This window comes from Nicotiana tabacum, chromosome 24 (assembly GCF_000715075.1).
Source record: "Nicotiana tabacum cultivar K326 chromosome 24, ASM71507v2, whole genome shotgun sequence".
Lineage (NCBI taxonomy): Eukaryota > Viridiplantae > Streptophyta > Magnoliopsida > Solanales > Solanaceae > Nicotiana > Nicotiana tabacum.
This window is the reverse complement of record NC_134103.1, coordinates 26,961,426-27,033,514: the sequence shown is the minus strand read 5'-3', so window position 1 is coordinate 27,033,514 and position 72,089 is coordinate 26,961,426. Positions and strand designations below refer to the sequence as shown.

Genomic DNA, 72,089 nt, shown 5'->3' with positions numbered 1-72,089 from the left:
GTGGCCGGAGCTTCAAGAATTTGGGGTTGTTTGGAGGTGGTCAGCCGCCGGTGGGTGATTTCCGGCGGCGGCGAAGAAAAGAGAGAGAAGAGAGAGAGAGAGAAGAGGGAGGAAGAAGAAAGGAATTATGGGAGAAATAGGGGCAATATTTCAGCATTTCTAAGTCTTAAATACCTAGTTGAGAGATTTATTGTGGACCATTGGATGAGGGGGAGATAAATGGATGAAATTTAATCTTGATTCACTTAATGAAACGACGTAGTTTCATGATGAAACTACGCCGTTTTGGACCAAGTCTTGGCCAGCCATTTGGGATTGGTTATGGCCGAATTGGGCTCAAACTTTGGGCTAACTTTGGCTCAATTTTAATTAAAATACACTAGCCCAATCTATTTTCCCTCTAATGAAATTATAGTCTTATTTAGTCCTAAAGAAAATGTACAAGTAGAAAGAAATCTTTTTGGTATATGTAATTTAAAGATGCATACTAAAATATACAAATAAAAGGTAAAAATATTTTTGATACTTTTTATTTAAGGAATTCACATAAAAATGCGCAAATAAATTCAAAGAAAAACAACAAAAAATAGCTAAATTCATCCAAAAGTTATTATTATTATTACTATTTATTTTTTGGGAAGAGCATGCAAAAATTAGGTATTCACATTGACGTATCCACGTTCAATGATTTCTCTTATCAAGTGATACCTTCGCAGAACGTGTTTGGATTTTTGGTGTGATCTTGGTTCTTTTGCTTGAGCAATGGCTCCAGTATTGTCACACAACAATGGAACTGCACCTTCTATTGAAGGAACCACACCAAGTTCAGTTAAGAACCTTTTCATCCATACAGCTTCCTTAGCAGCTTCACTAGCTGCTATGTATTCTGCTTCAGTTACTAAATCAACTACTGTAGCTTGTTTGGAACTTTTCCAACTCCCAACAACTCCATTTAAGGTGAATACATAGCCAAAAATAGATTTACTATCATCTTTATCTGAAGAGAAACTTGCATTAGTATAACCTTCAAGTTTCAACTCAGAATCTCCATAGATGAAGAATTGCTCTTTAGTCCTTTTTAAGTATTTAAGAATGGTCTTCACCACCTTCCAATGTTCCTCACCAGGATTTGCCTGATATCGGCTAGTCACTCCAAGTGCATAAGCCACATCATGACGTGTACATGTCATGGTATACATGATAGCTCCTATTGCACTAGCGTATGGGATCCTACTCATGCGTTCTCTCTCTTCAGGTGCTTTAGGACAATCCTCCCTACCGAGAGTAATTCCAATGCCTATCAGATAGACACTTTTGGAATTATCCATGTTATACTTTTTCAAAATGGTATCAATGTTCAAAGACTGGGAAATTCCAAGCAGCTTCCTCGATCTATCTCTATAGATCTTTTTTCCCAATATATAAGTTGCTTCTCCCAAGTCTTTCATGGAGAACTATTCAGATAGCCAAATCTTGGTACTTTGTAGTGCCGGTATATCATTCCCTATGAGCAATATATCATCAATATATAGTACTAAGAATATAATTGTGCTCCCACTAACCTTTTTGTATACACAAGGTTCTTCTTCACATCTAACAAAATTGAACTTTTCAATTGTCTTGTTAAAGCGAATATTCCAACTTTGAGAAGCTTACTTTAGTCCATAAATGGATCTTTGTAGCATACAAATTTTATTATGATCAGACGGAGATGTGAAACCTTTAGGTTGTGTCATGTAAACATCCTCTTCTATCTCACCATTAAGGAAAACTATTTTCACATCCATTTGCCATATTTCATAATCATAGTATGCTGTTATAGCAAGCAAAATCCGAATTCATTTGAGTATTGCCACGGGAGAGAAAGTCTTATCATAGTCGACTCCTCTTTCTAACGATATCCCTTGGCAATGAGACGGTCTTTGTTGGTCTTCACCTTTCTGTCTGCTCCAATACTTTTCTTAAAACCTATTTACAACCTGTAGGTTTTATATCCTTTGAAGGTTCAACTAAAGTCCATACTTTATTTTCCTTTATGGATTCCATTTAGGATTCCATGGCTTTTTGCCATCTCTCATAGTCAGAACTTTGTATAGCCTCCTCATAGATCTTAGTGTCATCATCATTATGATCAACCTCATTTGATAAATCATCTTTTACCATCAGATTTAATCGAGTTGGTGCATGACGCTCTCGTGTAGACCTTCTAAGAGGTGCTTTTACAACTTGTTCACCTTGTGCTGGATTTGGTTGTTATTCAAGTTGGTTTGGAATTGGTTCATTAACTTGTTCTTCAATTACATTTAGTTCTTGAACTTCAACCATTGAAGATGGAAACTTCATTGTCAACTTCAAAACATCCAATAAAGGTTCTTCAACTTGTGTCTCATGATCTTGATTTTGTGTTGAGTTTTTAGTTTCTTGAACTTCATCAAGTTCTATTTCTCCACTTAAATTTCCTTCCAAAAGAAATTTTCTTTCCAAAAAGGTTGCTCCTCTAGCTACAAACACTTTATGGTCAGAAAGGGTGATAGAAATAATATCCCATTATTTCTTTGGGATACCCAATGAACCTCATTTATCACTTGAGTCAAGTTTGTAAGACTGCAATCTCTTAGCATAAGCTGGACACCCCCAAACTTTGATATACTTAAGGTTAGGTTTACGTCCTTTCCATATCTCATATGATATTGTAGAGACTGACTTAGTGGGAAATTTATTAAGTAAGTATGTTGCTGCTTACAAAGCATACCCCCATAAATTTATTGAAGATCAGTGAACCCCATCATAGATCTCACCATATCTAATAATGTTCGATTTCTCCTTTCAGACACACCATTATGTTTTGGTTTTCTTGGAGGTGTCCACTGTGAGAGAATCCCATTATCTTTGAGATACCAAGTAAAATATTCACTAAGATATTCTCCACCTCTACCAGACCTTAGTACTTTAATACTTTTACCAGTCTGTTTCTCAACTTCACTATGGAACCTTTTGAAAAATTCAAAAGATTTAGATTTGTATTTCATAAGATACACAAATCCATATCTTGACATATCATCAGTGAAGGTGATGAAGTAAAAATATCCACCTCTAGCTTGAATTTTCATGGGCCCACAAACATATGTATGAATTAGTCCCAATTATTCAGAAGCTCTTTCTCCATTTCTAGTAAATGGAGATTTGGTCATTTTTCCTTTGAGACAAGATTCACAAGATGGATATGATCCAAAATCATACTTGTCAAGGTACCCTTCCTTGTACAACTTGTTAATTCTTTTCTCTCCAATATGGCCAAGCCTATAATGCCAAAGGTATGTGATTTACTTGATAATCTCTTTTCCTCTTAAGACTAGAAACATGCATAATCGAATTTGCATTCACATTAGGTAAGACATAAACACCATGTTGGAGATAGCCATTCACATATAAATCATTACCATAGTGAATAGAGCAAATACCATTGCCTATGTTAATATGAAAACTACACATGTCCAACATAGAAGTTGAAATTATGTTCGAAACAAATTTAGGAATATAATAACAATCATCTAGCAGAAATGCTTTTCCCGAAGGCATTATTAAAGAAATTAATCCTACAACTATGGCTGCAACTTTTGTACCATTTCCAACTTGTAGATTAACTTCTCCTTTCTTTAGTCTCATACTTATCTTGAACCCTTGCAACATATTGCAGATGTTATAACTATTGCCAGTATCTAATATCCACAGTGAAGAATTAGTAGTAGCTCAAGAAATCTTGAAAATATTTTTCATTAATGTCTCACCTTGTTTCTTGTCCTTTAGAGTTGCAAGATACTCCTTTCAGTTTCTCTTCCAATGCCCTTTCTTCTTACAGTGAAAACATTTAGCACCATATACTGACTGCAAGATCAAATCTTCAGAAATCTCTTTACCAAGCTTGTACCCCCAACTTCTCATGTTCTTCGGTAAGAACAATCACATGATTGACATGGGGTCCAACTGGAGAGTTTTCAATGTCCAACTATGTATCAACCATCTTCTAAAGATATTCAATGATTGCAGTTGGATCCATATTATGATGTTTCCTCTGGAGTTCAGAACTCATAGAAGCGAGAATGATGCGTTTAATAGCAAGGATTCTTCCAAGTGTTTTTGATAAACCTTGGTGCCTTGAACATCATTCTTTGGTGGGATTATCTTTGCGGGCTTATCGATCACATCAATGAGCTTTTCATGCATGAGAACAATTCTCAATTTTCTATACAAGTCATCAAAGTTTGGTCCTACCAATTTGTTGGTCTCGACATATTGAGAAATCTAAAATATAGAAGAGAAAAGGCAATAATATAAGAACATATTTATATATATCATAAAGACATGGACTTTTATTTAAATGATATTTCCACTAATTATTTTAAACTATTTACCCTCATTATAGTTTAAGAAATCTTTATTTCTGTTAGTGGAGTAAAGGAATCCTTTAACAATATGTATGAGCCCCTTGGAAGTCAAGTCGTTTCTCACATATATTTTCAAGTTAGGTACTCTTACCAATTATATCTCTATATAATTTCCTTAAATATCTCTATGTCAAATAGTTCCCTGGTAGTCAGGTCGATCCTATTGGCATAGTTAAGTTCAACCATCATGATAGCAAAGAATTTATTAAATTTTATACTCCCCGGGTAGTCCAGGCGTCTATTATAAAATTAAATAATTCTTTCAATCCATGCATCTAATACAATAAATAATTTTAACATATTCTCGTACTATAAGTCTCCTGGTTGTTAGGACGCTCTTTATAAATAAGAAATAAATAAAATTATTTATTTTGATGGATATCTTTATAATAAAATATCTTATATTTTATTATTTAAGAACTCAAATTTTAGTATGAGGGAATTGTTATTAAAACAACTTTTAATAACATGATGATCAAATCTTTTATAGCAGATGAATTTAGTTCAACTTGTCTACATGCTTAGTCCTAAATTAATTTACACACATGTAATAAAATTCAAAATTATGTAATGAACAAGCATGTGACATAAAAACTAAATTCAACCTTCTTCTAACATATTTATCTTATATATCACAAATATCACATAAAAATAATTCATGTCAGAATATTATTATTAATCAACATCTCATGAACTAATAACAATTAAAATAATAGGAACCCAATAACCTATTATAGATTACCGTCGTATCTAATACAAAATTTCAAATTCAAGTTACAAACTATCTCAGTAGTTTAACTTATATGGATACATATTTTATTCATAATAAAATAATATCAATCCATATACATTCAAACAATTTTCAATTTTACTATTGCACAAGACTCAAAGATAATGATTTAAATTCTTCAAATATAATCTTAAAATATTTCATAATTAAATTTCTGACACGAGAAACCATGGCTTTGATACTACTTAAGGATTTCATATAGATGTTCGTAATACGCAACGAAAAATAATAACAATCCTAGGCAGGTTTGTTCTTACCATCTGCGAGAGAATAAGAGTAGAATGGTTCAATTATCGATGATAGAATAAAATCGCATGACAGAATAAAAAGACTTGATATTGTTCCTAAACTTCATAGCCTCTGAGAGATAAGTACAGACGTCTCCGTACCGATCTTTCAGACTCTACTAAGCTTGCTCGTGACTCATGAGACCTATGTAACCTAGTGCTCTGATACCAACTGTCACGACCTGAAATACCCACCTTCGGACTGTGATGGCGTCTAATATTTCACTTGCTAGGCAAGCCAACGTTAGAATAATATTAACCAATTTTTAAATAATTTTTAAATTTATTAATAACAAAGAATAATTGCGGAAGTAAGGCCTAAAATGTAGTGAATAATCCATACAAATAATGGTGTCTAAATACCATCCCAGAATTGGTGTCACAAGTGCACGAGCTTCTAGAATAATACAAATAAAGGCCTGAATAAAATAAAGTTGTCTAAAATAAAACACACAACTAAAATAAATAGACGGGGACTTCAGAACTGCGGACGCTGTGCAGTTATACCTCAAGTATCCTCTGAGTAGCTGAAATCCGATTAAGTCTATGGTACGCCGCTCGGACCAACTCCGAAATCTACACAAGAAGTGCAGAGTGTAGTATCAGTACAACCGACCCCATGTGCTGGTAAGTGCTGAGCCTAACCTCGACGAAGTAGTGACGAGTCTAAGACGGGTCACTTACATTAACCTGTATGCAATATTAGTAAAACATCAATAATAGTAATAAATCAGGTAACTCATTTTTAATGGTTGAAGCCAACTCAGCAGTCATAATCAATTATTATTTCAATCAATTTTCGTTGTAGCGTGCAACCCGTTTCTACAATATATTCATTTTCAACTCTCCAATATATTTATTTAATCAAGTATATATATAGACTTTTTAATAAGTCTGTTGCGGCGTGCAACCCGATCCTCCAATATGGACTTTTAAATAAGTCTGTTACGACGTGCAACCCGATCCTCCAATATATTCAGTTCAATCAATTCTGTTGCGGCGTGCAACCCGATCCTCCAATATGGACGTTTTAACAAGTCTATTACGGCGTGCAACCCGATCCTCCAATATATTCATTTTAATCAATTCTGTTGCGGCGTGCAACCCGCTCCTCCAATATATTCATTTACCAATTCTCATAGAAGAAATTGCCCCAATCAATGCAACAATTAATATAAAATTTTAAGACAACAAGCATAGAATAATTATGATTTAATTATGAAACAAACAATGATAAATAGCAATTTATTATAAAAATCAGAGAGAAAATAGGCAGTTTAATATTTAATATGCTAAATGTCAAGTAGCAATTAATGCACATAATTCAAATAATCATGTAGCAATTATTCCAGAAATTCAAAAATTAATATTTGACAAAGAATTATGAGTGAAACAATTAATATAATAATTCATTCATTATTTAAAATGATTTATGATTTTCAAATGATTATGCAAACAATTAATTTGACGACGTATAGACACTCTTCACCTCGCCTATACGTCGTTCACATGCAATTTCAATTCGATATACTCAATACAAATATTAGGAATTAACTCCATATGAATTTACTAATTTTTCGGATAAAATCCGAAATTTATTTAAATATTCGACAGTGGGACCCACGTCTCAAATCTCGGAAAAACTTATGAAATTCGAACACCCATTCCGAGATGAGTCCAACCATACAAAATTTATCAAAATTCGATGTCAAATGGACCTTCAAATCATAAAGTTTCGTTTTTAGAAGATTTTATAAAAATCTGATTTTTCTTCCATAACTTCACGGATTTATAATATAAATGAGTATGGAATCATGAAATATAATCAATATAGGATAAGGAATACTTACCCCAATTTTTTCTCATAAAAATCGCCCAAACATTCACCTTACCGAGCTTAAAATAACCAAAATGAATAAAAATGGCGACTTCCAAATTTAAGGGCTCTGCCGAGTCTTTTTCGCATCTGCGGACTCGCTTCTGCGAAGAGATGTCCGCTTCTGCACAACGCTGCCCATTTTCTCGTTCCCGCTTCTGCGACAGCCAATCCGCTTTTGCGGACTGTCCGCTTCTCCGAGGCATGGCTCGCTTCTGCGAGCTCGCTTCTGCGGCCAAAACTTCGTAGAAGCGAAGGCACCAGCAGCAACAACTTTCAGATTTTGCTTAAGTCCAATTCTTGTTCCGATTTCCATTCGAATCCCATTCGGGGTACTTGGGACCCATACGAATATACCAACGAGTTCCGTAATATAATATGGACTTACTCGGGGTCTACATATTTTAATCTATTTTTCATATAAAAACTTTCTAGAAAATTATACGGACTGCGCACGCATGTCGAGAAATGATAAATAGTATTTTTCGAGGTCTTAGAATACAAAATTAATTATTAAATTTAAAGATGATATTTTAGATCATCACACTCAGTCTCTATTGTCATTCATTGATACATCATATCATCATGTCAGGTTGATTTTTATGTCATTGAGAGCCCGAGAGACTGGAGATTTTGAGTGATATTTGTGGGATCGGGCTGCACGCCACAACATATTTTTATTTATTTATGCCAGGATCTGGCTATTATAGCGCTTGGGTTGAATGAGCTCCTATAAGGCTCTACTCGATGATGAATTTTATGTTAATGAACATTCAACTAGCACTAATATTTCACTCCAGAGTCTGCACCACCCATAGTGAACGCGTTTGATTTTATATTGAGGGATGGATCTTCCCTGGGCATGGATCTTGCCCGAAACATTTATGTTAAAGGATGGATCTTTCCTTGACATGGATCTACTGGGCATGGATCTTGCCCGAAGTATTTATATTGAGGGATGGATCTTTTCTGGACATGGATCTTATCCAAATTATTTACATTTAGGGATGGATCTTCCCCTAGGCTGGATTGGCCTTATACAGTACTAAGTGACTGACTGTCAGTTGATGTGTGTATATATATATGGGATGGATCTTCCCTAGGCTGGATTGGCCATATACAGTACTGAGTGATTGAGTATTTTAAGATTTTGAGTACACGAGGTTTCCACTGAGGTGCATCACATACAACATGTACATTAGCATGTAGACATAAAGATGTCCTATTCCTCATATCATTCAGAATTGATCTATTTTACTTGTACTGAGTTTAACTGTTAAACTGGAAAGCATGCCTACATTTATGTACTGTTATTTCTGTACTAGACTGTACCTGTTGAGCTCGTCACTACTTTCAGCCCAAAGGTTAGTCTTGTTACTTATTGAGTTGGTTGTACTCATACTGCACCCTGCACTTCGTGTGCAGATTCAGGTACTTTCGGATACGGTGGCTGCTAGATTTTGGAGTTTCATATGTTGGAGACTATCGAGGTAGCTGCTTGGCATCCGCAGACCTTGACTCTCTTTCTTTTCAGTTATTTGTATTGTTCTACATTTTCAGACAGTATTTGTATCAGTCAGACTACGTTATCATTTAGATGCTCATGTACTTAGTGACATCGGGTTTTAGGAGTGTTTTATATCAATATTTGTGAGATTTTTATGTTGAATGTAAATATTATGTTTTCAAACTTAAAGAAATTATGGGTTATTGATGTTGTCGGCTTGCCTATTATTAAGATAGGCACCATCACGACAGGTGTGATTTTGGGTTGTGACACACTTAAAGTAATATTTTCTCTTGAAAAAAGAATATTTTTGGCCACCTAAAACTTTTCGAGTTCGTTATTAATTAAGCAAAAGAAAAACTAATTTTGTCATATTATATGCATGTCAAAAATTTAAATTCTAGTTGATATGGAAAGGTAAATGAGCAATCTATGGTTGGGGAATGAGGATTATAGTTAATAGTTTTTTTAGTGTTTACTTTTTTTAAATATAATTAATTTTTGGTCCACGGGCCGGCCCAGGCCCCGCCTCGATCAAGCCTCAAGGGCCAGCGGACTTACTTGGACCGGGCTTATAAACCTTAGTTTTAAATGGGCTTAAAAATTTCTAATCCAACTCTATCCAAGTAGTGGACTGAATTGGGCTGGCCCCAATTTCAGCTTGACGGCTCTATCTAGAGTATAATTGATTGCTTTAATCCAAATACACACGTTGCTATAGGATCCTTCAAGATGGAGCTAGTTTTAGGCTTATCATCACATGGTAATTTACCGTGTCCTCCCACTTATATTTTAGTATTTACTTTTCGCTAAGACTATTTGAGAATCGAGTCGTCACGATAAATTAATTTTTGTGTACTAAAATCCTTTAACTTCTTGTTTTTAATTTAAGTTGCATTTTACAGGAGAAAAAGTCAATTTATCGTGTCCTGATAAACAATGACCTATATTAATTTGCCGCATGTGATGAAAAAAGTGGCTATATTCTCAAAAATTAAAGTAGATGCCAACCATATAAAGACTTTGCTATTTTATCGCAAAAGTTATTCTAGGATGGAAACTTTGTTTTAATTTGATTTACTTATGCATTTACAGGTAGTGATTAATTTACGCGTTCTATATCAGGATGGTTAGGAATTAGGCTGCAGGCCATATGAGCTACACAAGCCACTTGAAAGTAGTGAATTTTGTTTTCCGAAAAAGGGAGTTAGTATATGTTATATATATTTAAAATTTAATATTGTACATATATATACAATGTAATGTTTCGATAATGAGTGATCAATTGACCACCCTTTAAGACAGGTAGCTTCGCCCTCGTTTACGAACCGTCGTATCGTTCTCCTTTCTGTTGTTGATTTCTCTCAATGAATATCTTATATATGACACTAAATTACCTGTAAATGTATGAATGTGATTTGAACAATGAAAAATCCAGGATTTTTTTCTAAAAGTGTTAAAACTTTAATATACATATATATATCAATTACAATATTTAACCTACAAATAGAGTATAATATTTTTGACAAAACATATCACACTACTAGAAATTCGCTAAAAACCGACCAAAAAAATCGATAAACGTTGGTCGGTTATGGCAAATTACCGACCAAAACGCGACCATTACGGTGTGGACGGTGTTTTGATGGTCGGAATGGCTTACCGACCAAAGTTGGTCGGAAATTACCGACCAATTTTGGTCGGTAGATTAAAACGACAATCTGACAAGTTTAATTACTTACCGACTAACCTTGGTCGAAAATATATTTTATTAATTTAATTTTACCGACCAAAGTTGGTCGGTTTAACTAAATTATGTTTTTTTTATTAATTATTAAAATTAAAAAAAATCGACCAACTTTGGTCGGTAATTGAAAATATATATTTTTTAAAAATAATTAAAATTAAACATTACCGACCAACTATGGTCGGTAATCTCAACAGTGCAAGCAGAATACCGACCAAAGTTGGTCGGTAATGTTGAGTTCTGGGAATTCAATGTTCATTAACCGACCAACTTTGGTCGGTAATTTGGAATAATTTATTTTTTTTTATTAAAAATCGACCAACTTTGGTCGGTTTTTCTGGGTTTAATTTTGGCATAAAATGCCTGTTTTGGCAGCTACACCACCTGCAAGCATACCAATACAATAACACAACAACAACAACAACAACAACAACAACAACACAATAACAACAACAACAACAACAACAACAACAACAACAACAACAACAACAACAACAACAACAACAACAACAACAACAACAACAACAACAACACAACAACAACACAACAACAACAACAACAACAACAACAACAACACAACAACAACAACCAAAACATTCAATAAATACTTTAAAACTAACAAATTAAAGTTCAATTGACCGATAAACTTTGGTCGGTAATTAAAAATATATATATTTTAAAAATAATTAAAATTAAACATTACCGACCAACTATGGTCGGTAATCTCAACAGTGCAAGCAAAATACCGACCAAAGTTGGTCGGTAATGTTGAATTCTGGGAATTCAATGTTCATTAACCGACCAACTTTGGTCGGTATTATGGAATAATTTATTTTTTTAATTAAAAATCGACCAACTTTGGTCGGTTTTTCTGGGTTTAATTTGGCATAAAATGCCTGTTTTGGCAGCTACACCACCTGCCAGCATACCAATACAACAACACAACAACAACAACAACAACAACAACAACAACAACAACAACAACAACCAAAAAATTCCATAAATACTTTAAAACTACAAATTAAAGTTCAATTGACCGACCAACTTTGGTCGGTAATTGAAAATATATATATTTTAAAAATAATTAAAATTAAACATTACCGACCAACTATGGTTGGTAATCTCAACAGTGCAAGCAAAATACCGATCAAAGTTGGTCGGTAATGTTGAATTCTGGGAATTCAATGTTCATTAACCGACCAACTTTGGTCGGTATTTTGGAATAATTTATTTTTTTATTAAAAACCGACCAACTTTGGTCGGTTTTTCTGGGTTTAATTTTGGCATAAAATGCCTGTTTTGGCACACCAATACAACAACACAACAACAACAACAACACAACAACAACAACAACCAAAACATTCAATAAATACTTTAAAACTAACAAATTAAAGTTCAATTGAACATACAAATCCAAAACCAAGTTAAAACTAATTACAACTAGTTCAAAACTGGTTCTATTTGTCTAGTTCAAAGTATAAAAAAGTCAAGGAGTATTTTCTACAACATCATCATCACCGTCCGATGAACTTTCATTTAAAAGACGATATAGAGAACGGTCTTGTGAAGGACGGGAAGCACGATCACGGGGAGGACGGGAGGAACGATCATGAGCAGGACGGGAGGAACGATCACGTGGAGGTCGACCCTCTGGAGATGACTCACGAGATCGGGGCAACGGAAAAGCTCCACTAGATAGGAGAGTTCTGATCTGAGCTTGCATGCCAAGGAATTGAGCATCTCTAAGCCTTTCTCTTTCCTTGGCCGCTTCTAGCTCTGATGTGAGCTTTGTCACTGTCTCCCGCATAGCGGAGAGGCTCTCCCTATTAAGTTGCTCGCCTTGCGAGGAAGTCCCTATTCCTCGCATTCCACACTTATAGCGATGGAAGTTTTTAGTAGGAAGCCCGTATACCTTCCCCCATTTTGGACCGCCAACAGACTCCAACCATATTCTTTCAGCATCCTCGTCCGAAGGTTGGGTTGGCTCACCCGATTCACCAGCTGGATGACTACGGATGAATTCCTCCATGTTACTTTGGTAGCGACCCTATATTATTTTAAATTAAATCAGTATTTCAAAATTTTTATAAAAGTAAATTATAATACTTAAAGAAAATTAAAAGCTTACATATGCAGTCGAGGCCCGGTCCTCGACCCACCTATCTTGATCCCCCTCTTTCTTCTTCTTCACAATATGTGTCTCCTTGAATAGCTCATCATGACTCATTGGACGCCCATACTTCTTTTTCTGAAAACAAATTAATTTAGTTAATAAACAGAATAGATATACTTAGAAAAGTAAAATAATAGATGGAAACATCATAAATATAAATTATTAAGGGCATAAGGGCCCTTAATAAGGGCCATCATAAAACTTTCTGATGGCATTGGTGATTATCCTCGTAGTCTTATTACCCGTCCTGAACCTGTAATTTAACAATAAAAATACATTAATATCTTAGTAAAAATGTTACAAATCAAGAGACGCAAAAATAATGAATAACACTTACCCATCACCCTCAGGGACTATGATGATCCTGCCATATCGATCATAATGCACTACCTCGTCATCACCATCCGAAGCATGTGTATCAAAGGCATGTGAAGACGGTGTAGGCGGGTCAGAGCTAATGCCTCGCAGGCGAAGGCCTGCAATAGATGGAGTCGATGATGAAGATGGTTGTGATCCCTATGACTGCGACATAGCTGGATGCGACCCAAGTGGATGTGATACCGATGGCTGTGACCCGAGTGGCTGTGACATGGATGGATGCGATCCATGTGGCTGTGATATGTAGGGATGTGATCCATGTGGATGTGATGCAGATGGTTGTGAGGCAGCTGGACTGTATGTCGGACGTATAGTCCTATGGCCCTATGATGAAAGACTGGGTGTCTGAATGAAGGTGTACGGCTCGTGATACACCGCCGATTAGGATAATTTCTATTGTACATCCAAGTACGATGTTCCATCTATACAAATAAAATAAGAACAAATTAATTTATTCTACAATTATAAATTAATTATATATTTTTTAGTTAACTCAAGATAATTATTTTTTCCTAATTACACCAATTTATATCCTAAAATTTTAATTCATATCCAAAAGGTCCAATTCATATCTTAAAAGTTCAATTCATATCCTAAAATTTCAATTCACAAGAACAAATCCTAAAAACTAAAATTTCAATTCATATCCTACGAGTTTAAACATAAACTAACTAAACTAAAGAAATTCAACCCATACCCTAAAAGTTCGATTCACAAGAACAAATTAATTTATTCTACAATTATAAATTAATTATATCTTTTTTAGTTAATTCAAGATAATTATATTTTCCTAATTACACCAATTTATATCCTAAAAGTTCAATTCATATCCAAAAGGTCCAATTCATATCTTAAAAGTTCAATTCATATCCTAAAAGTTCAATTCACAAGAACAAATCCTAAAAACTAAAATTTCAATTCATATCCTACGAGTTTAAATATAAACTAACTAAACTAAAGAAATTCAACCCATACCCTAAAAGTTCGATTCACAAGAACAAATTAATTTATTCTACAATTATAAATTAATTATATCTTTTTAGTTAATTCAAGATAATTATTTTTTTCTAATTACACCAATTTATATCCTAAAAGTTTAATTCATATCCAAAAGGTCCAATTCATACCTTAAAAATTCAATTCATATCCTAAAAGTTCAATTCGCAAGAATAAATCCTAAAAACTAAAATTTTAATTCATATCCTACGAGTTTAAACATAAACTAACTAAACTAAAGAAATTCAACCCATACCTAAAAGTTTGATTCACAAGAACAAATTAATTTATTCTACAATTATAAATTAATTATATCTTTTTAGTTAATTCAAGATAATTATTTTTTCCTAATTACACAAATTTATATCCTAAAAGTTTAATTCATATCCAAAAGGTCCAATTCATATCTTAAAAATTCAATTCATATCCTAAAAGTTCAATTCGCAAGAATAAATCCTAAAAACTAAAATTTCAATTCATATCCTACGAGTTTAAACATAAACTAACTAAACTAAAGAAATTCAACTCATACCCTAAAAGTTCGATTCACAAGAACAAATTAATTTATTCTATAATTATAAATTAATTATATCTTTTTTAGTTAATTCAAGATAATTATTTTTTCCTAATTACACCAATTTATATCCTAAAAGTTCAATTCATATCCAAAAGGTCCAATTCATATCTTAAAAGTTCAATTCATATCCTAAAAGTTCAATTCACAAGAACAAATCCTAAAAACTAAAATTTCAATTCATATCCTACGAGTTTAAATATAAACTAACTAAACTAAAGAAATTCAACCCATACCCTAAAAGTTCGATTCACAAGAATAAATTAATTTATTCTACAATTATAAATTAATTATATCTTTTTAGTTAATTCAAGATAATTATTTTTTCCTAATTACACAAATTTATATCCTAAAAGTTTAATTCATATCCAAAAGGTCCAATTCATATCTTAAAAGTTCAATTCATATCCTAAAAGTTCAATTCACAAGAACAAATCCTAAAAACTAAAATTTCAATTCATATCCTACGAGTTTAAACATAAACTAACTAAACTAAAGAAATTCAACCCATACCCTAAAAGTTCGATTCACAAGAACAAATTAATTTATTCTACAATTATAAATTAATTATATCTTTTTTAGTTAATTCAAGATAATTATTTTTTCCTAATTACACCAATTTATATCCTAAAAGTTCAATTCATATCCAAAAGGTCCAATTCATATCTTAAAAGTTCAATTCATATCCTAAAAGTTCAATTCACAAGAACAAATCCTAAAAACTAAAATTCCAATTCATATCCTACGAGTTTAAATATAAACTAACTAAACTAAAGAAATTCAACCCATACCCTAAAAGTTCGATTCACAAGAACAAATTAATTTATTCTACAATTATAAATTAATTATATCTTTTTAGTTAATTCAAGATAATTATTTTTTCCTAATTACACCAATTTATATCCTAAAAGTTTAATTCATATCCAAAAGGTCCAATTCATATCTTAAAAGTTCAATTCATATCCTAAAAGTTCAATTCACAAGAACAAATCCTAAAAACTAAAATTTCAATTCATATCCTACGAGTTTAAACATAAACTAACTAAACTAAAGAAATTCAACCCATACCCTAAACTAAACTAATTCATAACTAATTGACTAATTAACAAAACTAATTAGTTAATAAAACTAATTAACAAAACTAATTAAAACAAGACCTAAACCCTAATCCTCAATAAAATACAATGTTCAAAAAATTGAAACACTAATCAATTGAAACTAATTCATAACTAATTAACAAAACCTAGAAATAATAAATAAATGGGTTGTAATTCAAACCTAGAATTTTTAGGAGATGGAGAAGGAGTGGGGCGGCAATGGCAGTGGCAGCGGCGACGGCGAGGGCGAGGGCTGGGAGAAGGAGAGGGGAAGGTTTTGAGTGAAGAGAGGGGAAAATTTCAGAGAAATGGGGGTTTTCCCCGTTTTTCAATTCTCTGATTTCAGAATTAGTGACCAAAGTTGGTCGGTAATTTTGGTCGGTACATTAAGTGTTGACCGTTTGACAAAAAACCGACCAACTTTGGTAGGTTTTTTTTTTAAAAAAAAAAATTCTTTTTTTTTAATGTTTTTTTTCTTAAAATATTATAAACTATAAAAAAATATTATAAACTACAAGCATTTATTTTATTTAACTATGCAATTATTATAAATAATTATAAACTATAAGCATAATCTTTATAAATAATTATATTAACTATTTAATTTTAATAAATTATAATAGCATCTATCTAAGTAAATTTTCTAAGTTATAATTAAGTATGTGAGTAATTTCTCACACACACACATACACTATATTGTAATTGATGCTAATAACTTCTTTTTTCATTCGTTCATCACTAATAATGCATGACATAGATTAATCGATATATAGGTCGAGACGTTTTGATGAATCATCGATTAATATTCATCGATACATCTAAGTAAGTTCTAAGTCGATGAATCAATTTACAAATAGATATATTTGATGATAAAGTATATATACTAATTAGTATCTTCCCAAATCTATCCCTAAAAGAACTCGACCCTGTGGTCCTAGCGCTTCGTGTTCTTATATATATATATATATATATACACATACAAACACACTTCACTGTAATACTTTAACTATATATATATAGCTTGTTATAGTATATGTTAGTGTGTATATATATAGCTTGTTAAAGTTTGACCATGTTTGACCTATTAATTTAACTCGTTTACTTAATACTAATATCTTCTTTCGTTTATTTAATTTGTGATCCATATATATATATATATATACTAATATATATATATATATATATGTCAAAGATGTTTAGTATTAATTCTTTTATTTTTCATTCATTCATCACTAATAATGCATGGCATAGCTAGATTAATCGATATAAGTCGAGACGTTTTGTTTTTACTATTAGTCGATATAGGTCAAACGTTTTGTTTTTAATATTCATCGATGCATCTAAGTAAGTTATAAGTCGATGAATCAATTTACAAATAGCATGTTATATATAGTATATGTTAGTGTATTCATTATTTGTATTACAAAAGTGTTAACGAATTACATTTATATTATTTAGATAGTAAATATAAAAGTAATTCGAAAGTTTGATCAATGTTGACGTAATAACCGACCAACTTTGGTCGGTTATTTTGCAGAAAATAATAATTACCGACCAAAGTTGGTCGGTAAATGCTTCCCCTACATTAACCGACCAACGTTGGTCGGTAATTTTAAATATAAATTCTTAAATATTATAAAACATTTTAAATAATAAAATAATTATTAAAATTTAAAAAATTGGATCCAGATTACCGACCAACGTTGGTCGGTAATCCAAAATTTTCTTGTCTGACCAGCTGGGTCAATTCGTTGACCAATTTACCGACCAACGTTGGTCGGTATTTAGTTTTAAAAAAATATTTAAAAAAAAATTCCAGTTTTCGTCCAACCTGGACGGTTTTTGGTCGCTTTTTTTGACCGACCAACATTGGCCGGAAATAGTAGGTCGATTTTTAGCAGATTTTTAGTAGTGTCAATTGAGCAAACTTTGTTGGTTCTAGCTCCGCCCCTATATCTGGGAACATTTCTTCCACTTTAAATTGTTTTTTTTAAGGCTGAAAATGAGTCAATACCTACCTTCTCAATTAGTGGCAATGAAACCCGTCTCGACCCTCCAAATCTTAGCTATACCTAAACATAACACCGAAAGTACATTTCTTCTGACTTCAACGTTTACTTAGAAAAGAATAGAGAAGATAATCTATTATATATCTGTTTACCCTAATATCGTATTGTGGTTCTTGCGTAATGAACTTTCCTCACTCAGATTTGGCAATTTGATTAGACTTTGGGCTTGTCAAAGCAAGCCTTACATGCATTTGTTAGGGGTTTTACCACTCAATTATATAGTTGTCGCTTTCATATAAGAAATTCTATTTTTGATTATTCTTTTCTGTTTAATAATCGTATCGTTCGGGTCAGCTTACACATATCTTGACTAATTTAACAGATTATTTGTTACCATCCACTAGTACGTAGTCCGGTATAAATATCTTTACGTACTTTATCCACCAAGATTTGAACAGATGAGAAAAAATTTGGTGTCAGAATTTAATCTAGTTTTGATTATTCTAGCTAGACTGTTTTCCGTAAAGCAACTCCAATTGTATTTAAAACTAACACAATTATCTCATTCAAATGTACCCTTCTATTTTCAAAAACTACTTTTCAAACAAATCTATCCTAGCCGTAATGAACAAATCTACCCTCGCTGTTATTAAAATGTAATTGAAAAAAGTAAAGAGCTAAAAAAAAATAAGCAACACAGACACACCATCTTATAATCTGAGTTATTACAGGTAGATGTGCGTGGTTTTTCAGTGCCCTTTTTAAGTTGCCATTTGCCAATATCCAACAAAGGGCAGTCTAATGACTTATATATAGAGACTTATTATAAGCAGCAGAATATTCTTGGTTTGATGAGGTTTTTAGATGCAAAACTTATCCATTCAAAGGGTCCTATTTAGAAGGAAAAAGAAATTGATTTGTCCAAAGAATCATTTGGGTTTTATTGATTAAACTCAAAAGCTCATCATGCTGGACTTAGAAGGTTATAAATAATAGGTTTAAGAAGCCACAAACTCAAGAGACAAATGTTCTTGACAAGAATAGTTCTTTTCGTGCAACTTTGGACTGACGTTCTTGAGAAACATTTTAGCACAAGTTTTTTATTTAATTTATTCGCAGCTTTCATTGATCAAAGAGTGATATTTATGGGATCGGGTTGCACGCCGCTGCATATTTTTATTTATTTATGCTTGGATCTGGCTATTATAGCGCTTGGGCTGAAGGAGCTCCTCCGGAGTCTGCACCATCCACAGTGAGCGCGTTTGATTTTATATTGAGGGATGGGTCTTCCCTGGGCATGGATCTTGCCCGAAGTATTTATATTGAGGGATGGACCTTCCCTGGACATGGATCTTGTCAGAATCATTTACATTTGGGGGTGGATCTTTCGATGGGCTGGATTGGCCTTATACAGTACGGAGTGACTAACTGTCAGTTGATGTGTGTGTGTATATATATATGGGATGGATCTTCCCTGGGCTAGATTGGCCACATACAGTACTGAGTGATTGAGTATTTTGAGATTTTGAGTACACGAGGTTTCCACTGAGGTGCATCACATACAACATGTACATTGGCATGTAGACATAGAGTTGTCCTATTCCTCATATGATTCAGAATTGATCTATTTTACTTGTACTCAGTTTAACCGTTGAACTGGAAAGCATGCCTACATTTTTGTACTGTTATTTTTGTACTAGACTGTACCTGTTGAGCTCGTCACTACTTTCAGTCCAAAGGTTAGTCTTGTTACTTATTGAGTTAGTTGTACTCATACCACACCCTACACCTCGTGTGCAGATCCAGGTACTTCAGGATACGATGATTGTTAGATTTCAGAGTTTCATCTGTTGTAGACTATCGAGGTAGCTGCTTGGCGTCCACAGACCTTGACTCTCTTTCTTTTCAATTATTTGTATTGTTCTACATTTCCAGACAGTGTTTGTATCAGTCAGACTATGTTATCATTTAGATGCTCATGTACTCAGTGACATCGGGTTTTGAGAGTATTTTATATTAGTATTTGTGAGATTTGTATATTGAATGTAAATATTATATTTTCAAACTTAAAAAAATTGTGGGTTATTGAGGCGTCGTCTTGCCTAGTATTAAGATAGGCGCCATCATGACATGTGTGATTTTGGATCGTGACAAATTGGTATTAGAACCTAGGTTACATAGGTCTCACGAGTCATGAGCAGGTTTAGTAATGTCTTGCGTATCGACACGCAGACGTCTGTACTTGTCTTCGAGAGGTTGCCGAACCCTTAGGAAAATTTTACTTGTATTCTGTCGTGTGAAATTTGTTGATTCCGGAAACTAAATTTCTGTTATTCTTTTCTCTCACAGAAGGTGAGGACACGTACTACCGGATCGGACGGCCAACCACCAGTGCCACCAGTTAGGGCCATGAGAGATCTGCGTCGTGGTATAGGTCGGGGCCGTGGTAGAGGTCGAGTTGTAGCTTGCACAACAGTTAGAGCAGCACCTGTAGAACCACCAGTTGCTCCAGCTCGGGAGCAAGTTCCAGATATAGTTGAGCCGGCGGGGCCAGATCAGGCACCAGTTATGCCTATTGTGATTCCAGGCCTTCAGGAGGCTTTAGTCCAGATATTGACTGTTTGCACTGGCCTTGCTCAGGAGGTTTCGGCTCAGGCCGCACCAGCCACTTCTGAGGTCGGAGGAGGTACTCATACCCATGTCGCCCGTCCTCCAGAGCAGGTAGTGCAGGAACTTTAGATACCGGGGGCACTACCAGTCCAGCTGGTTGCAGCTGCGCATGCCCAGGTGGGTCCTATTATGAATGAAGATGAGAAAAAGAGATTAGAGAGGTTTGTGAGACTCCATCCTCTAACTTTTAGTGGAACTGAGTTAGAGGATGCTCAGGATTTCTTGGACAGATACCAGCGGATGCTTTCATACAACGGGTATTCTGGAGACCAGTGAAGTCTCGTTTACTATGTTTCAGCTGACCGGAGCAGCCTTCAGATGGCGGGAGACTTATGAGAGGAGCAAACCAGTTGGTGAAGCACCACTATTATGGTATGAGTTCTCCGTATTATTTATGGAGACATTTGTGCCACAGACCCGCAGAGAGGAACTGCACAGGCAGTTCGAGTATTTACGTCAAGAGGACCTGTCCGTGACCCAATATGATATGCGGTTTTCATAATTAGCTCATCATGTAGTTTGGTTGGTTCCCACTAAGAGGGAGAAGATCAGGAGGTTCATTAATGGCCTCAATTATCAGTTCTATTTTGTTATGATTCTGGGAAATATAGCAGGTGCTAAATTTCATGAAGTGGTTGACAGATCTCGACGGCTAAAAATGGTTCATACTCATGAGGAGAGGGAGGCCAAGAGGTCTCGTGGTCCGGGTATTTCCAGTGGTGTTCCTTTTGGGGGGTTGCCCTATCACAGCAAGGGTCGACCTTATATGCCCGCTCAGATGGCTCGTCCAGCTCATCGTGGTTCATTAGATAGCCATGGTTCATACAGTGCTCGACAGAGTTAGTCTTCTCTTAGTGCACTTCCAGCTCAGAGTTCATCTCGTGCACCATATGTTCAGGGTTTATCTGTACCAGGTTCTTCTGGTAGTTATTCTGGTTCTCGAGGTCCGCCTCAAAACTTGCCGGCATTTTCAGAGAGGGGTTGCTTTGAGTGTGGAGTCCTCAGTCACATAAAGAGATATTGCCCCCGCCTTACGGGAGGTTCAGCTCAGCAGAGGAGTCAGGCTACGACTTCAGCACCAGTTGCTTCACCATGAGCCCAACCAGCACGGGGTGGGGCTCAGTTAGCTAGAGATCACCCAAGAGGGGGAGGCCAATTAGGTGGCAGTCATGCCCGATTCTATGTTATTTCTGCCAGGCCAGATGTCGTTGCTTCACATGAAGTGATCACAGGTATTGTCTCAGTGTGCCAAAGGAAAGCTTCTATATTATTTGACCCTGGTTCCACATATTCGTATGTATCATCATATTTTGTTCTTTATCTGGATATGCCTCGTGAATCCTTAGTTTTACATGTTCGTGTATCTACACCGGTGTGCGATACTATTATTGTGGACCGTGTGTATCGGTCGTGTGTAGTAATTATTGGGAGACTGGAGACTAGAGTTGATCTCGTATTGCTTAGTATGGTTGATTTCGATGTAATCTTGGGTATGGATTGGTTGTCTCCATGTCATGCTATCCTGGACTGTCACGCAAAAATTGTGATGTTGGCAATGCCGGGGTTGCCGAAGGTCGAGTGGAGAGGTTCTATAGATTATGTTCCCAGCGGGGTAATTTCATACTTGAAGGACCAACGGATGGTTGGGAAGAGGTGTTTGTCATATTTGGCCTTCGTGAGAGATGTTGATGCATGCACTCCTACTATTGATTCTGTACCGGTAGTACGAGACTTTCCGGATGTATTTCCTACAGACCTTCCCGGTGTGCCACCCGATAGGGATATTGATTTTGGTATTGACTTGGTACCGGGCACTCAACCCATTTTTATTCCTCTATATCGTATGGCACCTGCTGAATTGAAAGAATTGAAAGAGCAACTTTAGGAACATTTTGATAAGGGATTTATTAGGACTAATGTGTCGCCTTGGGGTGCACCGGTTCTGTTTGTGAAAAAGAAAGATGGTACCATACGGATATGCATCAACTACAAGCAGTTGAACAAAGTTACAATCAAGAACAAGTACCCTTTGTCACGTATTGATGATTTATTTGACCAGCTTCAGGGAGCGAGGGTATTCTCCAAAATTGATTTGAGATATGGGTACCATCAGTTGAAAATTTGGGATTCGGATATTCTAAAGACGGCATTCAAGACCCATTATGGTTACTATGAATTTCTCATGATATCTTTTGGGCTGACCAACGCCCCAGCAACATTTATGCACTTGATGAATAGTGTATTCTAGCTATATATTGATTTGTTTGTTGTAGTATTTATTGATGACATCATGGTATACTCACGTAGCCAGTAGGAACATGCACAACATTTGAGTATTGTACTACAGAGGCTGAGGGAGGAGAAACTTTATGCCAAATTCTCCAAGTGTGAGTTCTGGCTTAGTTTAGTGGCAATCTTGGGACACATAGTGTCCAGTGAGGGAACTAAGGTGGATACGAAGAAGATAGAGGCAGTTCAGAGTTGACCCATGCTATCTTCGGCTACTGAGATTCAGAGTTTTCTCGGCTTGGCCAGTTATTATCATCGCTTTGTAGAGGACTTCTCATCTATTACGGCGCCTATAACTAAATTGACCCATAAAGGTGCTCCATTGAGGTGGTCAAATGAGTGTGAAGAGAGCTTTCAGAAGGTCAAGACTGCCTTGACCACAACTCCAGTTCTAGTTTTGCCTTCAGCTTCAGGCTCTTATACAATGTATTGTGGTGCTTTTCGGATTGGTATTGGGCGTGTATTAATGCAGGAGGGTAGAGTGATCGCTTATGCTTCGCGCCAGCTGAAGCCACATGAAAAGAACTACCATGTTCATGATTTGGAATTGGCAGCCATTGTTCATGCATTGAAGATTTGGAAGCACTATCTCTATGGTGTGTCTTGTGAGGTATATACAGATCATCGAAGTCTCCAACACTTGTTCAAACAGAAGGATATTAATTTGAGGCAGCGGAGATTATTGGAGCTGCTAAAGGACTATGATAATACCATTTTGTATCATCCCGGGAAGGCCAATATGGTGGCCGATGACTTGAGTAGAAAGGCAGTGAGTATGGGTGATGCCAAAGATGTTACTATTGGAGATGATGGGATGTTGAGGTTGCAGGGTCAGATTTGTCTACCAATTGTAGATGGACTGCGTGAGTTGATTCTTGAGGAGGCCCAGAGTTCGCGGTATTCCATTCATCCGGGTGCTGCAAAGATGTATCAGGACTTGAGATAGCACTATTGGGGGATAAGAATGAAGAAAGATATAGTGGGGGTTTATAGCTCAGTGTTTAAATTGTCAGCATGTGAAGTACGAGCATCAGAGACCGGGCGGATTTCTTCAGAGACTTGAAATTCCGGAGTGGAAATGGGAGCGTATTACCATGGACTTCGTAGTTGGACTCCCACGGACTTTGAGGAAGTTTGATCCTATTTGGGTGATTATTTATTGGTTGACCAAGTCCGTGCATTTTATTCCAGTTGGTACTACTTATTCTTTGGAGCGGTTGGCTGAGATTTATATCCACGAGATTGTTCGCCTACACGGTGTGCCAGTGTCCATCATTTCAGATTGGGGCACGCAGTTTATATCACAGTTTTGGAGAGCAGTACAGTGAGAATTAGGTACACATGTATAGTTGAGTACATCATTTCACCCTTAGATGGACGGACAGTCCGAGCGTACTTTTTCAGATATTGGAAGATATGCTACGTGCTTGTGTTATAGATTTTGGGGGTTTTTGGGATCAGTTTCTACCGATTGCAGAGTTTGCTTACAATAACAACTACCAATCGAGCATTCAGATGGCTCCGTATGAGTATTTGTATGGGAGACCGTGTCGGTCTCCGGTGGATTGGTTGGAGCCGGGTGAGGCTAGGCTATTGGGTACTGATTTAGTTCAGGATGCCTTGGAAAAGGTTAAATTGATTCAGGTTCGACTTCGCACGACGCAGTCTAGACAGAAGAGTTATGTCGACCAGAAGGTTCGCGATGTTGCTTACATGGTAGGAGAGAAGGTACTACTCTGAGTTTCGCCTATGAAGGGTGTTATGAGGTTTGGAAAGAAGGGCAAGTTGAGTCCTAGGTATATTGGACATTTTGAAATACTTAAGAAGATTGGAGAGGTGGCTTATGAACTTGCATTTCCACCTAGTCTATCGGGTGCTCATCTATTGTTTCATGTATTTATGCTCCGGAAGTATAGGCTTATGATGTGGAGCCGGTAATTTGGATGGTAATTTGACTTATGATGTGGAGCCGGTAGCCATTTTGGACCGGCAGGTTTGAAAGTTGAGATCAAAAAACATAGCTTCAGTAAAAGTACACTAGAGAGGCCAGCCAGTCGGAGAAGCTACTTGGGAGACTGAGCGGGAGATGCGAAGCAAATATCCACACCAATTTGAGGCTCTAGGTATGATTCTAAACCCGTTCGATGACGGACGTTTATTTGGGAAGGGGGGAGAATGTAACGACTCGGCTGGTCGTTTTGAGTATTATAACCCCGTTCCCCCATTTACTGCTTATGTAGTGTTCAATTATAATTATGTGACTTGTCGAGGAGATTTCAGAATGAATTGAATTACTTAGTTCCAAGAATTAAAGCTTAAGTAGAAATAGTTATCCGGATATTGATTTATGTGAAAACGACCCCGTAATAGAGTTTTGATGATCCCAATAACTCTGTATGGTGATTTTGGACTTGGAAGTATGTCCGAAAAATTATTTGGAACCCGTAGTTAATTAGGCTTGAAATGGCAAAAATAGGAAGTTCAAGTTTGGAAGTTTGACCGGGGAGTTGACTTTTTGATATAGAGGTCGGAATCTGATTCTCAAAATTATAATAGGTCCATTATGTAATTTATGACTTGTATGCAAAATTTGAGGTCAACCGGACTTGATATGATAGGTTTCGGCATCGAATGTAGAAGATGAAATTTCTTAGTTTCATTAGGCTTGAATTGGGGTATGATTTGTATTTTTAGCGTTGTTTGATGTGATTTGAGGTCTTGACTATATTTGTATGATGTTTTAGGACTTGTTGGTATATTTGGTTGAGGTCTCGGGGGCCTCAGGTGAGTTTCGAATGGTTAACGGATCAAATTTAGACTTAGAATCAGTTAAAACTTCCTGCCTACTGATGCAATCGCACCTGCGGAACTTATCTCGCAGGTGCGAGCTCGCAGAAGCGAGCCTGGCTTCGCAGAAGCGTGAGGTCCTCATAAGCGGATGAAACCTCGCAGAAGCGACAACATGGTCGCACATGCGGCCTAAGCTAAGGAGGGCATTGAACTGCAGAAGCGGACTGCTATCCGCATAAGAGTAAGGAGCCGTAGAAGTGGGTAGGACCTCGCATCTGTGAGACCGCAGATGTAGTTAAACATTTCGGAGAAGTGAAAAGCCCTTGACAGAATATACACATAGGAGTTGCTGGATTTTGGCATTTTTGGACATTTCCAACACGGGTTGAGGCGATTTCTCAGAGGGATTTCACGGAAAAACTTTAGGTAAGTCACTTATAATCATTGTTAGTCAATATTATTGAATTATCATTGAGTATTCCGATTAAATTACATGTTTATGAGGTCTAATTCGAGAAATTGGGCCTAGGGATTTGAAAATACGATTTGAGATATGGAGGTCGAGTTGATGTCATATTTTGGTAAATTTGGTATGGTTGGACTCGTGGTTGAATTGTCGTTCATATTTTGTAACTTTTGTTGGGTCCAAGACACGGGACCCATTGATGATTTTTGAGATGAATTTTAAATTTTGTTGGAAAATTAATATTTTCATATGGAATTGATTCCTACAAATCGTGTTGACTGTATCGAATTAATTGTCACTGGATTCGAGGCGTTCGAAGGTCGATTCGCGAGGCAAAGGCATATTGGAATAAAGAAATTTTACGGTTTGAGGCAAATAACGCTTCTAAACTTGGTTCTGAGGGAATGAATCCCTAAATTACTTGTTATATGATTTGTTTGGAGGTGAGACACATGCTAGGTGATAGGCGTGTGGGCGTGCACCATAACAATTGTGACTTAATTGATTCCGTGGAGTTGCATAATCAAATAATCATGCCATTATCCATATATCATCCACGTGTAAGAGGAAATTGAGCTGAGACTCATGTTAAAGATCATGTTTAGGCTACATGCCGATATTTTTGTTATCCACAGAGCTCTTATTCCTATTGAATTACTTGTTTAAATTTACAATTTTGTACTCAATCACATCTATCATTTGCATATCAAATCTTAGTGTCACGGCCCGAAATTCCCATTTTCGGACCGTGATAGCGCCTAACATTTCACTTTCTAGGCAAGCCGACGTTAGAATAATATTAGCCATTTTAAAACAATTTTTAAATTTATTTATAACAAAGAATAATTGCGGAAGTAAGGTGTGAAAAGAAATCTCACTTTTGGTCTCCTTGGCCATCTGAAGCCTGATAGGGTGAGTGAGTCCCTCAATAAACCTCCTCACTCTCTATCCCTCAGTAGGTAGTAAAAGGAGAGTATGACGGGCCAAATCCACAAAATGGGACTCATACTGAGTAACAGTCATACTGCCTTACTGCAGATGCTCAAATTGCTTTCGGTAATCCTCCCTCAGTGTGATAGGAAGGAACTTCTCCAGAAATAGCTGAGAGAACTGCTCCCAGGTAATTTCAGGCAATCCAACTGGTCTAGTCAATATATAATCCCTCCACCACCTCCTGGCGGAACCCGTCACCTAAAATACAGCAAAATCAACCCCATTGGTCTCAACTATACTCATGTTCTGCAGCACCTCATGGCAGCGTTCTAGATACTCCTGTGGATACTCAGAAGGTGTATCACTGAAGTGAACTGGAAAGAGCTTGGTAAACCTTTCCAGTCTCAATAAGGTCTCAAAAGACATGGCGGGCCTATCACTAGTCTGTGCCGCAACAACTAGCTGAACTACCCCAACTGGCGGGGCTGCTGGAGCCTAATTCTGGGGAGCTATCTGCTCCGAAGCGGGAGTAGTGGGAGTTTGTGCTCCTCCCCTAGCCTATGAGATGGCTGGCGCCACTAGAAATGTACCATTCTGGGCCACACCATCCATAAGACTCACCAACCGGACTAGAGCGTCCTGAAGCACTGGAGTGGCTATGAATCCTTCCGGGACCTAAACTAGTCCCACTGATACATTCTGAACTGGAACCTCCTCCTGAAGGTCCACCTGAGGTTCTACAACAGGTGCAGCTGCTCGAGCTCTAGACTGATCTCTACCTCGGCCTCTAGCACGACCTCGACCTCAATCCTTGGCCATTGTTGCCACCGGGGGTTCTGGTCCCTGACCATCGGTAGAGGTATTACGTGTTCTCACCATATGCGAGAGAATAAGAGTAGAATGGTTCAATCATCGATGATAGAATAAAATCGCACGACAGAATAAGAAAGAATTGATATTGTTCCTAAACTTCATAGCCTCTAAGAGATAAGTACAGATGTCTCTGTTCCGATCCTTCAGACTCTACGAAGCTTGCTCGTGACTCGTGAGACCTATGTAACCTAGTGCTCTGATACAAACTATCACGACCCGAAATTCTCGCCTTCGTACCGTGATGGCGCCTAACATATCACTTGCTAGGCAAGCCAACGTTAGAATAATATTAGCCATTTTTAAACAATTTTTAAATTTATTAATAACAAAGAATAATTGCGGAAGTAAAGTCTGAAATGTAATGAATAATCCATACAAATATCGGTGTCTACATACCATACAAGAATTGGTGACACAAGTGCACGAGCTTCTAGAATAATACAAATAAAGGTCTGAATAAAATAAAGTTGTCTGAAAGCAAATACACAGCTAAAATAAGATGGACGGGCACTTCAGAACTGCGGACGCTGCACAGTTATACCTCAAGTCTCTTCTGAGTAGCTGAAATCCGAGCAAGTCTATGGTACGCCGCTGGGACCAACTCCGAAATCTGCACAAGAAGTGCAGAGTGTAGTATCAGTACAACCGACCCCATGTACTGGTAAGTGCTGAGCCTAACCTCGACGAAGTAGTGACGAGGCTAAGGCGGTTCACTTACATTAACCTGTACGCAATATTAGTAACAACATCAATAATAGAAATAAATCAGGTAACTCATTTATAATGGTTGAAGCCAACTCAGCAGTTATAATCAATTATTATTTTCAATCAATTTCCGTTGCAGCGTGCAACCCGTTTCTACAATATATTCATTTTCAACTCTCCAATATATTTATTTAATCAAATATATATATATATATAATTTTTAATAAGTCTGTTGCGGCGTGCAACCCGATCGTCCAATATGGACTTTTTAATAAGTCTGTTGTGGCGTGCAACCTGATCCTCCAATATATTCAGTTAAATTAATTCTGTTGTGGCGTGCAACTCGATCCTCCAATATGGACTTTTTAATAAGTATATTGCGGCGTGCAACCCGTTCCTCCAATATATTCATTTATCAATTCTCATAGAAGAAATTGCCCAAATAAATGCAATAATTAATATAAAACTTTAAGACAACAAGCATAGAGTAATTATGATTTAATTACAAACAATGACAAATAGCAATTTATTATAAAAATCAGAGAAAAAATAGGCAGTTTAATATTTAATATGCTAAATGTCAAGTAGCAATTAATGCACATAATTCAAATAATCATGTAGCAATTATTACAGGAATTCAAAAATTAATATTTGACAAAGAATTATGAGTGAAACAATTAATATAATAATTCATTCATAATTTAAAATAATTTATGATTTTCAAATAATTATGCAAATAATTAATTTGACGACGTATAGACACTCGCCACCTCGCCTATACATCGTTCACATGCAATTCACATAACAAATAATTTAAGGGTTCTAATCCCTCAAGTCAAGGTTAACCACGACACTTACCTCGCTTTCCAATTTCAATCAATTACTCGACCACAACTTTTCCTTTTAAATTGGACTCCAAAAGTTTCAAATCTATTCACAAATAATTCGATATACTCAATACAAAAAGTAGAAATTATTTACATATGAATTTACTAATTTTTCGGATAAAATCCGAAATTTATTTAAATATTCGACAGTGAGACCCACGTCTCAAATCTCGGAAAAACTTACGAAATCCGAACACCCTTTCCGAGATGAGTCCAACCATATAAAATTTATCAAATTTCGATGTCAAATGGACCTTCAAATCTTAAATTTTCGTTTTTGGAAGATTTTATAAAAATCTGATTTTTCTTCCATAAAAATTTTCATTCTCCTCCACCAATAATGTTACCGCAAATCTTGATACATTTTGGCGGTACCAAGATGAATAGAATACCTGGAACTGTGTGCCTATTCAAGAATTAATTTACGAAGCCCATCCATGTTAGGCACACAAATACGACCCTACATTCACAGAACCCCATCTTCCCCCACAATAACCTGTTTAGCATCACCGTGCTGCACCGTGTCCTTAAGGACAAGTAAATGAGGATCATCATACTACCTCTCTCTGATGCGCTCATATAAAGAAGACCGAGCTACTGTGCAAGCTAGAACTCGACTGGGTTATGAAACATCTAACCTCACGAACTGATTAGCCAAAGTCTGAACATCTGTAGCTAATGGCCTCTCACCAACCGGAATATACGCAAGACTGCCCATACTCACAGCCTTTCTGCTCAAAGCATCGGCCACCACATTGGCCTTTCCAGGGTGATACAAAATGGTGATATCATAGTCTTTCAACAACTCCAACCATCTTCTCTGCCTCAAATTAAGATCTTTTTTTTTGAACAAATACTGAAGGCTACGATGATGAGTAAATACCTCACACGAGACACCGTAGAGGTAATGCCTCCAAATCTTCAGCGCATGAACAATGGCTGCCAGTTCTAAGTCATGAACAAGATAATTCTTCTCGTGAACTTTCAACTGCCGCGACGCATATACAATCACCCTGCCATCTTGCATTAATACTGCACCAAGCCCAATATGAGATGCGTCACAAAATACCATATACGATCCTGAACCTATAGGTAACACCAACACTGGCGCCGTAGTCAAAGCAGTCTTGAGTTTCTGAAAACTCAATTCATACTCGTCTGACCATCTGAATGGGACACCTTTCTAGGTCAGTCTGGTCAATGGGCTTGCTATAGATGAAAACCCTTCCACGAACTGACGATAATAACCTGCTAAACCTAGGAAACTCTGGATCTTTGTAACTGAAGTAAGTCTAGGCCAATTCTGAACAGTCTCAATCTTCTTAGGATCCACCTTTATGCCTTCTGCCGATACAACATGCCCCAAAAAGGCAACTGAGTCTAACCAAAACTTACATTTTGAAAATTTGTCATATAACTGATTATTCTTCAAAGTGTGAAGCATACTCTGAAGATGTTGCTCAAGCTCCTCCCGACTGCTGGAATAAATTAAGATATCATCAATGAATACAACTACAAAAGAATCCAAATAGGGCTTGAACACCCGATTCATCAAATCCATAAATGTTGATGGGGCATTTGTCAACCCAAATGACATCACTAGGAATTCGTAATGCCCATATCGAGTCCTAAAAACTGTCTTAGGGACATCAAATGCCCTAATCTTCAACCGATGGTAACCAGACCTCAAATCAATCTTCAAAAATACCTTGGCACCCTGAAGCTGATCAAATAAGTCATCAATTCTTGGCAGCAGATATTTGTTCTTGATAGTGGCCTTATTCAACTATCGATAATCTATACACATCCGCATAGAGCCATCTTTCTTATTTACAAATAGTACTTGTGCACCTAGGGCGAGACACTGGGTCTAATGAATCCCTGATCAAGCAAGTCTTGTAACTGCTCCTTCAATTCTTTCAACTTCGGCGGGGCCATACGATATGGTGGAATAGAAATGGGCTGAGTGCCAAGATCCAAATCAATACAGAAGTCAATATCTCTATCGGGTGGCATCCTCGGCAAATCTGCAGGAAATACTTCTAAAAATTCACGAACAACTGGTACCGAGTCCATAGAAGGAACATCCGCACTTGATCGCGAATATAAGCCAAATAGGCTAGACACCTTTTTTCGACCATACGCCGAGCTTTCATATAAGAAATAACCCTACTGGCAGAATGACCAGGAGTTCCTTTCCACTCTAACAGAGGTAACCTCGGCATGGCTAGGGTTACTGTCTTGGCATGGCAATCCAATATAGCATGATAAGGTGACAACCAATCCATACCCAAGATAACATTAAAATCTACCATATCAAGGAGTAGAAGATCCACACTAGTCTCAAGACTACTAATAGTAACCACACACGAATGATAGACATGATTTACTACAACAGAGTCTCCCACCGGTGTAGATATACACATAGAAGCACTCAGAGAATCACAAGGCACAACCAAATATGAAGCAAAATAGGAGGATACATAGGAATAAGTAGATCCTGGATCAAATAGAACTGAAGCATCTCTATAGAAAATTGGAATAATATATGTGATCACAACATCAGATGACTCGGCTTCAGGCCTAGCTGGAAAAGTATAAAATCGGGGTTGAGCCCCACCACTCTGAACTGTGTCTTTGGGATGGCCTCTAAATGGCTGGCCTCCACCTCTAACGGTCTGACCTCCACCTCTAATGGCCTGACCTCTACCTCTAGCTTCCTGACCCCTACATCTAGCTGGCTGAGTAGGCGGTGAAGCAACCGGTGCCGGTATGATGGCAAGAGAATCCTGCCGAGATCTGTTACTTACCAATCTAGGGCAATACCTCATAATATGAACAATGTTTCCACACTCATAACACCCATCCTGATGCCGTGACTGCTGAAGCTAAAGCTGACCCAAATGGGTCGAATAACCGTTGTAGTGACTCTAGAGTGGTGGTACACTAATAGGAGCTAAATGTGCACTAAATGCTGTCTGCCCAGAGTAATGCATAATAGGACCGTGACTCCCTGAAGCACCGTGAGATGCATGAAGTGCTGAATGAAATGGTCTGGGAGGATGACCCCTACCAAAATTACCCCTGCCTCCAGATGAGACACCACTAAAACCACCGAACTGACGAGGCCTCTTATCAGACCTCTTCCCTCTCTCCTGTGCAAGAACCATCTCGATCCCCCTCGCGATATTAGCAGCCGCCTGAAAGGAAATCTCACTTTCGGTGTCCTTGGCCATCTGAAGCCTGATAGCGTGAGTGAGTCCCTCAATAAACCTCCTCACTCTCTCTCCCTCAGTAGGTAGTAAAAGGATAGCATGACGGGCTAAATCCACAAAATGGGATTCATACTGAGTAATAGTCATACTGCCCTACTGTAGATGCTCAAATTGCTTTGGGTAATCCTCCCTCAGTGTGATAGGAAGGAACTTCTCCAGAAATAGCTGAGAGGACTGCTCCTAGGTAAGTGTAGGCGATCTAACTAGTCTAGTCAATGTATAATCCCTCCACCACCTCCTGGCGGAACCCGCCATCTGAAATACAGCAAAATTAACCCTATTGGTCTTAACTATACCCATGTTCTGCATCACCTCATGGCAACATTCTAGATTCTCCTATGGATCCTCAGAAGGTGTACCACTGAAGTGAACTGGAAATAGATTGGTAAACTTATCCAGTCTCAATAAGGCCTCAAAAGACATGGCAAGCCTATCACTGGTCTAAGCCGCAACAATTAGCGGGGCTGCAGGAGCCTGATTCTGGGGAGCTATCTGTTACGGATCGGGAGTAATGGGAGTTTGTGCTTCCCCCAACCTGTGAGACAGCTGGCGCCACTGGAAATGTACCATTCTGGGCCACGCCATCCATAAGACTCACCAACCGGACTAGAGCGTCCTGAAGCACTGTAGTGGCTATGAATCCTTCCGGGACCTGAACTGGTCCCACTGGTACATTCTAAATTGGAACCTCCTCCTGAAGGTCCACCTGAGGTTCTACAATAGGTGCAGCTGCTCGAGCTCTGGACTGAGCTCTATCTCGGCCTCTAGCATGACCTCGGCCTCGACCTCTACCCCTGGCCATAGTTGCCACCGGGGGTTCTGGTCCCTGTCCATCGTAAGTTAATCGACGTAAGTTCGTAAATGAGATTATTTTGAGATTATAAGCATTATGCTATTTCAAACAAGTGATGGGTAAATTCATGAAGGTGATAGGGTAAGCGAATCGAAAAAAGTGAGTTTCGTCGAAGTTGTTAATTTGGGATAAAATACGGTCCGAGCTATAATACCCGGTATTTATGGACTAATACCATACAAGGTACCACATGACTATGATAGTAAGGTGTATAAAGTGTGTTAAAGTAAGTAGTATTTTAAGCAATTTGAGATAGTTATTAATTATATGGGTAATTAGTTAATTATTGGTTAATGGGAGATTAACTAGTTAATTAAGGAAATGGGTGAATTATTGGATAGGCTTGATAAGCCCCAACGTGGAAGCACACTATGCCCATATATATGACTCTCAAATCATATTACAAGGTGGCATAGTTAGAAGAATTTTGGTGGCCAAGTCTTACAAAGTGGGGCCCACACCACAAGACGTAAAAACCTAACTAAGTCACTTAAGAAGATGCTTGCATCTTTACAATAAAGTGAAGGGGAACTTCAACAAAGTCATACGAAATTATTTTGTGTAATAGCAGTGTGAGATACAATTTTAAGAGAGCACGGTACATTCTTTCTCAAGAATATCATACGAATTTTTTCCTACTTCGGTTCGCCGTTACGTATTGGCGCAATTGACGTGTGTTAGAAGGATTGTCAAGAGAATTGGCTCAAATATGTTAAGGCTATCCCTTCTTTCCTTTTGGCATGATCCATACGATACAAACGAAACGAGCAAATTCACCACTTTTATAAATGACTCTATTCATAGAAATACTAGAGGTACCTATGTTCTTGATTCCCCATGTGTCCTATTATTCTATCATCTGTTCATGGGTCTCAGAAAACACGTAAGTTGATAAAGTTTATTTCATGACATTAATCTAAGGCATAATGGTTTTATGACATTCTGAGAAATCTTATTAACGTACTTCTTATGCATTTCATTCATTTATACATGTACATTGACCCATGACCAGATGGCGTTATACACGCATATATTATATGTATATGGGATATGGGAAAAGGTTACGATATTATATACACACCACCACCTGATCAGCTGGTATACGTTGATGATTTGCCCACAGTGGCTGAGATGATATGATGGGATGCCCTCAGAGGTTTGATGATGTTATGAAAGCATATACCTATGCATGCAATAAAGCATATAACATTCATATCGTGAAATCTCAGTAAAATACCACATGCTTTTAAAAATCAGAATTTGAATCAAAATATCTCGTTTAACCCAGTTCCAGTCAAAATTATTTAAAGATATTTTTCAACAGTTTTCAGATAGAGAAAAAATGCAAAGGTGAGCAAAAATGATGAAATCATAAATAGCCCCTCGGGCAAAACATCACTCATATACTGCCCCTCGGGCAAACCTCACAGTCACTCGTGCCACTCGGGCATACCTCACAATCACTCTTGCCACTCGGGCATACCTCACAATCAATCATGCCTCTCAGTCACTCAGCACTCGGCACTCACACTCAGTAGGTACTTGCGCTCACTGGGGGTATGTACAGACTCCGGAGGGGCTCCTTCAGCCCAAGCGCTATAATCTACACGGACAACTCACGTGCCATAATAATAAAGTATGTTGCAGGCGGGCAGCCCCGATCCACACTCATCCTCACAAATCAGGACCTCGGCCTCACTCAGTCATAAACCTCTCAAGCCACTAGGGCATTTCAGTAAAACAGGGCATTCGGCCCAAAACATTTATATGCATCAAAATAGAGTCATAAAATTGAGTTATACGGTAAACAAGTATAAACATGACTGAGTATAGATTTTCAATCGAAAACAATGAGAGGATGGTAAGAAACATCCCCTAAGGGTCCAAACAGCATTGGCGCAAGGCCCAAACATGGCATTCAGCCCAATTTACAGAAATTCTTTCTAAAACATATAAGTATCATATGGTTTCAACAAAGTATGCAACTTTACAGTTGCTACGGGATGGACCACGTCAAAAATCCCCAACAGTGCACACCCACACGCCCGTCACCTAGCATGTGCGCCACTAAAAATAGTAGAATGATATAAAATCCGAGGTTTCATACCCTCAGGACTAGATTTACAATCGTTACTTACCTCAAACCGGTCAAATCTCTAACTCGCAATGCTCTTGCCTCTGGACTCGGCCTCCAAATGCTCCGAATCTATTCACAATCAGTACAATACTATCAATACGCGCTAATAGAATGAATTCCACAAGAAAACTACAAAATTAGACCAAAACCCGAAATTGGCTCAAACCCGGCCCCCGGGCCCACATCTCGAAATACGACAAAATTTACAAAAATAGAAAGCTCATTCACTCACGAGTCTAACCATACCAAATTCATCAAAATCCGACATCGTTTGGTCCTTTAAATCCTTAAATTACTTTCCAAAAATTCCAAGCCCTAACCCCTCATTTTCACTAATTACCATGATTAATTAACGGAAAATCACCATATATACAAGTATTAGGGCTCAAGTAACTTACCTCAATGAAATCCCCTTGATTTCCTCTTCAAATCTCTCCCAAAAGCTCCAAAAACCGAATAGAAATGGTGGAAATGAACCAAATTCGCGAAGGGTTCTATTTATGGTTTCTGCCCAGCTTTTTCGCACATGCGGCCATTTTCTCGCACCCGCGCGACCGCACATGCGGTTCAAGAATCCGCACCTGTGCAACTCACTTAATCACCCACCTTCCGCACCTGCGGACACCTTCCTCGCACCTGCGGACTCGCATCTGCGGTCCCTGGTGCACATATGCGAAACCAGCCCAAACTCCTCATCTCCGCATCTGCGCTCAAGGCCTCGCACCTGCAGGCCCGCAGATGCTGCCAATTTTTCGCACCTACGTTCCCAGCCTTGGCCCAGCGTCGCCCGTATCTGTGCACTCCCCATGTGCACCAGCGGCCTCGCACCTGCGACCCTTTCTTCCGTAGGTGCGGAAATAGCTCCAACTTCGACAAATCCGTTAACCACCCGGAATCACCCCGAGGCCCTCGGGACCTCAATCAAAAATATCAACAAGTCGTATATCAACATGCAAACTTAGTAGAACCTTAGAATCACTCAAAACAATATCCAATCATCAAATTACTCTCGGATTCAAGCCTAAGAACTTCAAAATTTCCAAATTCAGCAACCGATGCCGAAACCAACCAAACCACGTCCGAATGACCTCAAATTTTACACACACATCAAAAATGACACTACAAACCTAATCCAACTTCCGGAATTCCATTTCAACCCCGATATCAAATTTTCCACTGCCGACCGAAATCGCCAAATTTCCAATTTTGCCAATTCAAGCCTAATTCTACCACAGACCTCTAAATCACATTCCGGATGTGCTCTCAAGTCCAAAATCACCTAACGGAGCTAACAGAACCATCAGAATTCAAATCCGAGATCGTTTACACATAGGTCAATATCCGGTTGACTTTTCCAACTTAAGGTTCTAAATAAGAGACTAAGTGTCTCATTCCACTCCTAAACCACTCCAGGCCCGAACCAACTAACCATGGTATATCATAATATAGCTTAAGAGCATAAAGGAAATAGAAATGGGGGAAACGGGGCTATAACTCCCGAAACAACCGACCGGATCGTTACAATTATCCACATATCCTCAACGTGTTAGAGGAAAGTGAGATGAGACTCATGTTAAAGATCATGTTTAGGCTACGTGCCAATATTTTTGTTATCCACAGAGGTCTTATTCCTATTGAATTACTTGTTTAAATTTACAATTTGTACTCAGTCACGTCTATCATTTGCATATCAAATCTCAGTCTCTGTTGTCATTCATTGATACATCATATCATCATGTTGGGTTGATTTTCATGTCATTGAGAGTCTGATCGTCAGAGGAGCCCCCAGTAGCTCCAGCTGGAGGACCAGTGCCGGAGATCCCTATTGCTACTATAGCCCTCCAGGAGACTTTAGCTCAGTTCTTGAGCATGTTCAGCACTCTGGCTCAGACTGGACTATTTTCGATAGCTCCCGCTACATCTCAGGCCGGGGAAGGGGCACAGACTCCCACAGCCTGCACCCCTGAGCAGAGGGCCCAGGTTGATCAGGCCCCAGGGTATATTCCTATGCCCCCAGTGGCTCCGGTCCAGCATGAGATCAGGGTAGCTGCTTTCGAGGCAGAGCAGCTCAGACTTGAGAGGTACATGAAGTACCACCCACCTACTTTCAGCGAACTTGAAGAGTGTCATCGTATTCTCCGCACTACGTGCCATTTGGAGTCGGATACTCGTGGCAAAAACGTGATATCGAGTTGAATTGAGCGGTTCGAAGTGAGTGGCTTGCCTAACCTTGTGTTGTGGACTTCCCCCTTAGGATATATTGATATTGTTTGGTGTGTGGGCGCCGTGTATGTGAGGTGACGAGTACGTACACGGGCTATTATTGCAAAAATCTTGTTTAACCTTTTTAAATCATAAATTGCTTCTCTTATTAAGTTGTACTAATATGTTTAATTGTGTAGTTTAGACTAGAAAAGCATGCTTACGTGTTTTAACTGCCCAATTGACATTCTGTGTGTCATGTTTAGCTAAGTCCTTATTTGCCTTATCTGTGTCCAGTATAAACTGTATAACTTGATGTCACACCTGTCATTTCATCTTGTGTTGCATATTTAAATTGGGACTACAGACGTATTCCGGGAGATCCCCCTGTACTACATATTTACTTTGGGACTACGGATGTATTTCGAGAGATCCTCCTGTACTGTATATTTACTTTGGGACTACAGACGTATTTCGGGAGATCCCCCTGTACTGCATATTTACTTTGGGACTACGGACGTATTCCGGGAGATCCCCCAACACTGCATATTTACTTTGAGACTACAGACGTATTCCGGGAGATCCTCTTTGTACTGCATATTCATTTGAAACTACGGGACGGTATCCCGAGAGATTTCCCACTATGTTTACCTTATTTTGAGCCGAGGGCTACCTTAACTGTTAAATTTTCGAGAATTTCTTTAACTGTGTTACCGTAAGTTCTACTTATATCTTTTACTGTTTAATTTATTATATTTACTCCGATAGGTCCTTGACCTGACCTCGTCACTATTCGACCGAGGTTAGACTTGGCACTTACTGAGTACCATTGTGGTATACTCATGGCCTTTCCTGCACATGTTATTTTCGTGTGCAGATCCAGGTACGAGCTATTAGCCTTGGGGTTAGAGCGTGCTGCTGATTCTAGGAGACTTCAAGGTACTTCTGCTTGCGTCCGCAGATCTTCAGAGTCCCCTTCTACTCCCTCGTCTAGAGACTTTCCTTATTATCTTCAGACTTTTGTATAGAGCTACATAGATTATAACAGCTTGTGACTTAGTGATATTCCGGGTCTTGAAAAACTATTTTGTATATGCCGAGTGGTGCTACTCTTGGCTATTTATAATATGTTGTTTATCTTTAAAATATTGTGTTTTCTTTATATTTTTCGAAATATTAGGCTTACCTAGTCGTAAAGACTAGGTGCCATCACGACCCCTTACAAAGGGATAATTTGGGTCGTGACAATAATGACATGATTATTTGATTATACAACTCCACATAATCAATTAAGTTATAATTTTTATGGTGCACGCCCACACACCCGTCACTTAGCATGTGCATCACCTCCAAACAAATAATATAACACGTAATTCAGGGATTCATACCCTCAGAACCAAGTTTAGAAGCGTTACTTACCTCAAACCGTGCAAGTTCTTTATTCTAATATGCCTTAGCCTCGTGAATCGGCCTCCGAACGCCTCGAATCTAGTCACAATTAATTCGATACAGTCAACACAAATTGTAGGAATCAATTTCATATAAAAATACTAATTTTCCAACAAAATCCGAAATTCAACTCAAAACTCGTCAGTGGGTCCCACATCTCGAAACCCAATAAAAATTATAAAATATGAACGTCATTCAACCACGAGTCCAACCATACCAAATTTACCAAAATCCGACATCAACTCAACCTCCAAATCTCAAATCTTATTTTCAAATCCCTAGGCCCAATTTCTCGAATTACACCTAATAAACACGTAATCTAATCGGAATACTCAGTGATAATTTAATAATATTGATTAACAATGATCATAAGTGATTTACCTCAAGTTTTCCCGTGAAATCCCTCTGAAAACTCGCCTCAACCCGTGTTGGAAATGTCCAAAAATGCAAAAATCTTGCAACCCCTCTGTTTTTATTCTGTCTAGGGCTTTTCGTTTCTGCAAAATTATTAACCGCATCTGGGTCTCGCAGATGCAAGGTCCTACCCGCTTCTGCGGCTCCTCTCGCTTATGAGGAGAGCAGTCCGCTTCTGCGGTCCAGTGCCCTCCTTAGCCAAGGCCGCATCTACGATCATTTTGTCGCTTCTGCAGTCGCGCTTCTGCGTACCTCACGCTTCTGCGATGCCAGGCTCGCTTCCGTGAGCTCGCACCTACGAGACAAGTTCCGCAGGTGCGATTACATCAATAACAACAAGTTTCAACTTGTTCTAAGTCCAAATTTGATCTGTTAACCATCTGAAACTCACCCGAGGCCCTCGGGACCTCAACCAAATATACTAATAAGTCCTAAAACATCATACGAACTTAAGCAAGACTTCAAATCACATCAAACAAGGCTAAAAATACGAATCAAACCCCAATTCAAGCCTAATGAAATTAAGAAATTCCAACTTCTACATTCGATGTCGAAATCTATCAAATCAAGTCCGATTGACCTCAAATTTTCCACACAAGTCAAAAATGATATAACGGACATATTCTAATTTTCATAATCGGATTCTGACCCCGATATCAAAAAGTCAACTCCCCCGTCAAACTTCCAAACTTGAACTTCCTATTTTCGCCATTTCAAGCCTAATTAACTACGGGTTTCCAAATAATATTCCGAACATACTCCTAAGTCCAAAATTACCATACGGAGCTATTGGGATCATCAAAACTCTATCCCGGGGTTGTTTTCACATAAATCAATATCCGATCAACTTTGTTCACTTAAGCTTTAATTCTTGGAACTAAGTGTTCCAATTCATTCTAAAACCTTCCCGACAAGTCACATAATTATAATTGAACACAAAATAAGCAGTAAATGGGAAAACGAGATTGTAATACTCAAAACGACTGGCCGGGTAGTTACAAAGTGGGCAATGATCAATTTGGATTACTTTAATATATTATTAATATTTAAACTGCTTTTTAGTATAGAAAAAGATCAATTTTAAATACACAAAAAAAAAATGACCACTAGCAAATTTTAAAAAATTTAAAAATTTTATAAACTATAATGATGAAATCAGCAAATGATGTTAATCCTAAATAAAAAACCTCACCATATAAACTTATTGAAACAATTCTTGAATCCGAGGAAAATAAAAGAAAAGTATTAAGAAAATATTCATGTAAATTTAAAAAGAAAGAGCTAGAGATATAGAGAATTTGCACTTCAATTACGAGATTCCTCGTCAAATATCAAGCTTTTTGTACGCTCTAAGAAAACAGAAGTTGTTTACATGATTAATTGATTACGTCACGAAAAATTATTTTAAGGATTTAAAGAAATTTTTTTTTCTAAAAAAAGTTGAAGGGTCGGCCCGCCCTAGTCCACTGTCCTCTTAGGACTGGATTGGGCTGGCCATTTTAAGGTCCATTCGTATGGCGGGCCGGCCCGTCCTAGCCCACCAAATTTAAAAGCCCACGAGGCTTGGGTTGGGACGTTTTGACAGCTCTACTTCTAAGGTAATATTACTTATTTATATTTTTTGTTCTTAGGCAACTCTATTCTAGGCATCTATTAATAGCGAAGCAAGTTGATTTTAATTAATCAAAAGGGGAAGAAAACAAAGTAAAAAAGATTAAGAACTTAGTGAGGAAGAAAAAACAAACAATTGCTCATCTTAACATTTCCAGATTGTGATGAGCCACATACCATAAATGGGTTGGTGGGGCCATCAAGATTTAGTAATTATTGGTCAAACAACACTAGATAAAGACAAAGCACTTCTCATAATCTCATTAGGATTTAAGTAATATATATCCAAAATGTAATGTTTTTTTGTATTATACTTAATTTGTAATAAAATCAAATAACTGATTATTAGAGATATTTGTAAATTGTAATTACTTTATAAGTAGCATAGTTGCACGGGCATTATTGTACTTTGCTACCGTTAGTGTGAGAGCTTATGTTAAAAATATAATTAAATAAATTAAAGTATATTTTCTTTAACGACTTAAGCTTTTAAATATGATGAATAGACATGCATATGCTTTAATATGATATAAGACATGCATATGTTGAGTACGACTCTTTAGCGCTACTCATAAATTTAGGTCTTAGGGAAACAAAATACGCTAACTCATAAAGGAGCGATGAATATATAATTAAATAAATAGAATTATCTTTTTTAGGCCTTTCTCTAATAGCTTAAATCTTTAGATTTTGCACACTTTAACAACTTAAATGGCATCTCTTTCCTTCTCACTTTCCTTTCTCACTTTCATTTATTTTAATTTTTTTTGTTTTTCTAGCTTACTGGTTATGAGGTTTTTGATGCTCTTTGCACTGTTTTTCTCTTCCTTCTTTTCTGGAAATATATTCATTTCTAAGCAATCAAATCCTAGATAACATCACATCCATCTCTCTCCTTTTCATTTCCCCTAAAAAGGGGACTCTAGTGCCAAACAGGAAACTAGTTAAGTCATAATTACATCACAAAATAAAACAAAAAGAGAAATTCTTTCCATTCTGGTATAAGGAGGAGCTTTAAGCCTTTGCTTTCTTTCAAATGCTTATATAAGTCTTTCTTTTTCTTTAAAGGGTCCATACCATTCTCTCTACTTAGATTGCTCTTTCTTCCTCTCTTCTCACCTTTGATCACTTTCTTTCTTGAATTTCATTCCTCTAAGTTGAAATTAAAAACAATAGGAAAACAAGAAACAATAATGGTTTGTTCCTCTCTTTTTGTCCTCTCTCTTTCTCTTTGTTTTGTTGACTAACAAATTTTGGCATATTTGTGTTGCAGGAAATAGATAGTCAAAGGCACCTAAGCACTAATTGGGATGGCTATGTAGATTGGAGAAATAGACCTGCATTTACCAATAGGCATGGTGGCTTACTTGCTGCCTCTTTTGTCTTAGGTAAAATAATTAAAAACAAATTTTCGCATCCAAACTATTTATTATTATATCATTTCTTGGAAAAGTCTTACTTGGGTTTATAAAAAGATCAAATTCTTTGTCAAGATTTTCCTTCATTTGATTTTTGTCTAATTATTTTTTCCTGTAAATTTATCAGTTGTGGAGGTGATGGAGAACTTGGCATATTTAGCAAATGCAAGTAACTTGGTGCTATACTTGTCTGAATATATGCATTTTTCACCCTCAAAATCAGCAAATTCTGTGACCAATTTTATGGGCACTGCTTTTTTACTAGCACTACTTGGTGGATTCTTATCTGATGCTTTATGCACAACTTATCACATCTATCTCATCAGTGCTCTCATCGAATTTCTGGTAATAATTCTTCTTTTTTCTTGTTTCTTGTTTCTTCCTCGTCTCTCTCTGTGTTCATCGTTACTTCTCTACCTTTTTTGCGCCCCCTAGGCCCTAATATTGGAAAAATTCATCTGTGGATTCTGGTAATCTGTAATATGATTACTTCTTTTTTTTGGTTTTTTACCTGGTATTCGATATGCTATTTGCACCCGACTACATTTGGATTGATGTCGAAAAGTTCTATGTTGTGGGTAAAGCACTCTCTAACAAAGGTGATTTTATACTGAGACATAAATTAGAGACATCTGATTAAGTATTGAAGAAATACTTAGCATAACCGTATATCATTACGTATCCAATTGAAAATAAAATATTTAGATAATCTAAAATCTTACCTTAATTTATGTCAACGAACCGAAGAGCAAGCTCATGTTTGACCATAAATTTTGATTTTATTTTTCCAATTTTTTTTTTTAAAAATATTATTTGCTTATGAAATATGATCATGTTTTGGGAAAATAAATTTTAAAAATTTTCAAGTTCCTAAAAGTGAAAAATTTTCTTCCATTCATATAACTTTTAATTTTTTTTAAATAAAATACATATTCAAACACAACTTTAACTTTTAAAAATTATCTTTCGACACAACTTTAAAATCTTAAAGTTTCAATTAAATTTATGTCCAAACTCTAACTAAGCAAGAGGGTTATTTAACTTCATTTTTCTTCAATAAAATTAAATGTGAATAAAGCCAATAACATCGCCACGCTTTTTTATGCGCCCTCAGTTTCCCTTTTTTTTTTTTTTTGGTGGTGGTTTTCAGGTAGGAGTAATATTTTCGGAATCTTCAGTATTACTTACTAGTATTTCTTTTACTACTAGCTTATTGAACGATAAAAATGATGGTACATGAAAAAAAAAAAAAAAAAAAAGTCAAATCACTTTATTAAAGTTGCTGAATGAAAACATTTCATTAGTAGTTTGAGATTTTGTGCTTCAGAAATTAACTTCATAATATAGTAAAGGAACTCTAAACTTTGCACATTGGTACCAAAAACTAGGCAACACATAAGTAATAAATCTTTTTTGCGGCATTTGAGCGCCCATACCCAGAATCTTTTTTCACTTCGGTCACCCTGAAATGTCGTCTAATAATAATGTTTTTGTCTTTAGGAGTGACACTTCACTTCATAGGAACAAAGATATATATGCTATTCATTCGGTACAAGTTATTAGGAAAGGTATATAAACATAGTAAATATGATCGCTATTAAAATTCCACTAGGAATTTGTTGTTTTCTTCTTTTTCTGCTTTCCTTTTTCTTTTCCCTCATAGTCCCATCCATCATACCAAATAACAAACTTAATAACGAAGAAATTTGAAAGATATCGACCCCTTTATTTTTTTCTTGTCGCTGTTATTCTTTTAAAATAAATCCCATGACTAAGAAAAGAGACCACTTGTTTTTTTCCAATGATTTTATAACCCGCTAAATGAAATTTTTATATGATTCCGATCCGATTTGGTGAAAAAACGTTGTGGCATCGTGAAACACATTGTTGTAGGATGAAATGCAATATAATGGTCATAATCAAATTTTGTAGATTTGTCGCCTAATTATTAAAGTTATAATCAAATTTTAGACACATTTTTTTTAGTGGAAAGATCGTAAGAATCCACCCTTCCCCACGCCATTCATGCAACGTATGTAGTTAGTATTTGCAGTTATCCATGACTGAAAAAAGTACTTTTTCACATTGTATATATACGCCATTTTTTGTTCCGTATTTTTTTACAACTATCTCCCACCAGCACACGTACTTAAGAGTGAAAGAGGAAAAGGTAGAAAAGAGGAGTAAAGATGGTTTCATGATTTAGATGTATATGCTAAGACGATGAATAAATTGAGATTAGATGTATATGGTAAAACTAGGAATCAATCTTAACCAAGAATTGAAGGTTAACTTGCGGGTGTTTAGGATAAAGGTTTGCTGGAATAGATGAGGAGGCAATTAGCAACAAGACAAAAAAATTCTGTTGGCAGAGCGATGATGTGAGAATACTGTTTGTTAGCATTAATGTTTTTTTGTCTAGGGGGTAGACGACGAGTGTTTACCTCAAATTTTAACGTGTCATAACGTCCCAGAGTACATTTACTGTTGGTTCATATAATTTGCACAAGCTGATAATACACTCTCGGCATTCCATTCTTTTTTAATAATCAGAGGTGTCTGAGATGAACTTGTGCACACATCTCCATGAATCCAAAATACTTGTTACTATCTTTTACCGGTCTCTCTCTATCAAAGTCAGGGGCGGAGCTACAGTAATGTGTGCGGGTTCGGACGAATTTAGTGACTTTTTTTGAAACTTTATATTTATATTAAAATATTTATTAAATCTATATAAATAGATACTGTCGAACCTAATAACAAAAGGGGTCTTGTTTCAACGTAAGAGCTCTGAGTTTACTGAAAAAAAAATGAGGGTTCGATTCTCAATAAAAATAATATTTTATTTTAAAATTTAGAACTAATCTCTCAGGCATGGCATCTTAGCCCTTTAGGTTTTCACACTTGACATTGTCCATTCTTTCCTACGTATACACATTTCGTGTTTCTTTGACTTTTGGTTTTGATCTTGTTTGTTGATGCCCGTTGCATCTTTGGTGTTAATGGTGGTAGGACCAATCCAACTTTTATATGGACTACTAATTGTCTCTTTCTCTTTTGTGGGCGGTAGGGGATATTTTGCTTTGTGCCACACCCAATTTTGTTAACTATATGACGTGGATAGCAAGTACAAGAGATTTATTACAAAGTTAATTTTATTAAGCCTAGGCCCATTTAGCTTCTTTTTCTTCTTTAAACGGTGAATAGCAGGGATGAAAAGGTTGAAGAATAAAGAATTTGGTAGAATTAAAATTCTACACATAATTAATAATGTGAGAAGAAATTAAATTATGACCAGGTTCAGAAAGGTTTTAAATATCTTTCTGCAAAGCCAAACCCCGTTTAAAAGCCAACTTTTGTTTCTAGATTTCAAATCAAACTGAAAACCTTTCCAGAGCAAAAACAAAAATCAAATGCACAATTGCAGACAAAGTAATACATATTGTTTTGTTTTTAAGACTATTGTATTTTTCTTTCCAAAAACTAGCTTTATAAGAACCAACAAAACCAGATCAAAAGCCACCTTAGTATTCTTTGATCTCAATATTTTCAAATTTTATTGAGTAGTCTCTAAAAAAAAAAATTAATCTCTCGCCGGACGACGCTTTTGGTTTTCCTATGTGTGTGGAGTTGGTCATGCATGACTTTATTTTTAGAATTAAAAAAAAAAAAAAAAAAAACTTGTGAGATTTAACCTATCAAATGACTCCTATGGAAATGGAACTAATGCTCGCAACTCACAGGCACATAACTTTTAGATATTTAAAATAGAAGATTTGCACAAAATGGTATGTAAAGTGACAGAGCTAAAGGGGTATCTGCTTTTTATGGTTATAGCCGTAGGGAATATTAACGAAAATGGTGACAAAGATTAATACTACTAGTATATATTACCAGGACCATGTAACAGGTGTGTGGTTGTTAGGAATGTAGCAGATCTATCGATTTCTTTAAATAGCCACCAACTTTCCATTAGGAAAGAGTGTCCACAGGAAACATTCCATATTTGTTAGGAAAAAGGGCACATGTCACTCGCATATCACTACATTATTTATACACTAATACACCTATCAAAGTAGAAACGTGCACTAGAATAGTTTAGACTTGTTTGTATATCACCAAGCTATATGTCCAAGTGCTATGATTATCCACGAACTAGAACGGTCCTATCCTAACTATAAATTGCTACCACCAAAGGCCGTAGTTATATGGTAAATATTCCGAGTTCAAGTCAGAAGAATTTTGATATGGAGCGCATTTACCATCAAAATAAGACTTTCCATGAGAATCTGAATTAGTTAGGTCCTAAACAGATACCCCATCTCATATATATATATATATATATATATATATATATATATATATATATATATATATGATCACTTTTGGGAGATCTTTTTTTTTTTAAATCTTATTTTTGTCTTTGTTCCATGCCATGTTAACACATCTCGTGATCGTTAGACATTTATTTTTCTTAAAAAAGCTCTCTCTTTATCTCTCTTTATGGGACAAAAGCAAATCCGTCTAAGATTTTAATAAAGAAGGATAGTTGTAGTAGCTAGTAGGTCGAGAGTCAATGTAAAACTAGTTTAAAAGATTGTCAATGCCACAAATACTGAAGTAGAGCGGATGGGATACAGAGAATTCACGAAATACATTATTTTATTTTTTTTTTCATTTTTCTCCGTTTTCTGTTTCATTATTTATTTATTTATTTATTTTTCTAACTCAAAAAATTCTACGTGCTGCTCGGTGATTAAAATAAACTTAACAAGGAACTCTATAGGGTCACTAGCTGAATTTTGAATGTGAAAAATGGAGTTGAAAGAAGAGAGACTCTTTATTCCCATGAGACATAGAGAAACTTTTTCCTCAGTTTTTCATGTGTGAAGCTAAGAACTGTTTACGCTCATTCTTTTGTTAGTCTCCTAGTGGAACAGCCTACATCTCCTGGTCCCTGGATACCCATAATAAATCCAAAACTGCAAACTAAAGTCAAAATGGATCATGGCTACAGCCCTACATTGATTAGATGTTGCAAAACTATTCTTTTTTGCAAGTAGTTTAAAACAGAACTTTAAAAGATTAATTCATGCATCATTTCCACTCTTCTGACAAAGATTTTGGTAGTTACTCCTGAATACTACAATAATAATTTTGCCTCAATTTCAAACAAATTGAGTGTATTGTATACATCCTCCATCTATCTCCATTTGAATCCGTCTCAATTTAATATTATTAAATCTATGTTTCTCTAACACTAGAAACTTCTTACATTTTCTATTGACAAATAAGTAGAAGACAAAGCTCAAAAAGATTTCTAGCGAACATTGGACCTAAAGCAGAAGTACTAATATGACTCGATCTTAATCCCAACTTATTAGCATCACCGACATGGATTTCAAGAGATTGTTGGTGTTTTAAGAGAACATCTTCCATGTGATTATTAGGTTCCTTGTCCCATTTTTACATCTTCAATCACCAGGTTTCACACACCTATAGACTAGTGCATCTGGAAGTCACCTATAGACCACTAGCAACACGTACAACAGGTGTCCATCAAGGCTTTGACATATAAGAAGAAATCACCTACTATTTTTGTCTCGGTTGAGATTTAATTTAAACCTGAGACCTTATAGTTCTCAACCTCATTTATCGACCATTAGGCCACACCCTTGGGTGCAAATGACACTCTCATTAAATTCTTTTTGTATGTTACTTGTATCTTCAATCACATGTGATCATATTTAATCTTGCCTAATCATGTTAAACGGTATATTCATCTTAATATCCATATTTCTACGACTGACATATTGTGGATATGTTGGATTCTAGAGACCCAACATTCACTCCCATATAACATTACTTATACAACCATTCAGTAAAACATGCCTTTACCTTTGGTAGGTTGTTTACTATGAATCATAACAACATAGAATATTTGTTTTTGAATATTTCCTGAAATTTTGAATGAAAAACAGGGTCTAGTAGTACTCACCATACAAGCTCGTTCCAGTTCATTGAAGCCACCAAAATGCGACCTAGGAGCGACCAACGTGCAGTGCAAACAAGTTCATGGTGGACAAGCTGCAATGTTGTTCGTAGGACTGTACCTAGTAGCATTAGGTGTAGGAGGTATAAAGGGATCGTTGCCACCCCACGGTGCAGAACAATTTGATGAAGCAACCCCACAAGGAAGAAAGCAAAGATCAACTTTCTTCAATTACTTTGTGTTCTGCCTCTCCTTTGGAGGTCTCATTGCTGTCACATTTGTGGTCTGGATTGAAGACAATATGGGTTGGCAATGGGGATTTGGAATTGCAACTTTGGCTATACTTTTGTCAATCCCAACCTTCCTTGCTGGTTCACCATTCTATAGGAATAAGATACCTGGTGGAAGCCCTCTTACAACAATCAGCAAGGTATATAGTTTCCTAAAAACTTCATCTAACCTAATTGCTTCAGTTTAAATGAACTTTCAAATGTATTTTTACACAAGCAACTAATCTCATGTTATAATGCATAGGTTCTAATTGCAGCATTACTAAATTCTTGTGTATCAAGAAACTCAAGTACTGCTATAGCAAGTATGGCTTCAAGCCCTTCTCCTCCGATTCCAACTGGCAATGAAAGTGGCCAAAACAGCAAAGATGTCGAATCAATTGAGACTCCATCAACAAGTCTTAGCTTCCTTAATCGGGCAGTTTTAGACACCCCAGCTTGTGGAGCATTAAAATGCTCAGTGCAACAAGTAGAAGAAGTCAAGATTGTGATGAAAATTTTCCCAATTTTTGCCTGCACCATCATGCTCAACTGCTGCCTTGCCCAACTGAATACATTCTCAGTCCAGCAAGCAGCCACAATGAACACAAAATTAGGCTCCTTAAAAGTCCCCCCGGCCTCGCTCCCCATTTTCCCTGTAGTTTTCATCATGATCCTTGCACCAGTTTACGACCATTTCATCATTCCATTCGCTCGTAGAGTAACCAAAACAGAAATGGGCATCTCTCACCTCCAACGCATTGGTATCGGTTTATTCCTCTCTATTGTAGCTATGGCAGTTGCAGCCCTTGTTGAAATCAAGCGCAGAAGAGTAGTTACTGACTCAGGACTTCTCGACTCTACCAAGCCATTGCCCATAACTTTCTTCTGGATCGCGTTTCAGTACCTGTTTCTTGGATCAGCCGATCTTTTCGTTCTAGCTGGACTACTCGAATTCTGCTTCTCAGAAGCACCAGTGAGTATGAGATCATTGGCAACATCTCTAACATGGGCTTCTTTAGCCATAGGATACTATCTTAGCTCAGTGATAGTATCCATAGTAAATAGTGTGACAGGTATTTCAAAGCACAAAGCATGGCTCTCTGGTAGCAACTTGAATCACTACCGTTTGGAGAGGTTCTACTGGCTAATGTGCATACTCAGTGCATTAAACTTCATACACTACCTATTCTGGGCTGCAAAATACAAATATAGATCAGTAAGGTCTAGCAAGTAAAAGTTGGCAGTGGAAATGTATAGATGAAACTGCCTCAGTTTTAATGTATGGTCTTTCTAGACTTAATGTAAATATGTCTGATGAATTGCTGGATCTTGAAGTCCATGAAACAGGCTAAGCCAGCAAAGAGGTCAAAATAGAACCGGTTTTGTACTATCATTTCTACAAATAACATCTCAAGGTTATCAAAATGCTATATTTTTTTGCAGCATCTATTCGTTTGATGATGGGAAACTATAGTTCTTGTAACTACAGATATGGCTGAAATTGGAAAACAGTAAATTCATAGGTTTATTTCGGAGTTAATCTATCAAATGGTCATCAAATTTAGGTTTTCTTACAATTATACAGAAGTCACTAAACTAATATTTGTGACTTTAAAATCTCTCAACTTATGACTGGTTACTCAGATTTAATAGCCCCGGCAAGTTTCGCCGTCCAAACATTTCTAACGTGGATTTATGGATCCAATTCAGTAGCTTATTACCGTGCGGAGCTATTTCGCACTAATATGAGTAAACTAATAACCCGAATAAGAAAATAGAAACACTTTAAATACGCTAAAGGAACCACAAATAATCTATCTGCCCAACCCAATCAAAAGAACTTTGAAATATCAACCATTATTTAAAGAGGGAAACTGAATTTTTCTTAAACAATAATACGGAAATTCACATTTAATAATAACACTTACTTCAAGTATAGGAATCTTATAAAATCTTCTTCCGAGATTAAAAAGAGATTCTGAAGTAAAGAAGTTGGCAATTTCACCGCAATATGTACTTTGTAGACTATAGCTATAAATAGGATTTTTTGTATTATATTAAATATCTAATATCAATAATATATTTTCTCCCGTGCTTTCTCACGTGGTATCAGAGCATTAGTGAGAAAAGATCGTTGTGCATCATTTCAGTGTTAACCGGGAAGAAAGAACTTAGTCATCGTGCAATTTTTCCGGTGACCTAAGGCCTGTCTACGCTAAAGTCACTTTCTGTCGGTTTTGTGCTAAAACCAACATCACCACGAGGTACATCACCCTTCGACGGCCAACCCCTGAAAATTTATCCGGTAGAAAAGCTGCCACGCGTCGGCAACAACTTTTTCGGCAAGGGTTCTGGCCTCTTTCCAATTATTTTTTCGCGAAACTTCTTCAAGGCAGTCTGCTCTCCTCACAATTCCGAGCCTACCCATCTAATTCAAATCAAATTTCGACCATATTTATATTTTGCCGGCGTGAACAGTGACCTTTCCGGCCATCTTTTGGAAATATTTATTCATGACAGCTTGCTCGCAAGGGAATTCTGAGTCTATCCATCCTTGTTACGACAAATTCCGACAACTTTACAATTTTTCGGTGAGCTACAGTGTTTCCGGCGTAAAATATTTTCTGTTTTCTATTGTAAACAGTGTTTTCCCAGCTATTTTTTCAGTTTTTCCACAGGAGTTACTTATTTCTACTATTTTAAAATTAACCCTACTACTACAAATTGTAGCGACATGGGAACCGATACTTTGAATAGTCGGATGGTATCTTTAGCCGATTATATTGAGTTCCTTTAGTACAAAGCATGTAAGCAGACATCTTCTGAGATAGCTTCTGTTGTTCAAACACGTAATAGCGTGACTTGTTTCTCCCATTCTTCATCCTCTGAATTTTGGGTCATTGATTCAGGTGCATCAGATCATATTTCTGGTAACAAATCTCTTTTCATTACTATTTCGTATTTTCAATCTTTTCCAAGAGTCACAATGGCAGATGGGTCTCAAACCATGGCAATTGCAATAGGTCAAGCAAGCCCACTTCCTTCCTTACCTTTAAATTCAGTCCTTTATATTCCCTAAAGTCCTTTTAATCTCATAGTTGTTAGTCGCTTAGCCAAATCACTTAAATGCGTTGTTTTATTTCTTGATGACCATGTTTTTATACAGGAACGCAGTACGGGGCGGATCATTGGTACCGGGCGTGAATCAAGCGGACCTTATTACCTTATCCTTGCTAAATCACATGGACTCACATCTTGTCTTCCTTCAACAACTTGTCATGGTACTGATTCACCAGATTTATTACATAAACGGTTGGGACATCCCAGTTTGTCAAAACGTCAGAAAATTGTATCTGGTTTATCTCACTTGTCAGCTCTAGAATGTGAGTCATGTCAGCTCACTAAGCATACTCGCTCCCATTTCCCTCGGCGTCTTGATAATCGAGCAGACATTTTACTTTAGTCCATTCAGATGTTTGGGGTCCTAGTCGGATCAGTTCCACCTTGGGATTGCGATACTTTATCAGTTTTATTGATGATTATTCCAGGTGCACGTGGATATTTTTGATAAAAAATTGATTTGAGATGTTTTCTATTCCAGATCTTCCACGCTGAAATTCAAAATCAATTTGGGGTTTCTATTCGCACATTTTGTAGTGATAATGCCCGAGAGTATTTTTCTTCCCCATTTCAGCGGTTTATGAAATCTCATGGGATTATTCATCAAACATCTTGTCCGTACACATTTCAACAAAATGGGATAGCTGAAAGAAAGAATAGACATCTAATTGAAACTGCTCGTACCCTACTCATACAATCTCATGCTCCGTTACGTTTTTGGGGGGATGCAGTTCTTACATCTTGCTATCTTATTAATCGTATGCCATCTTCAGCTATCCAGAACCAAATTTCATTCTCTGTCATGTTTCCCCACTTACCTTTGTTCTCTTTTCCACCCTGTATCTTTGGAAGCACATGTTCTGTCCATAACCTTACTCCAAGAACAGATAAGTTAGCTTCTCGTGCTCTTAAGTGCATATTTCTGGGTTACTCAAGAACATAAAAAGGGTATCGATGCTACTTTTCTGACCTCCAGCGGTACCTTATGTCCGCTGATGTTACCTTCTTTGAAACCCAATCATACTTCACAGGTTCAGGTCATCACTTAGATATTTCTGAGGCACTACGAGTTTCATCTTTTTGAGATTCAGTCACTATCTCCCATTCATCTTCCTCTACATCTCCAGCTCCACCACCTACAATTCCAGTTGTAGCTCCACCGCCTATAGCTCCAGTTCCTCTACATAATCCAGTTCAACCTTCTGCAGCTCCACCATTCTTGACTTATCATCGTCGTCCACATTCAGCATCAGGCCCAGGTGATTCACGCCCTGCATCAGATTTTGCACCTACTGCGGACTTGTCTCCTCTTAGTCAACCAATTGCACTCCGCAAAGGTGTACGATCTATACTTAATCCTAATCCCCACTATGTCGGTTAAGTTATCATCATCTGTCGTCATCTAATTATGCTTTTATATCTTCTTTGTCCACTGTTTCTATCCCTAAGTCTACAGGTGAGGATCTATCTCATCCAAGATGGCGACAGGCTATGATTGACGAGATGTCTTCTTTACATGCAAGTTGCACTTGGGAGCTTATTCCTCTTCCTGCAGGTAAGTCTACTATTGGTTGTCGTTGAGTTTATGCATTCAAAGTCGGCCCGGATGGCCAGGTTGATCGGCTTAAGGCTCGTCTTGTTGCAAAAGGATATACTCAGATTTTTGGGCTTAATTATAGTGATATTTTCTCTCCCGTGGCTAAAATAGCATCTATTCGTCTCTTTTTGTCCATGGTTGTTGTACCTCATTGGCCTCTTTATCAGTTAGATATTAAGAATATTTTTTCCACGGTGATCATGAGGAAGAAGTTTATATGGAGAAACCACCTGATTTTGTTGCTCAGGGGGAGTTTAATGGTTGTATATGCAGAATGCGCAAGTCACTATATGGTTTGAAACAATCCCCTCGAGCTTGGTTTGGTAAGTTCAGCACAATTATTTAGGAGTTCGGCATGACTCATAGTGAGGTTGATCACTCTATGTTTTATCGGCATTCTGCTCCTAATCTGTGTATTTATCTAGTGGTTTATATTGATGATATTGTTATTACTGGCAATGATCAAGATGATATTACTAATCTGAAGCAGCAACTCTTTCAGCACTTCTAGACTAAGGATCTGGGCAGATTGAAGTATTTTTTAGGTATTGAGGTCGCTCAGTCTAGCTCATGTATTGTTATTTCATAGCGGAAGTATGCCTTAGACATTCTTGGGGAGAATGGAATGATGGTTTGCAGACCTATTGACTCTCTTATGGATCTGAATGCTAAGCTTCTGCCTGGACAAAGGGAGCCTCTAGAAACCCTACGAGATATAGGAGGTTGGTTGGCAATTGAATTACCTCACAGTGACTAGACCTAACATTTCTTTTCTGGTGAGTGTTGTAAATCAGTTTATGGATTCTCCCTGTGATAGTCACTGGGATGCAGTTGTTTGCATTCTTCGGTATATAAAGTCAGCTCCAGGGAAAGGATTACTATTCGAGGATCGAGGCCACGAGCAGATTGTTGAGTACACAAATGTTGATTGGGCAGGATCACCTTTTGATAGTAATCTCCCAAGTCATTTTAATTAAGTTAGTAATTCTTCTTCTTGATCCATTATTTTCGAAATAATTGGCATTTACCTGTTTTCTTAATGTGGAAAAAAGTAAGAGAAAGAAATATTAAAAAAATACAACGGTCTGTAAACAAAGTATAGTAAATTGAAGAATCTTAATTAGATAGCTTGTCTAAATTCTAAAAGTATTTACACCCCAACTTTAATGAATTCGTTGCCCAAAGGTATGGAGACTTTACAAGTATTAATGAAAATTTGAAGTTTCTTGGAAACTTTACATTGTCGAATTCAACTTTGCTTTAATCAAATGCCTACGCATTGTGCACTCTTAAGTTAGTTGATCGAACTTTACACTAACCAGACAATAATAAAATATATTCAAATATACATGTACATACATGATGAGCACCAGCATATAATACACAATAGACCCACTAAATTCTACGGTGTGTATATGGTTAAAAAATAAATAAATTTTAAACCAATTCCAAATACATTATCACAAGAAGAGAAGTGGGTGCATTGATAATTAAAAATATCCATGATTAATTTGTATAGTTTAGTATATCAATAGTAATTTCTGAAAATAGTAGAACAAGAAGAACAACAAGTGATTTAAATAAAAAAAAATTGGGAGATTTTGGATTACCTAATAGATCAAGGGGTAATTTTTAAAGTTTGATGATGGTAGGGGTAAATTTGGCCGGATAGTATAACGGAGGTTAAATATAGACAATAATCTAAAGTAGAGAGATATATTTGACCCTTTTCCCTTTTTAGAGAGACCATATGATTTTGGGGGAAATATATAGTGTAATAAGGTTTAATTCGATTGTGGGGTTTAAGTGGTCTTAAGAGCCCGTTTGGTCATAAAACAAATTTCACTTTTTTTTGAATTTTTTTTACTTTTTTTCGAAATCAGTGTTTGGTCATCATTTTTTAATTTATAAATTTCGGAATTTTTCGAAAATTTAAAAAAACTCCAAAAAGCTGTTTTTTAAATTTTTCACTCAGATCACTCACAAAAATTCAAAAACAATCCAAAATTATATTCATGTCCAAACACAACTCTAATTTTCAAATACCATTTTTACTTGAAAAAGAATTTCACTTTTTTCGGAATTATACAATTCTTATGTCCAAACACCCACTAAAAGTAGTCGTGTAATGGGCCGGATTACGGGTGGGTGAGTTTAAATTAGGGGTAGTTCTTTAATAAATAGTTGTAACGTGGAACTGCGTACAAAATAAGAAAAATTTGTTTCATAGTGTAACAATAGTATCTCAAATAACTAAATGATAAAACGTTGGGTAATTTTAAACAATTTTTATGGTTTTAGCCATTTTTTATTCATACTCCCTCCGTTCCAATTTAGTTGTCATGTTTCGTTTCTCGATTGTCAAATTATATGAACCAATCAATATTTTAGCGTTTATTTTTTCATCACATAGATACGAAAAAAATTGCAACTTGTTGTACTTTTCGTATAATTTTTGAATATCTAAATTTTAATCGTAAAACATTGAGTTGAATTAATCTAATTTAGTTTCAAATATAAATCAAATTAACTGTCAAAAAGTGAAATAACGGAGAGAGAGAGAGTAAAATTAAGGTACTCTACGAGTACAACTTTTTCTCAGCCTACAAAGGGCTCTTGATGTGGAAGCAAACATGGGAGTTACGGAGCTGCGTTTTTTTACAAATTCGGCCACCATAGAACATGTTCACCATAGAACATTTTCATTGCCGGTTAACATTTTCGTTACCCTTCTTACTTTAGCCATGAAAATGAGCCAATTCTCCAATGTGGAAGATGCTAACTGGATTTTTGATAACTCCTTTTGGACATTCCTACGAGAAGTTATGATCAAATTACCAAAAGCTAGCATAATGGAACACTACCGCACCGCCCCATGCGGCGCGCAGGTATTGGGATTGAAAATAACAAGGTATCATGCGGAAACTAATAGTTGCAAACCTTAGACGGTGATAAATCAGACACAAAGAAAAATATACTAAAATATGCATAAAAATATGATTTGGCCAAATTGGCTTACATATGAAATGAAAACATAAGATTCTATTGAGAGAAAATTCTCTCCCTAAACAAAACTCTCTAAACAATTACATTGTGGATGCTATTGTATTGTGTATGAAGGAGGGATCATCAATTTATAAAGGTGCACGACATTTTTCTATAAGAAAGAGATCTGTCAGAAAGAGATATATATTTTCCTTTTAGGAAAAATATAATCTATTGGTAAATATTTTTCCTTTATTCAAGAATCCAAATATGGACAAAATCCTAACATCAAGAACTAGAAGGAGAGGTACGTTTCATTAATGGGCTGCATACTAATGTTCATGTTCATCTTTTTATATACAATGTAGCCTACTATTTAATTCAACCCAAAACTCCAAAAAAAAATTGAACTATATTCCCTTATATATTTTTAAAAAAATATTATATTCTTAGAGGTGTGTCTGTATAATTATATATATTAACTTATGGTTTGTAGTAAGTTTTTGATGTAGTTTACTCGTACTGTATTACTCTCGGATGACTGATTAATTTTAGGTGTTTGGCCAAGGTAGGATCTAATGTAATGTGTTACTTTTGGCTTTAATTGATGTTATGCTTTATGCTAGACTCCAGTTGAATATGTTCTAGTTTATATTCATTTTCAACCAAAAAAAAAAAAAATTGAAGGCATATAATGTTGCATTTCTAAAAAATCATCTTATATTAAAGATTACACAAAGTAATATTCCACAAATAAGAAATCAATTGGCCAACAACTATATTTTCTAATTCTAGATTACACAAATAAAGTTCAAGTGACAACTTCATTGTCTACAAAGTGTTGGATTTAATAAGAAGATTTAAATGGACGTTCTTTCAACAATATGGGTAAGAAATGAAAAAACACTAAAACAAAAGGTTGATAAAATAATTTTAGAGGAAACAAGAGAGGTAAAATGTTTTCGGAGAGAACCCATATAGAAAATTGAGGAGGAAAGGTAAATAAAATGAATAATAAAGATGAAAATATAAAGAAGAAAGCCTAGACTATAAAAAATAAAAAATAAATTAAAAAAAAATATTTTTTAAAAGGATAAGTTTAATTAGCCATTGCACACAGTCGAGTGAGGCCATATTAATGGCTATTTTCACCCACAACGCGTCTTTTGCGAGTCATCTCACACATTTTTCCAGATAATCAACTGAGGGATTTAATATATATATATATATATATATATATATATATATATATATATATATATATATATATATATATATATATATATATATATATATATATATATATATATAAAGGTAGTTTTGACAATACTGAATAATTTAAATAAGTAATTGACAAAAAAGTAATAGTTTAGAGATTTTTTAAGGTAATTCAATCTAAATTTTATTGATTTAGAAACCAAATGAAGAATGCCACAGGTAATTTGCACAAATAGTCACTTTTATTGTCTTGTATTTAGCGGTTGGCTACTTTCGGAAACTTAGACCAGTAGTCTGAAGTTCGAAAATAGCCACCTAATCTGAAGTTTAAAATTCAAAACTTAAATTCAGACCACGTGTTTAGTTTTTAAAAAGTGACCAAATTCTAAAATAATTCCACAAAAGTGGTCACCTGATGTAAATAACACGAATGTTGCCTGTGAGCACCTAATTTTTTACCACGCTCGAATGTTTTTACCTTTTTTTTAGTATTTGATATTTTTTATGCTTAATCTTAATATTTTAACTTTTATGTTATTTTTTTTAGTAGGATTTATTAGAAAATATATAATAATATTAATACAATGTACTATATAGAGGTCGGAAGAATTTATTTTAAACACCAAATCTAATAAAATTCCTTCCTACCTTCCTTGCACTATTTCCATGTCTACACTATTTCCCGTCACCTTACTCCCTACACTATTCCCTACTCCCATCATCCATTCTCTATACTCTTTCTCTCTTCTTTTATTATAAACACACACACAAAAAAATAGATTTTTGACACATCTTAACACTCTAAAAAGAATACATCTTACAGAGAAAAAGTCATCCGTTTAAGACATGTAGTAAGCTGAAAATTTGAGAGCTTTGTGAGTAGTTTCTTGGTGGTAAAAACATCTTTAAAAAATAGGAGAACACTGAGAGTTTTGTTGGTTCAGTTGCTGCTGTTGCTCACTCATTTTGGCTGAGTTTGTTGCTGGTTTATTGTTGTTGTTTCTTTCTATCTCTGCTATCTAGGTATTTATCTTAACCATGTAAATTTTGAAGTATATTGAAAATTATATATTGATGTCCACAGCTTTAAACATAAGTTTATTAGTTAGTTTTGGGTGCAATTTTTCTCATGTCTACGAAGAGGAAGGCTCCAGGATTTGTTTCTTTTGGTGTCAACATAGGAATGGGAACAGTTTGAATGGATGCCTTTTTCCCTTGTCGAATCAGCCAAGTCGCATTTATGCCGGAGACGTCGCCAGTTCTATGGGCTTTGGCTTATGTAGATAAAAAATGATGAATGGGATTGTGGCACTCCACTCGCCGCCAATGCGGAAGGATGCCGTCGTAAAGAATGGAATATTGTTTCGCTCTGTTGGATGCGTCGGATCCCGTATAACAAGCGAGCTCTTTACCTTGATGAGAACTGCGTATCAGTGTGTAAATGCTAACCATGTTTTTTTGTTTCCAGTTTCGGCATAAAACTCGAGTGTTTAAAAAGTTTATATTCATTTTAAGCACATTCATAAGGATATGTAGCTAGGGGCGGGGTAGAGTATCGGATGCGGGTTCGGTCGAACCCAGTAACTTTTGTTCAAACCATGTATTTGTCTTAATAAATTCATTGGATATGTAAAACTTATTAATTTAGAATCCAGTTACTTGAAATGATTACAATCCTGAACTCATAAGGTTCAAATTTTAGCTCTGCCTCGGTCTGTAGCAAATAAAGCTAGCATACTAATGTCCCTTCAAATGTATTTATTTTATTTTCCTTTGGTTTATGTTTCAGTTAAAGCATTTGTTTTATGTTTTAAGTAAATGTCACGACCCGAAATCCCAACCTCGGGGTCGTGACGGAGCCTAACGTCCACTTGCTAGTTAAGCCAATATTAGTTAAATAATTAAATAATTCAAAACAGAATAATAATAATTATTAACGATGATTAAAGCTGAAATACATGAAATAAACCCATAACATAACGCGGTCTCACTCAACCCCAGAAGTCTGGTGTCACAAGTACATGAACAACTAAAAGTCTATAAGTATAGTTTGAAATAAATACAAGTGAGATAAACAGTAAAGATAAGAAATGGAAGGGGACTTCAAGGTCTGCGAACGCCAACAACTTTACCTCAAGTCTCCAAAGCAATATGATCCAAGCAGACGTACCTCTAAGCACCAATGGGACCAATACCAGTATCTACACAAGAAGTGCAGATGTGTAGCATGAGTACAAGCTTACAACCGACCTAATGTACTCCGTAAGTGTCGAGCATAACCTCCAGGAGGTAGTGACGAGGATATGACAAGACACCTACGTAAAAACTTTGTACAAATATATATATATATAAAGCAGTAAAATAACAAGTAGAACGATAAAATATTAAATGGGACGGGACATGCGAAAGGAGAAATATCATAAAAACGGCAAGTACGAAATCACATAATAACATCTTTCAAAATAAATAACAATATAACCAAGTAAATCACCAAAGTCGGAAATCAAATAAGGCAATGAAATAAAGATGGCACGACATCACCCTTTGTGCTTTTACTCTCGTCCTCACCATGTAATATCATAAATAAAATGGCACGACATCACCCTTCGTACTTTTACTCACCGGCACGGCATCATCCTTCGTGTTTTTACTCTCAAAATCTCCCAATATATGATAATGAATGCAAATAAGGCACTGCAATACCCTTCGTGCTTTTCACACTTCCTCACCAATCAACAATACAAGATCAAATAATAAATGCAAGGCGGGAAACAATTTCACTTCAATTATAATGCCATGATATCAAACTCAACTTTCAAAATTTTCCAACATCTTCAAAATAAACAATAAATATGAGATGAATAATTAAAAGTAATAATCTAACATAAGCATGGAGAAACAAAGCCAAAGAAACAACTTAGAACAAAGAAACAATTCTCACCCACATGCTTTAAAATAATAGCAATGCATATACACTCATCACCTCATATATACGTCATTCTCACACATAATTCACGTAGCAAATAAATCAACAAGTCATAATCCCTCAAGTCAAGGTTAACCACGACACTTACCTCACAACACAACCAAACCAATGCTCAACTACGGCTTTCCCTCTAGAATTAGCCTCCAAACCAATCAAATCTAACAAAATATAGTTCAAATCATTCAAAATAGGATTTAGAAACTACCCACGAGTGAAAAGGATTCGATCTTTAATGATTTTCAAAAAAATCAACAAAAGTCAATACCGGCCCGCTTGGTCAAAACCTGAAATTCGAACCAAAACCCAATTACCCATTCAACCGCGAGCCCGATTATGTGATTAGTTTTAAAATCTAACTTTAATTTGAGGTCTAAATCTCAATTTCTCAAAATCTTCAATTTCTACCTAAATCCCTAATTTCTACCATGAAAAAGCATAGATTAAAGGTTAAAATCAATGGGTGTTTATAAAAATGTAATGAAACAAGTTAAAATATATTAACCTATGAAGTTGGGATAAAAAACCTCTATCAAATCGCCTCTAGACCGAGCTCAAACTTGAAAATAGTAAAAAATGAAGAGATTCCCGATTTAAGAGTGTTTAAATCATTGGGCGTCGGGTGTTCTTCGCGTTCGTGAAACACCTGACGCGATCGCAATGAATAGTGGCCCAAATGGCATACGTGTTCGCAAAGGCTTCACCCCCTGGCCTGGCTCGCGTTCGCGTAGAGTACTAGGTTGCCCCCCCAAACAAAATTCCATAACCCTTTGCATTCGCATACGGGCGCGTTCGTGAAGGGTAAGCCTTCCACTGCTTCGCGTTCGCCATCATATCCCTGTTTTCGCGATGAATAAATTCACCCAGACACAAGTTCCCCTTCGCGATCACGAGATTAGCATCGCGATCGCGAATCACAAAACACTAGACATCAGTAAATAGCTGAAACCAATAATTTTCCAAGTTCAAAATGGCTCGTAGCCTATCTGAAACTCACCCGAGCCCCTCGGGCTCCAAACCAAAATATGCACAAGTGTAATAACATCATACGAACTCGCTAGCATGATCAAAACCACAAAATAATACCTAGAACTACGAATCGGACATCAAAACACATGAAATTTTCAAATAAACTCAAGAACTTCTATATTCACAACCGAGTGTCCGAATCCTATCAAATCAACTCTGATTTGCACCAAATTTTGCAGACAAATTTCAAATAGCAAAATGAACCTATATCAAGTCTTGGAACCGAAATCCGAACCCGGTAGTCATAAAGTCAACCTACGGTCAAACCTAGAAAATCTTTAAACCTTCAAGTTACTAGTTTTCGACAAATCAAGTTAGGGGCTTCATATTCCGGGCATACGACCAAGTCCAAAATCACGATACAGACCCACTGGGATCGTCAAAATATTGATCTGGGTTCGTTTACACAAAATATTGACCGAAGTCAACTCAAGTTATTTCTAAAGCCAAAAATCATGATTTCTTCAAATTTTTATATAAAATCTTTCCTGAAAAAGAGACAGATTGTGCACATAAATAGAGAAATACTAAATGGGGCTACTAAAGGTCTCGGAATAGAGAAATAATGGCTAGTACTCAAAACAACCTATCGGGTCGTTACATTCTGTACCTCTAAAAGAAATGTTCGCCCTCGAATGGACATAGAAAAGTACCTGTACTGGTGAAAAGGTGTGTGTATCTACTCCGCATATCTGACTCGAACTCCCATGTAGCTGCCTCGATCGGCCGACCTCTCCACTGCATTCTAACAGAAGGATAACTCTTAGACCTCAACTCTCAGACCTTCGTGCTAGAATGGCCACCAACTCCTCCTCACAAGTCAAATCCTTATCCAATTAGACCGAGCTAAAATCTAATACATGGGACAAATCACCGTGATACTTCCAGATCATGGAAACACGGAACACCGGGTGAACCGCCGATAAGCTGGGCGGTAATGCAAGTCTGTATGCCACTTCACCAACTCTCTCAAGGATCTCAAAGGGACCAATATACCTAGGGTTCAACTTGCCCTTCTTCCCGAACCTCATCACACCCTTCATGGGTGAAACGCGCAGCAAAACCCTCTCTCCCACCATGAATGCTACATCACGAGCCCTTTGATCAGCGTAACTCTTCTGTCTAGACTGGGAGGTATGAAGTCGATCGTGAATCAAATCAACTTGAATTTCTCCAAGGCATCCAGAACCAAATTAGTGCCCAACAACCTAGCCTATCTCGGCTCAAACCAACCAACTAGAGAATGATACTGCGTCCCATATAAGACCTCATAAGGAGCCATTTGAATACTCGATTGGTAGTTGTTGTTGTAGGCAAACTCCGCAAGTGGTAAGAACTGATCCCAAGAACCCCTAAAATCCATAACACATGCGCGTAGCATGTCCTCCAAGATTTAAATATTGCGCTTGGACTGCCCGTCCATCTGGGGGTGAAATGTTGTACTCAACTCAACCCGCATACCTAACTCCCGCTGCAAAGCTATATAGAAATGCAATGTGAATTGTGTGCCTCGATCGGAGATAATAGATACCGGCACGCCATAAAGCCCAATAATCTCCCAGATATAGATCTGAGCTAGCTGCTTTGAAGAATAAGTAGTCTCCACCGGAATAAAATGAGCCGACTTGGTCAACCTATCCACAATGACCCATATAGAATCAAACTTCTGCAAAGTCCGTGGGAGCCCAACAACGAGATACATGTTAATACGCTCCCACTTCCACTCGGGAATCTCAAGTCTCTGAAGAAAACCACCAAGCCTCTGATGCTCGTACTTCACCTGCTGGCAGTTCAAACACCGAGCCACATACTCTGCTATATCTTTCTTCATTCTTCTCCACCAATAGTGTTGCTTTAAATCTTGATATATCTTGGTTGCACCCGGATGAATGGAATACATCAAATTGTGGGCCTCCTCAAGAATTCAACTCACTTAGCATATCCACATTGGGCACACAAATCTGACCCCGCATCCGCAACACCCCATCATCTCCAATAGAAATCTCCTTAGCATCATTGTGCTGCACTGTGTCCTTAAGGATAAGAAAATATGGGGTCCTTATACTGACATTCTCTGATGCGCTCATATAAAGAATACCGAGAAACCGTGCAAGCAAGAACCCGGCTAGGCTTCGAAACATCTAAACTCACGAACTGATTGGCCAAAGCCTGAACATCCGATGCTAGCGGTCTCTCACCAACTGGAATATATGCAAGGCTACCCTTACTCACAGTCTTTCTACTCAAGGCATCAGCCATAATATTGGCCTTCCCAGGATGATACAAAATGGTGATATCATATTCTTTTAGCAGCTCTAACCACCTTCGCTATCTCAAATTTAGATCATTTTGCTTAAACAGGTATTGTAGACTCCGATGATATATGAATACCTCACACGACATGTCGTAGAGGTAATGCCTCAAAATCTTCAATACATGAACAATAACTGCCAACTCTAAGTCATGAACAGGGTAATTCTTCTCATGAACCTTTAACTGCCTAGACGCGTATGCAATCACCCTGCCATCCTGCATCAATACTGCACCAAGCCCAATACGTTATGCATCATAATACACGGTATTGGATCTTGAACCTGTAGGCAATACTAATACCAGAGTTGTAGTCAAAGTAGTCTTGAGCTTCTGAATGCTCAACTTAAACTCATCAGACCACCTGAATGGGGATAAGGGTCAATCTAGTCAATGGGGTTGCGATAGATGAAAACCTCTCCACAAACCGGCGATAATAACCTGCCAAACCCTAGGGCTTGAATACTCGGTTCATCACATCCATAAATGTAGTTGGGGCATTTGTCAAGCCAAATGACATCACTACGAACTCATAATGCCCATACCGAGTCCGGAAAGCTATCTTAGGGACATCCGATGCCTTAATCTTAAACTGATGGTAGCCAGATCTCAAATCAATCTTTGAAAACACCTTGGCACCCAGAAGCTAATCAAATAAGTCATCAATCCTCAACAAAGGATACTTGTTCTTGATAGTGACTTTGTTCAACTAGCGATAATCAATGCACATCCACATCGTACCATCCTTATTTTTCATGAAAAACACTGGTGCACCCCAGAGCGAGACACTAGGTCTAATGAATTGCTTATCTAGCAAATCCTACAATTTCTCCTTCAGTTCAGCTGGGGCCATACGGTATGGTAGAATTGAAATAGGCTGAGTGCCCGGAGCTAAGTCAATACAGAAGTCGATATTTCTGTCGGGTGGCATCCCCGAATAAATATGCAGGAAACACCTCTAAAAACTCACGCACAACTGGTACTGAATCCATGGGAGGAACCTCCGCACTAGGATCACGAATGTATGCCAAATATGCTAGACATCCCTTCTAGACCATATGTTAAGCCTTCACATAAGAAATAATCCTGCAAGTAGAATATCCAGTAGTCCCTCTCTACTCTAATCGAGACAACCCCGGTATGGCTAAGGTCACCATCTTGGCATCACAGTTCAATATAGTGTGATAAGGTAACAGCCAATCCATTCCCAAAATAACATCAAAGTCCACCATATCAAGAATTATAATATCTACACTAGTCTCAAGGCTTCCGATAGAAACCACACACGAGTAATAAACATGATCTACAATAATATAATCTCCCACATGAATGGACACATATATAGGAGCAGTCAAATAATCACGAGGCATAACCAGATATGAAGCAAAATAGGATGACACATAGGAATAAGTAGATCCCGGATCAAATAGAACTGAATTATCTCTATGGCAAACTGGAACAATACCTGTGATGATGGTGTCAGATCACTCTGCCTTAGGTCTAGCTGAAAATGCATAAAAATGGGGCTCGCCCCCACTACTCTAACCTCCGTCTCTCGGACGGCCTCTAGCTATCTGGCCTCCACCTCTTATGGCCTGACCTCCACCTCTAGTAGCCTGACCCCCGCCTCTAGATGGATGAGCGGGCGGTAAAGTAACGAGTGCCGAAACCATGGCACAATAACTCTATTGTGGCATGCCGCCATGTGACCTAGGGCAAAACCTAGAAACGTGCCTCGGATCTTCACAAGTATAACAAGCCATTGGCTGCTGTGACTGCTGACCCTGGAACTCGCCCTGTCGACCTTGATAACCACCCTGATAACTTTGGATCAGAGGTGCACTAATAGGAGTTGTGGTGCATTGTAGGCTATCTTCTAAAGATGAGACCCATAAGAACCACGAGTACTCAAAGCATAGTGGGATGCTTGAAGCACTGGCTGAATCGGTGAAACGACCCGACTTGTCGTTTTAAAAATTTATGCCCCGTTCAACGACTTAAAGTCTCGAGAAGCTTAATAATATGTATTATGACCCGCGTGTGTTGTCGAGTTTGGTTTTCGGAAGATTTGAAAAATAATTTAAAGAACAATTCTCATTTTTGAAGCTTAAATGGAAAGAGTTGACCAGAGAGTTGACTTTTGAGCAAACAACCCCGGAATGAAATTTTGATGATTCCAATAGCTCAGTATGGTGATTTTGGACTTAGGAGCGTGTCCATAAAATATTTTGGAAGTCCGTACAGAAATTTTCCTTGAAATGGCGAAAGTTAAATTTTTGGGAAGTTTGATCGGGGAGTTGACTTTTTGATATCGGAGTCGAAAAAATGGTCATTTCCTTCATTTCGTTTTGGAATTTGGGAGCACGGTTCTTGGGCGATTTTGAGGATTTCTTCAAGACTTCAACTTGGGTAAGTGTCCTATATCCAAAAGTAATTATATTTCATAAATCCATGGTCATATTCATCATTTATTTCGGATTTAAATGGAAGAAATCAAGATTTTTGCAAAACTTTTGAAGAACGAAAACTTTAGATTTGGAGGTCGAGTTGTTATCAGAATTTGATAAAATTGATATGGGTGGACTCATAATTGAATGGGTTGTCGGATTTTGTGAGTTTCATCGGATTCCGAGACGTGGGGGCCCCCCACGAGCGATTTTTGAGTTAAATTTTGGATTTTGTTGGAAAATTAGTATTTTCGTATGGAATTAATTCCTAAAATTAGTATTCACTGAATTGAATTAATTTGGTTAGATTTGAGCTGTCAGGAGGTCAATTCAAGCAAGAAGGCGATTTTGAAATATCAGCCTAACTTCAAAAAGGTAAGTATCTTGCATAACCTTGAGTGGGAGAAATTTTCCTTAGATATTGAGTCTTATGTGCAATTTGTGTAATTAAAAACCATGTACGCGAGGTGACGAGTACGTACTTGGTTTATATGTGCAAATTACATTGGTTAAAATCCTTAGACGCTCTTATGTATTAAATTGGAAATTATTGGCACTTATGAAATCCTTTAATTATCTTACCTAAAACCTTGTTTTGTTGGATTTAATTTTATATGATGATTTGGTGTGATTGCCACCTTGATTTTTATATGAAATATTATTTTGTTGAGTTGTTCACTCCCGGATGTATTTGTTAAGATTTTGTGCACATTATGGTCGAGCCATGGGCTCCTTATTGTGGAAAATAATGTATTGTTGAATTTAGTGGCGAGTTGTAATATTTGAGCACTTGATGTGCAATCTGTGATAAATGGTAGTATTTGAGCACTTGATGTGCAATTTGTGATAAATTATAGTATTTGAGCACTTGATGTGCAATCTGTGATAAATTATAATATTTGAGCACTTAATTTACAATCTGGGATAAATTATAATATTTGAGCACTTGATGTGCAAATCTGTGATATGTTGTAATATTTAAGCACTTGAGGTGCAATTTATGAAATGTGATATTGGCACGTTATATTGTTGGGAAGTTTTGTTTGGGTGTTTGCACGAGGTTTCTGCCGTGCTATTATTACTATTGATTTATGCACATGCGGCATGACAAGGAGGGCTATATATATATATATGTGTGGGTTTGCGCATGTGGCGAGACAATGTAAAAATATTATTATGCGCGTGCGGTGAGACAAGGCAGGCATTTACATTATTATTGCACATGTGACGAGACAAGGTGGGCTATGTCGAGAATTGAATTGAGATGACTTGTGATAGCCTGGGGGCATTTTTGTTGTTGCATATTTACTTTGGGACTACGAGGTGGCACCTCGAAAGATTCCTATGTCTTGCATATTTACTTGTGGGACTACGAGGCGGTATCTCGGGAGATCCCCTGTTGAGCATTTACTTTTGGGACTACGAGACGATATCTCGGGAGTGCCCTTTTGTTGACATCTCTCTATGGTTGCACCTGCCTTTGGTTATTTTATATTTCCGTGATAGGAAAATCCGTGTGATCTGTTGTGATGTATTATTTGATTTTACTATGTGTTTGTATTCCTTGTTCTATTGTGTTGACTTGGGCTTTTTAGTACGTGACTCTGAAGATTTATATTCCTGATTTTTATCGATTTTTGATGACTGGGTTATTTACATAGAAGAAGTTACTATTATATTTTAAATTAATAAGTTTTACATCCGAAGCAATAGATTATCTAATGTTTTATTTAAATTGAAATGTCATTTTTCTTCACTCCAACTATTTCTAAAATAGACTCATTTCTTTGTTGAATTCTTACTCAGTTTAAAAATGATAACCTTACGTAATTGAAAATAAATTAATCGTGAGGATTTTATGTCTAGACATATTTGGCACGAGAGTTATCCGTGCGGTTGTGATAGAGATATGGGCACGAGGTGCCGTGAAAGTATGAATGTGGGCTGAGACCCGTATTTTTTATGATTATTATATGAGATGTCACAAGGTGACTTTTATTTGAAAGGATTATATTCGAAAGATATCTATTTGAAGGAATTATATTAGAAAGAGATTTATCTGAAAAAATTTTATTCTGAAGATTATTATTTGAGAAGCAAATAGGCGAAAGATTTATATTTGAAAGACTTGATTTAATTGGATTTACTTGTATTTATTATTTCTTGAGCAATATTAATGGTGTTCTTGTTGCCCCGTTGTGCATATCACTGGTTGATTTGTGTTGCCCTTATTGTTAATTGTTTCCTATTATTTTGTATACAATATTGCACAAGTTAGTAGACTAGTGAGTGTCTTGACTGTTCCTCGTCTCTACTCCACTGATGTTAGTCTTGATACTTACTGGGTACCGACTGTGGTGTACTCATACTACACTTCTGTACATTTTTGTGTAGAGCCAGGTATTGGAGATATCAGACTCAGACAGAATTAGAGTGTGATCGCAAGGATTCAAGGTAGAGTTGCTTGGTCGCAGCAGTACCTTGGAGTCTTTATATTTTATTGTACTGTTAATTAGTAATCAAATAGTATTGAGTATTCGATCCTTGAGGTCATTTTATGTATTCAGTTAGAGTTCGTGACTCAGTATTACCAGTCTTGGGAGGTTGATAGAATTATATTTGTTATTGGTTTTGACACTAGTATTTAATTATATGTTTAAAAACAAATTGGCTTGAATTATAATTATAATCGGCTTACTTAGTCTTAAAGACTAAATGCCATCACGACGTCTGTGGTGGGAATTTGGGTCGTGACAAGTTGGTATTAGAGCTTTAGGTTCATAGGTTCTACGAGTCACGAACGAGTTTAGTAGAGTAGAGTCTTGTGTATCGGTACGGAGACGTCTGTACTTATCTTCGAGAGCTAGTAGGAAAATTTCCACTTCTTTCATTCCTTATCATGCGGTATTTATTGAGCTTGAAGCATATATCTTATGTTCTTTTGCATCCACTCATGTATAAAATTGCGCATTCGGTATCAACTATGCGCCAATGGTTCGTGATACTACAGAGGGGTTATAAGGGAGCCAAAGTTGCTCAACCATTGTTACCACGTGTCATCCAGATCGAGGATGCGGAAGTATTGAGAGATCATTCAGTTGTGTACATGGGGGTGCAACAGGTTCTGACATCTAGTTGATAAGTACGATCTTAAGAAGGTTTAATTAGTTGCCTAATCGTCACAATCGTTGTAGAGTCACGAGGTGGATGTAGTTCTGAAGATAGTTGGTAGTATTATAGACTATGTGGTTTGTATGGGATTTCCATTTAGTGAAGGGTACATACTAGCAGTCAAGGCACTGGAAGAAGTGAGTTTAACTGTCACGAGGATGACATGTGCCAAATAAATGGCTTGAGGTGTCTTATGACTTTTGTCGTATGAGCGGTAAAGGTTAGTATTGTGGATCATCAGACTGTGTCCTATGGCTTTGCGCCAAGTGAAGGGAGTCCACTATCAACGATCAGATTGCGGGTCATGTGTTATATCAGTTTTGGCCTGAGATGTATTCATATGGTATTGAAAGGTTCTTCGAAACTTGTATATGATTAAGAGCTGAGATTTGTATGGGATGATGCTGGGACTTGTGGTATTCCCGTGTCCTTAGTAATTCTACATTTCAGTATCAGCGGGGTCATGGAAATAATTTCGGAATACTCTGAGTGCTCCAGTAAGTTCTTTTAATGCACCACCGACACGGGGTTCCTATAATGGCTATTCCAGTTATCTGGCACAGACTTAGTATGAGCAGCCGAACCTGCAGAGAGGTTGTTATCAGTGTGGTGATGCTAGGCACATCATAAGAGATTTTCCCAGACTTGGTAGGGGTGGATTTTATCAGAACACTCAGGCTTTGGGCCCCAATATAGTTACTACGCCACGTGCATAACCAGTTAGAGGTGGAGGATAGGCGGGTAAAGGGTGCCCTAGAGAGGGAGGTTGATATATATTTCTATGGTGTGGCTGAAGCCACTATATCAGATGGTATCGTTACAGGTATGATCTTGATCTGTTATAAAAGAATATTTTTTCTTAATTTGATTCGGTTCTGAATATTGAGGCGAGTCCTCCTATTATGCTCCGCTTATGGGTGAGCTTCGTAATTTTGTGAATCACTTATATGTTATCCCTGTTGGGAGATTCGATGAGGTTAGCCCGTATCTATCATTTTTATTTTGTACACCATTGAGGACTATAAGTCCAAAAGTGACTTTCTATTACTCTCTACACTAGGTTTTGATGTGATTTTGGAATAATTGAGTTCAATTTTATGAATTACATGCCCTATTTGGTATGGGGGTTCATTGTATGTTGTGAAAATTATTTACGGAATTGATTAAAAAGAAGAAAGAAAGGAAATGGAAAAAAAAAATTCAGTTGGCACAATGTGCAAAATACTTGTGATTCAGAGTTGAGTACAAGATCCTCATAATTTTATATGATGTGAAGTATTTAAACTGGGCTACAAGCTGCAGTGGAAGTTATATACGAGGTCTTTGTGGTGAAAAATTTATGAGTTTAAATTCTCCGCTTGTGAAATTAAATTTGAACTATAGTATTAATGGGGAGTCATGCCTGTTAGGCTTATTTGATAATGCTTTTATATGTTTCTGTGCATATTTAGCCATATTCGTATTGTAAACATTGCATTTTAGCCTATAAGGTGAGTGTCCAGGTGGTGTTAAATACGACTCATTGATTCGGATAAATAATTATGAGGTCTTCATGCCTCGCGTGTTGTTGTCAGTGTTGCGAAAATTTGAAATGAGATTTTAGTTAATATGAGATTAATTGAGGATATTGGAATTAATTATAAACAACTATTATGACCAGAGGTGTGATTATGTGCATACATATAATGTGTGTGTAGGAACGAAATTTCTACCGCCGGTTGAGACTAACATAGTGTGTTAATATGGAAAATCAGGCATTTTGAAATTAATTGGAGTGTAAGAAATTGACTTTAAAGTTTATAAATGAGGGTAAAAAGAAATAATCTCAGCTGAGATGGTGTTGTCGGACCCATGTTAATTGCGGGGACATAGAATCACCCGTGAGTATGTGTGTAAGGATACACTCAGTAATTTAATGTCCTCAGAATAATTCTTGGCACATTCGAGGATGAACGTATGTTTTAAGAGGGGGAGAATGCAACGACCCGACTTGTCGTTTTAAGAATTTACGCCCCGTTCAGCGAGTTAAAGTCTCGAGCAGTTTCGTAATATGTATTATGACCCGCATGTGTTGTCGAGTTTTATTTTTGGAAGTTTGAGAATTTAATTTAAAG

At 36.9% G+C, this 72,089-nt stretch overlaps 1 protein-coding gene across 2 annotated transcripts; it reads left to right on the top strand.

The window, feature by feature from the left end:
- Positions 1 to 42,175: 42,175 nt before the first annotated feature.
- LOC107760750 (protein NRT1/ PTR FAMILY 4.6-like) lies at positions 42,176 to 50,534 on the top strand. Of its 2 annotated transcripts, none has more exons than XM_075248501.1 (5): positions 42,176 to 42,376; positions 42,707 to 42,821; positions 42,979 to 43,196; positions 48,833 to 49,273; positions 49,378 to 50,534. In XM_075248501.1, exons 3-5 carry the CDS (start codon positions 42,990 to 42,992, stop codon positions 50,347 to 50,349), a joined length of 1,620 nt encoding a protein of 539 aa, XP_075104602.1. In that variant the 5' UTR covers positions 42,176 to 42,376; positions 42,707 to 42,821; positions 42,979 to 42,989; the 3' UTR covers positions 50,350 to 50,534. The 2 variants fall into 2 exon arrangements, with proteins under 2 accessions (XP_075104602.1, XP_016434338.2); XM_016578852.2 differs by lacking the exon at positions 42,176 to 42,376 and adding an exon at positions 42,408 to 42,629.
- The last annotated feature ends 21,555 nt before the right edge of the window (positions 50,535 to 72,089 follow it).

What these genes read in the sequence shown, in the direction of transcription:
- LOC107760750 (XM_016578852.2), top strand. An exon ending in GTGCTCTCATCGAATTTCTG is followed by an intron (nt 43,197 to 48,832) that starts GTAATAATTCTT and finishes AATGAAAAACAG; the next exon opens with GGTCTAGTAGTACTCACCAT. An exon ending in CTCTTACAACAATCAGCAAG is followed by an intron (nt 49,274 to 49,377) that starts GTATATAGTTTC and finishes TATAATGCATAG; the next exon opens with GTTCTAATTGCAGCATTACT.